The 72089-nt window shown below is 36.3% G+C and overlaps 6 protein-coding genes across 11 annotated transcripts in view; 2 read left to right on the top strand and 4 right to left on the bottom strand.

Annotated features, from left to right (window-relative positions):
• The window catches only part of LOC130986413 (uncharacterized protein At4g29660-like), a 1585-nt gene extending 879 nt beyond the window's left edge, over window positions 1–706 (top strand). For both annotated transcript variants that reach the window (XM_057909815.1, XM_057909816.1), the window contains one exon: window positions 256–706. In XM_057909815.1, the coding sequence (XP_057765798.1) occupies window positions 256–369 (114 nt within the window). In that variant the 3' untranslated portion in view covers window positions 370–706. The remainder of the gene's footprint in view (window positions 1–255) is intronic.
• Window positions 707–5493: 4787 nt separating this feature from the next.
• On the bottom strand, window positions 5494–6791 carry LOC130986407 (cytidine deaminase 1-like). Its single transcript, XM_057909806.1, has one exon. The coding sequence runs from the start codon at window positions 6626–6628 to the stop codon at window positions 5591–5593; it is 1038 nt and encodes a 345-aa protein (XP_057765789.1). The 5' UTR covers window positions 6629–6791; the 3' UTR covers window positions 5494–5590.
• Window positions 6792–25732: 18941 nt separating this feature from the next.
• On the top strand, window positions 25733–33444 carry LOC130986375 (uncharacterized). 3 transcript variants are annotated; one of them, XM_057909783.1, is made up of 9 exons: window positions 25733–26076; window positions 26707–26774; window positions 27487–27634; window positions 27743–27823; window positions 27977–28063; window positions 28339–28424; window positions 28619–28739; window positions 30054–30162; window positions 32626–33444. In XM_057909783.1, the coding sequence occupies exons 1-8, from the start codon at window positions 25831–25833 to the stop codon at window positions 30126–30128; spliced, it is 912 nt and encodes a 303-aa protein (XP_057765766.1). In that variant the 5' UTR covers window positions 25733–25830; the 3' UTR covers window positions 30129–30162; window positions 32626–33444. The 3 variants fall into 3 exon arrangements, with proteins under 3 accessions (XP_057765766.1, XP_057765773.1, XP_057765775.1); XM_057909790.1 differs by lacking the exon at window positions 32626–33444 and adding an exon at window positions 31391–31531; XM_057909792.1 differs by lacking the exon at window positions 32626–33444 and adding an exon at window positions 30326–30493.
• LOC130986398 (tetraspanin-2-like) lies at window positions 31463–33206 on the bottom strand. The gene is made up of 2 exons (XM_057909795.1): window positions 32709–33206; window positions 31463–31902 (listed from the first exon to the last, which is right to left on the bottom strand). The coding sequence occupies exons 1-2, from the start codon at window positions 33204–33206 to the stop codon at window positions 31591–31593; spliced, it is 810 nt and encodes a 269-aa protein (XP_057765778.1). The 3' UTR covers window positions 31463–31590.
• Window positions 33445–45798: 12354 nt separating the features above from the next.
• LOC130986357 (1-aminocyclopropane-1-carboxylate oxidase 1-like) lies at window positions 45799–47656 on the bottom strand. 3 transcript variants are annotated; one of them, XM_057909769.1, is made up of 4 exons: window positions 47307–47656; window positions 47016–47232; window positions 46723–46946; window positions 45799–46558 (listed from the first exon to the last, which is right to left on the bottom strand). In XM_057909769.1, the coding sequence occupies exons 2-4, from the start codon at window positions 47121–47123 to the stop codon at window positions 45973–45975; spliced, it is 918 nt and encodes a 305-aa protein (XP_057765752.1). In that variant the 5' UTR covers window positions 47124–47232; window positions 47307–47656; the 3' UTR covers window positions 45799–45972. The 3 variants fall into 3 exon arrangements, with proteins under 3 accessions (XP_057765752.1, XP_057765744.1, XP_057765736.1); XM_057909761.1 differs by having other exon boundaries at window positions 47016–47656; XM_057909753.1 differs by lacking the exon at window positions 47307–47656 and having other exon boundaries at window positions 45799–46573; window positions 47016–47251.
• A 21400-nt stretch (window positions 47657–69056) lies between these two features.
• Window positions 69057–70497, bottom strand: LOC130986346 (transcription factor MYBS3-like). Its single transcript, XM_057909742.1, has 3 exons — window positions 69959–70497; window positions 69425–69627; window positions 69057–69325 (listed from the first exon to the last, which is right to left on the bottom strand). Exons 1-3 carry the CDS (start codon window positions 70251–70253, stop codon window positions 69134–69136), a joined length of 690 nt encoding a protein of 229 aa, XP_057765725.1. The 5' UTR covers window positions 70254–70497; the 3' UTR covers window positions 69057–69133.
• Between the last annotated feature and the right edge of the window lie 1592 nt (window positions 70498–72089).

Here is a 72089-nt window from a genome sequence, read left to right as displayed (position 1 = left end):
TGCTCTAAACTTTTTATTGATCATAAGATATTTCTATAAAGATTGCTGCCTTGGTTTAGACACATAGTTGTTTAAGTACTGGAGTATCATATTTACTGAAGAAAAATATGGAATTGTAAACTCAGGTGCCTGAGAAATGAGAAATATAATCTTTCATCGATTAGCTGGTGCCCTTGCAATTTGCCTTTCATCGATTAGCTGGTGCCTGAGAAATGAGAAATAAGTTTAAACTAATCCGTGGCTGCACTTGTTCAGGAGAAATACTGGGAAGAGCACCCTGGGCACGATGTTCCATTGATGAAGCCAATGTTCTATAATGGGCCTTGGAGAGTTATGAGAGGCGATGTTCCTCCATTCGTCAAGAATTAGTCAAAGCAGCCACGGGTTAGCCGTTGCTACTCACTGCATACCATATATGCACTTGCACTTTTCCCAGGAACTGCAGCATCATATTTGTTGTTGATGGAGTGCCTCACGTATAAAACTATTAGAAAAATCCGATGCGTTGTGATTCTTAGTCATGCCAAGCCAAGTCATAGATGTATGTCATCAAATTATGGTCATTTGCTAGATATATACGAATAATCTTGGTATGATGATGATCCCCAACTTTGTTTGCGTTTATGAATGCAGAGAAAAGTGGAAGTTGGATACATCATAAATGATCAATAGATGAACTCATGTGGTTGAGCTTATGTTTTTGCCACTACTGTTGTTCATGGTTTATGCTTTGGGATGTTGATTCTCACTCATGTCTCGTCTACTGCACTTTGCCTTTCTTTTCATATTGCACAAAAATATAGGATGGAGAGCTTTAAAGTAGCCGATTTGAAATAAAGAAATGCTTTTGGCCAATTTTATAAATAATGCTTTTCTAGTCATTTCTTATATCTAGTCATAAATACCCATCATTTGATGTAGAGAGAGCCAGCCGAATCGAGATTAAACAAACCGATTGATATAACCGAAAACCATGGATCGAGGTGGATGCTTTTGCACATGAATGGAGAGCTTGTTGTTAGAATAGGTTAATTATAGTTTATGGCTTGAATTTTAGAATTATTTGTAAAAATGATTTGATTTTTTTTTGAAACAGTAAAATGATTTGAAATTTTAAAAATAGAGTATATATAAAAAAAAATTACTCCTTCCGTCTCATTTATAATATTCGAAAAAAATGGGTCACGCGAATTAAAGAGTGGGTATTTAGGCAATAAAGTGGTATTTTTAAACTCAACTAAAAAAATAAATGATGAGGTAGAAATAGAGAGTAGAAAAGTAAATGAGAATAAAGTGAAAATGGAACACTCAAATTAAGGGAATGACCTTAATTTATTTTTCTTTTGGGTTTGAAACGTTATTAATGAGGCAGAGGGAATATGAACTTTAAAGTTATTTGTAAAAAAATGAGCTCTCTCATCTGAACATCCATACATTGCGAATTACTCACAAATTCTAATTAAACATTTACAAGTGTTCAATTAAAATATGTGAGTGGTTCACACTTGTAGACAGAAGTGGGAGAATTTGTGTTCGTAAAAATGGCTAGAACTTTAAAAAATACAAAAAAATGCTTGGACTTTTGACATCAAATTATAATGTGGAAGGCTCTTAGTTTATGAAAAAAAAAAATAATAATAATAACATGAATTTGCACTTTTTGGCATCGAATTATAACGAGAAAGATTCTTAGTTTATGTGGAAATTCTAATTAAATTCACTTTGAACTAGGGATGTTTAGCGAAGTTTCGGTGGGTATGGGGTATATTCGATCCAATCTGATAAGTATTAAAGTATTCGATATCCATAAATTTGACGATGAATCTGTACCAAGAATTGAGTTGTATGTAGAGTAGGTCTTGGGTGAGGTTGACCTCATAGCATGAGACGGGTCGGGTCGGGTCGGGGGGCGGGTCGGGTCGGGTTTGGACGCGGGTTTGGGATAAAATACACATTATCATTAATAAAAGTAACAATTATTGTGAAAAAATGTAATAATTTAAAAACATTACATTTCTTCATGTCAATAATTACTTTTCATTATAATAACAATTACTTTGAATAACGGAGAAAATAAATAGAATATAGAAAAAAAATTAAATAATAATTTAAGTAATCATTATCTTGAGGAAAAATAACTATTGATATGATGAAATAATCAAATAATAATTCAAATAATCATTGTCTTGAGGAAAAGTAACTATTGATATGATGAAATGTAATGTTTCTAAATTATTACATTTGTTCACAATAATTATTACTTTTATTAATGAGAACGTGTACTTTATTTCTGGTATCCCAGACCCGCGCCCAAAACCCACCCGACCCGTCAAACCCGCGCCCGACCCGACCCGTCTCATGGTATGAGGTTGACCTCACCCAAGTTTTTGTGTTGTATTTAATATTAGGTATAAACTATACCCAATTTTTTTTTATAATTTTAGTTTTAATATGCTTGGGGACATTCAAATGAATCTAATCAATTTTTATTATTAAAATTAAATATCTTTAGTCTTCACAACAACTCTCTTCATTGGATAACGAAGGGAGACAAGGAGTCTAGGAGAGATTTAATTTTGAGAATACAAAATAGAATTTTGATTTATTTGAATTTCTATAAACTGAACTCATAAATAATTAGAAAATTCAAATTCGAGAGTATACCCATTACCTGATTTCAAGACAACTCAATACCCGGCGCCGATGCACCCCGAATTTTTACGGGTACCGGGTACCCCTAATACCCTACCGAGTATCGGGTCATGTCGATTGATATTCAAAACTCATATAAACACTTCTAGCTCCAAGTGAATTTAATTAAAATTTCTACATAATTTCCATGTTGATTACGAGCCTTTTCATGTTATAATTCGAGTCCGAAACTATAAGTTCATGCTATTTTTATAATTTTTATGAAAGTACAAGTTAATTTTGTATTTTGACTATACTAAACATTCCACCATCTCACGTAAAAGAAAAAAAAAATGAGCACTGTCCATTTGATCTTTTTTGTTTGGGGCGTGTAGGATGTCTATGTATTGCTACATTATTTTCCTTTCTTTTTAGTTTTAACATTAAAAGTATGTACAAGCTTGAATTTAAGTTGAAGCATGAAACTTTTTGTAAATTTTTAACGGATTAGGGATTCTTTCTTCACCCTTGTTTTTATTGGATAAACAAAAAATTTAAAGGTCACGCTATAATAGAATTGAACTCAAAATAATACTGGTATTATAAATTCTCCCTCGTGTGTTTTCAAAGATGGGATGGGTGGTTACTTCACTACTTTAATTCGAAAATTCTTCGCTGGCACGCGTTTTCTTATTTCAAATTGACTAGTCTTATGTATTCCATTTCCCACAAAAATAAAATTTAAGAAAGAAAAAAGGAAGTGTTGTAGGTGATGGTCTGAGTTTTATACGAGAAGTAATGACGCCTATTGTAATATTCTTCTTCCCAATCTTGGATGGATCATATCCGTCCATTAATTATTGAGGCACACTCATATACACCTAGATCCACACCACACTAATTAAATGCTAATTGTAATTAATACTAATCATAGTGGTTGGAGATTATAAACTCTAATAGGGGATTGATGAATCCTAATAAAGTGAATGTGCAGATGCATATAAGTTTTTTCTCAAATAATGACACACCACAGAATTTGATGAGACACCTTAGTTACAACACATCAAATGGAGCCACCTTAGTTGCAAGTATTATACAAAATAGGTGTGTGTGTGTGTGTGTATCACAGTCACAGATAAATATATATACATAGATAGAGGAGATCAAGCCAGGTTAAAGTTTCCACTTCCAACTTTCGTTTCTATAATTAGAAATGAATGTCTTACCATTTACTTTCCCAACCTTGAATACTGGGCAACTGGGGGGGTTTGGCATCCATTGATTCGGCAGCAACAACTGTAGCCCATCATCAAATCATATAGATGCCAATGAATATATTCTCAACAAATCTAACTGGATAGGATTGAACCCATTATGTTTCAAGTCCATACAGTGGGTGGAGTTTATGCTCCAAACTGCCTCTATTTTTGGTGAGTGGTGTTCCACTCTTATATTCCACTTCACCTTTTGGGCAATTCACCTCTAATCTATATAAGTTGGTTGCGAATAAGTTCCTAAACATTAGACAATCATGGACCTGGTAATTACCTGAGAATAGGAAGACTCTTCATTCAGATCTCTGCTACAGCTAAACACGCGCAAAAATGCGTATGCACATAATGGAAGGGCATTTTGGTTCAATTCAACAGATTCATCTTTAAGAATAGATGGCCAATAATGTATATCCCACACAAGCATGCTTTCAAATAGGATTGGAATGAATAACTCAAAATCAGATACCTTATTAGCTGGAAACACGAGCTTCATTCTCCATGCATCACATCAAGACACATTGGCATGCTGTCGTTTTTTCAGAAGTAACTGTAACTTAACTCCTCGGGGTCTTAGTCCAAATCCATACCAAATGGGGATAAAAAAGCACTGCAATCCTTTGTTCTCCAAAGTGAAAGGTAAGAGAAGACAGAAATATTTTCCAGTTTGTGTTGTGTTAAAAAGAATGACCACCAACTATTTTCCCTTTGTTGCATGTAAATGATTTATACTTCAAATTCAGAATCTTCAAAATGATAAAGCTACATAAATATAATCCAAAGGATCGTTACCTCAACTTTCTAAAGCAGAACTAATAGCGTTTTTTCCAGTGTCTAAATCAAACATTACAGTCACAGAAGACGTGGAAACCCAAGATAAGCTCTGGGCCATTTGTTCATAGACTCTTTTATGCATTAAAGATGATTAAATCTACGACCCCATTCATGCTGCGCCTGGTGTGTGATGACAATGTCAATGATGCTTATCAAGTGTACGTTTATGAGAAAGAGATGTGGTGCACAGGTGGAAGTATGCACCATGAAACATTAAATGAACTCATTCGCTATAGCAATTGAAAGAAGTGAAACTAATAAGCTATTTACATTAATGCTACTTTATTGCTGGTAAAGATGAAAAGGTGGGGAACTTTGCTATTCCATCTAAGCACATAAAAGGGACTTTGAAAAAGCACCTAAGATTGGAATTCCAACTCAGAAAGCTCCCTTTGACATGTCCCTCTCCAATTAAAGACAAACGAAATACGTTAAAGTAGAAGGCGAACCTATTAACAGAGCACATAATAGATAAATTTGTTAAAGTCGCAAAGCAACTAGCACCATGCCTTCCATCTTAAGACTCGTGAAAGTTCGGAGAGCACTATGTCTATCACTCAACACAAAGTCAAGCCTGTTTGTGCAATGAAAACACAAACATAATGCCTAGAATTACCAAGTGATCAAGGCATATCAAATATTTTGAGATACCTTTTCCTAAGCATAAACTAATCCAAAATAATACACAACTTGTAAGGCAATAATAGAATCAATGACTAGCTGCAGATAAGATATTAGTATTAAGGCAGTAGCAAGATATTAGAAATGCAGTTATTCATTCATCAATATAAATTTGCAGGACCAATCTACAGTTGCAAGATATTATATTTGAGATCCTAAAATTTGATAAATAACTAGACATCAACCTTTTTACACATTGCCACATTGCCGGCCGATTGGCAGTTGTAAACCCGAAGTTCGCACTTGGGCGAGATTGCTTTCAACAGCAGCCTCGCCGTATCATCCTGCCTGACCTTGGCCGGTTTGGTCTCAACCAGCGCGGCCGCAACAATCCTCTCATAATCGCCTCCTCCTCTGGCCACATACGCCACCAATGCCGACTGAACCGGCCCGAGACTAGGATTATACGCTGCAGATTCGGCGTAGGAGCCCTTATACACCTTCCCTTCGCAATCCATCAATGCAACCCCCGACGGGCACCCACTGTAGGGAGCGTGAGCATTGTTTGCAGCTTCCAGCGCTGCTTCCCTCAAAAGAGACTCGTTTATTTCGTGGTTTCTGCAATTTCCGTTGCTTAATTTGCCGGAAATGTCATTTCCGTTGCAGGGATTTACAGAATAGTCGTCTGTATGGGAATCGTCTTGATCCAATAGATCTAAATGATTGTGGTGCTGCTCTAGCAGAAGCGGGGCTTCGTCATCGAGCAAATCGCGCGGGCCGAAGGGATTGGGGAGAAATTTCAATAAGGGCATGAAATCGGGGGCTTTGTTTTCAAGCATTCGGATGCGGTCGTGATTCTGGACGCAATTGTCCTCGTCGGTGACGAGGATTTGGAGGGAGGCAGAGTGACGGAGTTCCTGGTAGAACTGGCGGCAGTGGCCGCAGGGGGCGGCGGAGACGGCGACGGCGAGGAGGGTGGGGCAGCGGTGGAGTTGGAGGTTGGTGAGGAGGAACTGCTCGGCGTGGACGGATTGGTGGAGGGGGACGCCGGGGAATTCGAGATTGACGCCGACGAAGACGCGGCCGTCGGAGCCGAGGCCGACGGCGCCGACGTGGAAGTTGGAGATAGGGGGGCGGGCGAGGGACTGGGCGGAGTGGACGAGATGCGGGAGGAGGTGGAGGACGGAGGGGAGGTTCAGAGATTGGGCGATGGATTCCGCCACTGAGGCTTCCATCACGAATTGCGTCACAGTCGTGCCATGCTGATTCATTGTGCGCGTGCGTCTGTGTGTGATATACAGAGGAAGAGTGAGAAATTGGAGAGGAGGTGGTGGTGGTGATGATGGTTGCGGAGGAGGAGGTGGTGGTGGTGGTGGTGTATTTATAAGGGGGATGTGGTGCTTGTGTTTCAAATAGCTCGTCAACTCACTTTCTTTTTCGTTAAAATCAAAACAAAATGGAAATTATTACGCTCTACGTTCCCACAAATTAGTTCAGATAAATTAAATAAACTAGCATTTGCCCACCGTGCGATGCACGGCCATTATATTATATTAAAAAATAATACAAAAAATTAAAATGTACAAATACATAAATGTAAAATTATGAATGGTAAAAAATAATGCAATTTTAAAAATTTATATTAAAACGTCTAAATACACATAGTGGTTTTAAGAAAGCATAATTTTATAACATTTATTATTATTTTCATTATTTAATTAAATAGGGGCTAAAGAAAAATGAATTATGTATCAAATTATACTCCTACAAAAACAAAATCATAGAAGTAGGTAGTCTTGTTCAAAAGATAAAATAGATAGGAATTTATGTAGCCCGCACTCGTCATATCTAACCATTCCTTGCAATTGTAGTAAATTAATCAATTTATCTCCCCTATTTAAATGGATGGCAGAATTAAACTGTAATAATATTAAAAAAAGTAGTCAAGTTAAAATATGAAATAATTAACTTATTTAAATCTTTTAATCATAATTCAAAGTTGAAAAACTAATATTTAAGTATTCATTTTAATTAAGTGAGAAAATATCATCTATATTTTATAACTTGATGATCGCTACTTTATTTTAATATCATGTTGAGAGCACTTCTTAAACTAAGAAATAAGAACTAAGGAAAATGTATGAATTTTATGTAGAACACGTATGAATTCGCTGTATAAAGGTATGAATTGCGAAAAATAAATTTTTGTTACCTTTGAGATTCAAACTCAAGACCATTAATTCATCCAACAGAATGATGAATCAACCGTAGATCTTGATGATCTAAAGGCTGAAAATGATTCTTATTTTATATCTTAAAAAATGTATTTTATGTTTGGCTATTTTTTTTCTTTTCACAATTGTGAAAAAAAAATCAATAATGAATTTATAATTTAGATGTTAATATTTGTGGGCTTATATAACTTATTTTCAACTTTATGAATTATTATATATATTCCTTACCTAAAAAGAAATAAATTTAAATTTTCAACATTGTTAATTTGAGAGGATTGAGTCGCATTTCTTTGTCTTTGAAAATATAGCATAACGTTGAGCAAAATAATTGTTCAGAAGAGAAAAAATAGCAAAACATAAAACAATACTATATTTTCGCTTTTTTTAAATGGAACACAAAGCTTATGATGAATATAAATTTAAAATTATATATTCACAATTTTTAAGATTTGTTGTGAGATGATAAAAAAGTAGTGGGACACAAACGGCAGTTTTTTTTTTTTATGTTCACATTATTGCTAAAATTCTTGCTCTTAAATTAACTTTTAATTACAAAATCGCCATTGAAATTGATTACAAATCAATTTGAAATCAATTTCTAATTGAAAACTGCTGTTTTAATATAGTATAGATATATTTAATACTTTTAAAAACAAAATGGAGTATATAATTAGATGTATTTGTTTTTTCACACGAGTTTATATGTATTTGTTATTGCAAAATGAAAAATACCTTTTATAAAATAGCAAAATAAATAATAACATCACTTGTGAAAATATATAAAAAATATCGACTCTTACCATTTTATTTTATAGTGTGCAGGTGTGCATTAGGCCAATTTTTTAGCTAATACACGCTTACACGGCACAAGACCTAATGTGTAAGCGTGCGTTAGTTAATATACGCTTACATGCTCGCACGACACAGCGTGTAAACTTATATTGATCGTGTTTCGTTTAAGTTAATGCACGCTTACACACTCGCATGACCAAATGTGTAAAGATAAACAAGATTTGCACTGACATCATTAATGAAGAACAAGTCGATCTAACTATCGTCCGAGAAAGCTCGAAGATGAACACCACGTTAAAATCGAGGGCAGAAGATGCGAGATTCGATTTGCTTCATGGAGATTTTGAAGGAAATTTCATAATTTTTTGGGTTAATAACCAAAAAATACATGAACTATCATCAAATTTGCAAATTGCACACGACCTTCAAAATTAGCCCCAAAATACACCACCTTTCGATTTAATTGTAATTTGCACATGCGTTGACCATCATCTTAAACGTTGTTGACATGGCAACCGGAAATTGCAGACGTGGACTAACCGCCGAGCATGTAAAACGACGTCGTTTTATCAAGTTTTTCTAAATAAAAAAATAAAAATAAAAAGGAAAATTGCAGACGCCTCATTTCTGCTATCTCTCTCTCTCCACACAGAGACGCCACTCCCTTCTTCCTCACCGGCGTTGCCGGCGTCGTCGCCTCTCCTTTCTCTCGCCTCTCACCCTCCCTCTATAACACACGCCACTCACACTTTGAGGCATGAGTCGAGCCCTAGCCCTCTCGGCTATGGTGAAATCGATGCCCTGGTTCAAGGCCGCCGTGCCGTTCTTGACCAGAGGTCTCCGCTCTGCTGAGTCCATCTTCATCTTCGTTCGCGAGTGGAAAACTCGCTGGTCGCCGCCGTTGCTCTGGTCCTCGTCGTGGTTCGCCTGAGGTGAAGGGAGACGCTCTGTTCATGGGCAATTCGGCGGGGAAGAAATCCACCCCAATCCACCGCCTGATACTCAATCACCCCAATCCACCGCCTCGACACCGCCAGATCTGCAATCCACCGCCTCGCCACCGCCAGATCTGCAATCCTCCTCCGCCTCTGAAGCCTCTTGGTTCGTGCGGACCTTGCTATTAGGGATCTGCAGCCATGGCGCTAGCTCCTAGCGGTGGAGGAGGATGAAGGCTGCGTTGAGGGAAGAGGACAGAGAGGCGACTTGGCGGAGGAAGACGGAGTAGGTGAGATGGGGGGAGGTGGCGGCGTCGATGAGGAATGGCGCCCCAGATCCGCCGGCAGTGGTGGAAAGCTTGAGGAATGGCGCCCCAGATCCCCAGATCCGCCGGCGGTGGTGGATGAGGAATGAGGGGAGGAATGGCTTGGTGGAAAGCCTCTGATTTTTTGTTTTTTTTTTTAATTTTTTTTAATAAAAATGACATGTGTATTGCCAAATCATTTAAATTTCCACGCGTATTGCCACATACAATAAAAATGCCACGCGTATAGTCCACGTCATTGCCGGTCAACTTTAATTATGGCGGGAGTTCTCGCCGTGTGCAAATTACAACAAAATCAATAGCTCATGTAGAGCTGTAAACGAGCCGAGCCGAGCCGAGCCGAATACTAGCAGGCTCGAGCTCGGCTCGTTTAAATATTCGGGTGTTCGAGCTCGTTCGAGCTTTTATCTTGATGATCGAGCTCGGCTCGTCATCCACTTACTAAGCTCGGGCTCGGTTCGAGTTCGGCTCGGGTGATGCTCGATAATATCGAATTCGAGCTTGAGCTCGAGCTCGGCTCGTTAGATGTTCGTATATATGGTGTTCAAGCTCGAATTTGTTATAAATTTAAGAAAATCTTCTTAATTAATATGTTACACGAGTTCGAGTTCGAGTTCGAGTTCGACTCGTTTAAGGCTCGTGTACTAACTCGATTGAAGGCTCGACTGAAGGTTCGTGAACAGGCTCGCGAACAATCGAATTCGAACATGTTCGCGAGCTCAACGAGCCGAGCACTGTCAGGCTCGAGCTCGGCTCGATAAAAATTTCGAGCTCGGCTCGTTTATTATCGAATCGAGCTTTTTTCGAGCCGAATCTCGAATAGCTTGCGAGTAGCTCTGTTCATTTACAACCCTAAGCTCATGTATTCTGGGGCTATTTTTGAAGGTCATGTGCAAAATGCAAATTTGGTGAAACTTCGTGTATTTTTTGGCTATTAACCCTAATTTTTTAGCAGACAAATATGGAAGGGGTGAAAATTGAATTTGAACCTGATTAATTAGAAAGAAAGCGGTTTAAGGCAAAGTGTGTCGTTGGATCATTCTCTGTGTTCATATTTAGGGGACATGTTAGTTTCATAATAAGTTTATGCCTAACCAATGAATTGTAGATGATGTATGCTTGGCAGAGAAACAAAAAGGGTTAATTGTCCCTAAATATACCACTTTTTCTTGAATTGTACAATTACACATCACCTTTAAAATTCGTCCTTAAATACACCACATTTCCTTGAATTCTAGAATTGCACATCACCTTTAAATCCGCCCCAAAATACATCACCTTTATATTTTTTCTGTTTTTGCACATGACTTAAAAATCCTCAAAAAATAAATTAAAGTGTTAATTTATAAATTTAAATATCTTTTTAGCAGCGGAAATATAATAAATAAAATTCTTTATTTATTTAGGGTTTAGGGTTTAGGGTTTAGGGTTTAGGGTTTAGGGTTAATATAAATTAACACTTTTATTTATTTCTTGAGAATTTTTTAGTCATGTGCAAAAACAGAAAAAATATAAAGGTGATGTATTTTGGGACAGATTTAAAGGTGATGTGCAATTGTAGAATTCAAGGAAATGTGGCGTATTTAGCGACGGATTTTAAAGATGATGTGCAATTGTAGAATTTAAGGAAAGGTGGTGTATTTAGGTGCAATTAACCCAAACAAAAATATGTTAGCTAGAAACTTAAACTACAATATTAGGTAGTGTGGCTGCAAGGCTCCAATGGTAGGAACTAGTTTGAGCTCTCAAATTGCTGTATCCACTTTTGATCTTACTTAGTTTTTTCTCAAACACTAGCATTTGCACCCTGTGCAATGCACGGAAAATATTTTTATATTTATAAATTTATATAAAATTGATATCAACTCAATATCATATTTGTAAATATAATAAAAAATGACTTTTATTAATTAGATATACTTTATTTGAATATTAAAAAATGAAAAAATAAAAAAGAATTCACAATAATAAAAATTGATATTATGTAAAAACAAAAAAAAGTTAAAAATAAAAAATAAAAAAAAAATTATTCAAAAAAATATGAGAGAGGAGAGAGATTTTTTTTAAAAAAATTATTCTTTAAATAAATATAACTTTTATATTTCAAATAAAATATTTACATAAAATATATCAAATTAAAGCACTTATCATGATCTTTAATTTGATATGCACATTAAATATAGAGGCACTCTCCCGTTCAACAGGTTTTTGAATAACACTACTTCAACATACAAATGACACTTGAAGATCTTCAAGTGTCATTTGTATGTTGAAGTAGTGTCATTCGGAAATGTTCAAGTATCATTTTCCGAATGAAGTAGTGTCATTTTGGAAACCAGTTGCACAGAAGTATTTGTGTTAAATATATTATAATTAAGCGAATTCCAAAATTTTAGAAAGAAATAAAACAAAGAATAAAAAGTTAAAGAAAAAGAAAATAGTATCCAATCCGGAGAGAAATTGGTATAATCGGGGATTGGCGATTAATTTCCGGTATTTGTTTATTCCTTCTTCACATCAGCCGAGGGGATTCGGTTCTCTTCGGTCGATGGTGAGCCATATGGCTTGGAGCTCATTCCACTAATCCTCCAATGTAAGTTGCCCTTGATTGACTTTGTTTGCTTTCACTTCCAAATCATAGATTTGGAATGGGTATGCTCCACTCCCATAGGTAATTGCCAAGCTATCCCACACGGCCTTGGCGGTTTGATGTTGGGCGAATTTGGTAACTAATCGCCCCTCCATATTTTGCATGAGCCATGAGAAAACTGACAAATTTGTTTCCTCCCATTGATAGTAGGCTGGATCGGTTGTTTTTGGTGGTGGTGGTTGTCCAGTGATGTGGCTGGACTTGCCTCTGCTCCCTATGGCTACCCTCATGAGGCGAGCCCATAGTGGATAATTGTTTCCGTTTAGTTTGAATCCGAGCGTAACATTGTCGGAGTTTCGCACTAGATTTGCAATCTGTATAGTTAATTCTTTTGAAGTTGTTGAAGGGTTGGTTATGTGTGTCTCTTCTGATATTCTGTATTGTTAGTGTTTTAGGGAAGAGAGAAAAAAAAAAAAAAAAAAAACAAGGTTACTGTCTTGATCGGTTCAAAGGGTTGAGAAAAGGTTATGAAACGATGATAATCTAGTTTTGAGTTCCTAGGATCATCCCTGCTCTAATACCATGTTATAACATGGTATAAACATTGTAATAGAGAATAGAGGAAATGATTGAAGGCTGTAGTTTTATTGTATTTCTTGTTATTTTTACTGTGAATTACAACCACCCTTTTATAGGGTTGGAGAAAGATTGTAAAAGGAAAGTAAATAAAGGATATAATAAATCAAGGATCTTGATTGAAAGATTGCCCCTTTAATCTTGCTGATTGATTCTTTCCTTTCAACAATTTCAATAAATACAAGTTAAACATGGCATATTATGAATAGCAATGTTTTAAACACATTATAAATAGCAATGTTTTAAAATTTTCGTCAGATTAGCTAAATATGCTAAAAGAGATACTCTTTCAGTCACTTCCACATCTTCGTAATTTATTTTTAAAAATAATTTTACTAAATATTACTCTTATAATTATCATGTATTTACACACATTACCACTACTAACCACATTACTTTTCATTTTAATTGATTTATTAATTACTATTATCACTTTTTCTATCATCGCTTTTTTAAATTTATGCATCCCTTCTCCAGTTATTAAATACATAATTAATTTTTATTAGAACTCATGTCGCCTCCATTTAAGTAGATTCGTAGATGTTTCAGGAATAGAGATGAGTAATTTTTTTGACAATGATCTTTTTATATAGGGGTTTTGGCAAATAGAATCACGAAATATTTCGAAATTATAATTTCAATGTGATTTTTAAAGTGTGGCGAATTAAATCACTATTTTTTCAATTTTTGCAATTATGTTCCCCCAATTTTTTCCTGTAGCTGAAGTGTTGAATTGAAACTTACGTGGATTAGTAAAGACGATTTCATTTTTGTGAGGCATAAAAGACGTTGTTTCATACAATTTCATTTTTTTTCAAATTATAGAGAGATTATATTTTGTATCTGCACCCTAATTTTCGATATTCAACAATTTTATTGCGAACGACGTCGTTATATAAATATTACGTGACGAACTAATCCATGTGAATTTCAATTCTACAATTCGATGATCGAAAAAAATTACAAAGGACATAATTACAAAAATTGAAAAGATAATTATTTAATTCGCATCACTTTAAAAATTACATTGAAATTATCATTTTAGAATAATTCGTAAATTTATTTATTAAAATCTCTTGTAGATATTTCGAACAGTTAAGATTGGACAATGGGTAGATGTAGATAGAGCTGCCCAAAAAAATTAAAATCGAGAATCGAACTGCTGTACTGAACCGACGTCAACGATTCCGGAACTGGGACCGTTGACAGAAAAAATGGTCCAACCATCCTTTTTCTATTACTACCTTCGTCCCAATATCAGTGAGACCCCTTTTTCTGGGCACGAAAATTAAAAAATGTGTATTTTGTGTGTAAGTGAAAATGTGTTTAAAGAGTAAAACTTTTACCCCAAAAGGAAATAGTCTCGTTTATGGTGGGACATCCAAAATGAAAACAATCTCACTTATAGTGGGACAGAGGGAGTATTATTTTTTACTATATTTTGAAGTATTGTATGAAATGTAAATAATGTTAAACCATTTATTTAGGTTATAAATGGTTGATTTTTTTTTTTTTGATAAATTTACAATATTAAATAAAGAAATTAAATGGCCGCGCCACAGGGGACTCAAACCCAAGACCTTTGGCCTTAGACATTAACCCCTTACCGCTTGGCTAACACACGCACACATAAATGGTTGAAATTTAGTATGAATTAGATGTGAGAATGAGATATGAGGATTGACCATTTTATTTAAGTTGTAAATGGTTGAAGTTTAATATAAATTCGATGTGGGAATCATGTGCATCGAAAAACCATAATTTCATGTGCATTTTTTTATATCCTTTACTTTAATCTATCTCAAAAAAAAAAATTCTCATATCGAATTTATAGTAAACATCAACTCTTTATAATCTAAATAAAATGATCAACTCTCATTCTCACATCTAATTCATACTAAATTTAAACCATTTACAACCTAAATAAATAGTTCAACATTGTATACAATTATAAATTTCAAACCAACACTTTTAAAACATTTTAAAAAAAATGGTTTCATAGTTTAGAACCATTAACCGTCGGTTCAGAACCACCGATTTGATTCCGATTTGAACCGGAACCGAAACCGTGGCCACCTCTAGATATAAAGTTGTACTCCAAGACCGACGGTTAATTGATGAATAATTGCAAATTTGATGAGAAAAAAAGGGTCCTCATAACTTATTTTATTTTTTCTTCTGTCCATTATGTCCAAGGACTTACATATTACTCTCTTTGTTTTATTAAAAATGATTAGTTTTTTTTTCTTCTTTTGGATTGTCTTACTAGAGAGATTTATTTTCATAGAAATCAATATTTAATTATGAAAAAAATGTGAACTTTATCACTTTTATCCAATTTATATTTTTCCCTTAAATTTATTTTATTAACCCTAAAATAATCATTTCTCTCTCTTCAATGCTGCTCCATCTTCTCTCTATCTTTCCTTCTCTCCATGGCGGCTGCTTCAGCTCAAGTATTTTTTTTTAGCACGTGTAATACACGCATATATCATTTCTGCCGAACAAGCCAAACTTGTTGAGATGAATCGCACCTCGAATCACCGCGGTTTATATTGGGAGGCTCATCACCGTGGCTGACTTGAGTCGGATGAGCCTCACCGATGTGAATGATTTATAATTTGACAAAATTATAGACATGTGAAGTCAACTTCCCCTACCCCTCAAATGGGGATACAAACAAAAACAAGGACATCGAGCGATGCAAATTCCTGCCTATAAATCATAAGGTTCAGGGTTCAAAATTCACAGCTCTCTCTTCCCCCAAAGTAAAAAAAAAACAAAAACAAAACATGGACATCACAAATATTTATTAAATTCCCAGTAACTACCGTTAATTTATGGAGTATAACTTTTTGTGGATGTTTCAACAGCTAGGTGGGTAGAAAACACAATAAAAGTCCATCTTCGAATTGATAGAAAACATTACTATTCTAACAATATATCTTCAGAAAGTAACTATAATTCTAAACATTGTATTTATGCTGGCAGATTCTCATTGCTGAAGACTAGCTCTAATTTTTAAATTATATATTCCTTTTCTGACAGCTATTGGATTATATATATGTTACTCGGATGGTTTATTATATATACCGCAGTCACCAAATTTGTTTAGGTGGGGATGAAATATTTGGAAAATATTTTTGATTTTTGTATTGATATTAGATTATACTTAATAAAATATGTATCTTAGTGTTGTATCTGTTGTGAAGGAGATAATTTTTCATGTTAAAATTTATCCCACTTTGCCACTTTGGTGTAATATGCACACTAAAATGATGATATTTATGCATTGGCTATGCTTTGAGGCGCCGCTCATGGATGAAATATAGCACGAGATGTATTTTAGAATTTTAGTAAATGTTGTTATAAAGTTTAAACTATAATTTGGAGATATTTTCTTTTCCTACTTTCAAAGATGAAGAAAGGAAAAAGCTAAACATGCACTTTTTTTTTCTCTTGCAATTGCAAGAGCATAAGGATATGCTAATATGCACTACGATTAAATTATTTGTTAGTTGACAAATTTAAATTTTATAATTAACCACTTAGTTTTTTTTTTTTGACTTGGATTAATTAACCACTTAGTTAGGGAAACCAAGAACTGTTCTAAAATTGAATATAATGGAAGGGTATCGTAAATAAACTGTTGAACTTGCATAAGACATTCATTCGCTATACAATTTTGTTATACTACAATTTTACAAAATCTATGCAATCACATACACCCACACCAAGCCTTACATATATAAATTTGTTGTTCAGAACTATCAAATTTGATATTTTAGGCCTTGACTTGAGTTGACCTTCGACTTATATAGTTATATGTAGAGGCGCGCGTCATGTGATGAACATTTTTTTTCTTAAATTAGTATTTTAGGGTGTTTACCTTTGAAATTAATTTACATAAAGATAATATAAGCTAATTTAGTATTTATTATTAATTAAAATGGGTTTAAATTTGAAATATGTCAAATTCTCAAGGCTCTTGATAAATTCTACTTCCTCCGTCCCACGGATCTTGACACGTATTCCTTTTTGAGCCGTTCCACGAATCTTGACATATTTCCAAATAAGATAATACTCCCTTCGTCCCATTATTCATGACACGTATTTCTTTTTGGGTTGTCCCAACCTACATGACACATTTCCTTTTTTAGAAAAAATCAGGGGTCATTTAAGTATTAAAATATTCGCTAATTACACATTTACACTTAAAACACAAACCCTTAATTAAATGGACTTTTTCGGACCTCAAAGCAATTTATTCCATTTTTGCTCTCTCTTCAATTTTGCCGCATCTGTGAACCCTAATTCAATCTCTTCTCTTCTCTCTCTCTCTCGAATGTTCCACCTGAAACCTATACTCTTCATCATCCTCCTCTCCCTCGGTGGTTTTCTTGGGTTCTGGCGGCTGACCTCTCTGCATTCGTCTCTCACCGTGCCCGAAAATACCTTCGCCATATCCCCCAAAATTCCTATGATTTAAACCTATTGATTTCATCGTGCCCTAGTTCTTTTCTGAAAATATTGTCTGAGGGATTTGGGTTTCTTTTGGCCGTGATTTGTTTGATTTCGTCGGTTAAATGTCGAGATTTTACAGAGATCTGTTCGATTTTGACTGGATGACGTCTTTGCAAACGTGGGTTGAATTGACGGTGATAGAAGATAGATGCAGAGAAGAGGCGGCTCGCCGGGCTTCAGCCTAAGAAGGTAAACGGCCGATTCCTCCATCTACTCCCTGTCCTCTGACGAATTCCGGTGAACAACAGTTGTCCTCTTCAGATTCCATTTCTGATGCTTACCCTGATTCGTTCTTCTTTTGTGAGGAAAATTGGGAGCATCGAAACATGAGCGATGTTGAGCTTTCTATGATGCAGATCCTGCTTCCTACATTCTTTTTGGTGAGATCTTCCCTATTTTTAAACAACTCTTTATGGTGATCTGTGATATGTGGGATTATGTTGCAATTGTACTGTGGGAAGTGATAATTTGTGGCTGAAATGATAGGATTATGCTAATTCTATATATGTGTTATGTCCGAAAATTTGTACATCGATGATTACAATTTGAAATTGTATGAGATGAACTGAAAATTTGATCTTGCATGTTCCCTTGTTGATTATGGTTTGATTTTCTATGGTCTATGTGTTGTGTGTAGTGCATGTTCTTGCTTGGCCCTGTTGGATGGCATTCTTAACTGTTGGTATCTGCTTGTAGCAGTATTTGTGATCTATGTGTTGGATCTGCTTGAAGCAGTGTGCATCTGTGCATTTCAAACTTGTGCATGTGAATTTCATTAAAACTTTGCAAGCATAACATACATTACAAAAACATGTGCATTTGAAACTCTACATAGAGTGTGCAGCGGTGCATCTGTGCATATGTGCATTTCAAAAACATGTGCATTCACTTTACAAAAACAACAAAAAGTTTGAAATTCTTGAAATCTTCAATATGCACTTGTGCCTCCTTGAATTTGTATCACTTTTATTACCTTCTATTTTCTACTTTATCACTTTTATACTTTATAAACTACACACTTAAAACACTAATCTACAGCTCATTAATTCTCGTGCCGAAACCAAACGTGTCTAGATTCGTGGGACGGAGAGAGTATCATTTAAGTTAATTTAATTTTATTTATATTAGATATTGAAAGATTGAGACTGAAGATATTTTAGTAATGAGAATAAACATACTCAATCATGTATCTTATCAATTATGAAAAATAAACTCTCCTTAAGTTATAATATCATGAATTATATATGTATTTTCTTGGCTAAAATCGTACGGGGTCCTGAATTTTTCGTAGGTTTGCCAATTTATCATTTCTATTCTTTTGTCACTCTAATTTATTTTATTAACTCAAATAAATTTTGTTTCTCTAAGTATATTTTTTCCATTCTTTTTTTCAGATTGAAAGTACAAAAAATACGCCCCATACTTTAAGATAAAAAGAAAAGGTCAAGATTTACATTATTAGAAGTTACGAAAGTGAACGGACGTAAGAAAATAAATTTAAGCATATATTGTGATTGAATTTACATCTAATTAATAAAGTAATTTTTTTAATCATAAAAGGTCCAATGTACTTTTTTGAACTTGTAATTTTTTCGTTACTCTTGTGGCAGAAGATATAATCTTAGCAATTTCCAAACCTTGACATAGAAACTTATAGAAATAGAAAAAAAAATATTCAAAAAGTTAAAATAGAAAAGAATGACAAGTTCAAGTGGAAAAATAGAATTTAAAAGGTTGACGTGGCAAAGGGACAAAAGCGTTACGTTATATTTGGGGGATAAAGATAATTTTGCATAATCAGCTTTTTTATATGGGTAATACTCCCTCCGTCCCATGAAGCATGACCTAATTCTTTTCGGCACGAAAATTAAGAAATTAATATTTTGTATATTAAGTGTAGTAGGTGAAAAAGTGAAAAGATAAATAAAGAGTAAATTTTATATCATTTTTAGAAACATGTCAAGTTTCGTGGGACAACCCAAAAAGAAAAATGGGTCATGCTTTGTGGGACGAAGGGAATATTAGTTAGTTTTTCCTTTATAATATTTGATTCTTGGAATACAAGTGAATTCAAAATTACACGCTCTGTCCCAAATAAATTCTTAGAAGGAGGAGACACAAATTTTAAGATGAAAAAAAATGAAAAATAAGGGTAAAATAGATATTGAAAGTGGTGAAAAAATAAAAAATAAAAGTATATTCTTTTTAATTGATAAATTTATCATGAGAAAATAAAAAACAATAAAAAATCACTATTTAAATCCCTCGTTTATTTCCCTCATTTCATACAAAAATGAATTTCTCACTTTCCCATTAATCATTTTTCACTTCAAGGAGGGATAATATATCACATCAAAAATGGAGGGATAATATTATTCCTTTTTGGAGTAAAAAGAATGAATGAGGATGAGGGAAAATAAAAGAGACATTTAAAGAGAGAATTTTTTGTTATTCCTCTTATTCTTATGATAAATTTATCAATCAAAAACAATATATTTTGAGATTAAATGAGGTATTATTAGTGGTGAAGTATAATTTAAAAATACATAGAAAAGTTTTTATAGAGATGAATGAAAAAAATTAAAAAGTTATTTAAGGGACAGAGAGTATAATTTTTAATTTCTCAAGAAGCAACTATAATTATTTATTATTGGCATATACTAATTGTGTTGTTCTGATAATAACCAAAAGAATTTGAAGAATTTTTTTTTAATTGAATTCCATTATTGAGCAAATCAATTAACGTGGCCATGTGATTGAGAAATATAATACTCAATCAAGTTATGATAATCATTGAAATGATGAAATCCACTTCTGCAGTACCTTCTCAAAAAAAAGAAAAAAAGAAAAAAAAATGAATATATCCTCCACGCGAGCAATTCAAATCCAAATCGAAGAGGGGTATTCACGGAATTCTATCTTATGATGATAGGTAGGCCTTGGGTATTCATTCATTTGGGTGGGCCAGTGCGCGGACTTTCGGATTAACCCGCGCCTGCCAAATTATTATTATTTTTTTTCCTGAATATTTTGCCGTAAAATATACCAATCATTAACAAATTCTAATTTTTTTTGTGACCTTAAAATTTTAAAAAAAATATATCATCTTTCAATTTTTTCTAATTTTTTTTACGAATATGTAACACACTAAGATAGAAGCTGCCTTCTTTTTTAATAAAAACTCTCAAAGATGAGGGGTTAGATAGACCTCCAACCAATAAATAACATCAATCAATTTCACATACATAACGCTTCCCAAAAGTGACAACGCCCTTCAGAATCAACATGAAATCAAACTAACAAAAGAAATACATGACCGTAGTCCAAAAGTGACTAAAACCAAAAGATAGCTTAAACACAATCAAAACTGAAGCAAGCCAAATCAAACTAACTATCATCATGAAATTTGCACATAAATTAGGATAGTCAAGTTGGTCCATCCTAACCAGAGCTAGAAAATAACGAGGCGCATAAAAACAATCGAAAGTAGTCAGAGCCGGAACCTGATGCCCTCTCCTCGCCATAAAATCAGCATGCCGATTCCCCCTCGCGATGGATGTGATAGAAGCTGAGTTTAGGACTTTTGACTTATATTTTTTGATACCTGACGTGAGGGACAATAAAAGTAGCATAATAAAGTTGATGTAAATGTGAATTAAAAATTCATCACGCTTGAGTATCAAAAAACCTAAGTCAGAAGCCCTAAAATTAGCTTATATTTGAGGGTATTTCAAATCTATGGGAAAAATTAGAAAGAAAAAAAAAATGGAAGATGGTGTATTTTTTTCAAATTTTAAAATTATGAGAAAAATCTCGAAAGTTGGTGTATTTTATAGAAAATATTCCCTTTTTTTTTGCAGATTTTATTGGGATTATTTGGTTCGGTCAAAACTTTAATATTATGGCATTTGCAAATTGCAAGGATTTAGAGGCGCACACTAATACATTTGAATACATAGAATCATAATTAATAAATTTAACTATGATTCTGGTGGACACCTCCCAAGCATTGGTAAGCAACAAGTTTAATTAGTAGGTGATGCACCGCTTGTCATGAATAGTGAAATTTAAGTTGAAATGAAATCGAGTAGACATGATGTATGGATGTTACGAAATTAGATAAGTAGAAAATAAAAAACACATAGATTTACATAAAAATGTAAAATAAAAAAAATATCACGAACAGATGAGAATTTCATTATATATTGAATTAGGGTATAGACGAGCAACTAGAACAACCTCCAAACTTAGACAAATTTTATCTAAGAGCCTATACTGCGGATTTAGGGGTCAATATTTGTAATATTGCATTTAAATTTAAATTTAAATTTGCATACGATGATATTTGTAATGTTACTAGTATTTGATTGTAATTTGAATCGAACATGAGTACCATCACTGTCCAATGATGAAGTTTTTTATTAATTAATAATGGCAATTGTAACTAATTTTTTTGACTATTAAGTATTACGATATCTTTCGTCTCAAAATCTCATTAATTTATTAATTATTTATATTTGTAATTTTGTTGATAATTATGAATCTTGACAAACAATGAAACACAACACACTATGAAAATCGTGCTTCACAAATTTACCAACAAATCCCCCTCAAATTTGTTGTTTAAAAGATAATTATGCGTGCGAAGTTAAAATAAAAGTGGCTTCTTCCATCTCATACACTTGAACACAATTTTCTCACATAAAAGTTTTGAGAATATTAAGCTCTTTTAATCGGTAATATTGTGGCAGTAAGCAAGGGAGCTGGTTTTGTCGATTCCTAGTTGTGGATTGAAAACGACGTATGATGCATCAATGATCAATAGAAGATGAAAAAAGCAGGTTTGTATCAATTCCATATATAGTTGGTGCAAGCTTGCAAGCATTACAATTTTAACTGTGTTGTATATTAATTGTAGGCTTAAGCTTTCATCATTTGATTAACTATCATTAATTTCTTAAATGTTTCATAACTATAAACTATCATTACTTTCTTGAATGTCTCATTGCTTCCTAAAGCTTATAAAGAGATGTCCCATTTATATATGGAGCCCTCTCCTTCTTTACTAGTCAGTGTGTGCCAAGACTAAAATTATTTTGCCTCTTTCCAAAAAGTGACATGTATTTTATTTTGGACTGTCCCACTATAAGTGACTTGTTTTCATAAATGGAAAATTTTAACTCTTAAAAAAGTGTAGGTTCTATCACTTTTAACCAATTTACGACACATTCTCCTTAATTCCCATTCTGAAAAGTTTTGAGCCATTTATAATGAGACGGATGAAGTAATAAATTTTAGTTAGCTTAGAAAGTTGGATAGTTCCGAACCCAAGGGACTTCAGGAGTTGGTTTTTAGATGCGAAAATATAGTTTGTCTAGATCTTCCCTTCTGTCCTATTTAGGTGGTGAGGGACACCTGTCGCTCCTTCGGTGGAGTGTGTTAATGTAAATTTTTTTGGGTGTGGGCATCTCTGGTGCCGGCTCCTTTTGCTTATTTATACTATTGTTCTTTTCCCGATAAAAAAAAAAAGAAAGTTGGATAGTTTATGACCGATTTAAATTAGTTTATATCGAAATTGTTTTGAGATTTACTAAATTTTAGTTAGCTTTAAGTTAGTTTATATCGAAATTGTTTTGAGATTTAGAACATATTTCCCAAATAGAGAATTGATTATTTGTTTAATTGGACGTGCTATTAGTTTTCACAGTTTATATTTTGTTATTAATGAGTAGAATTTAGACTTTTTCTTTGTCTGGTTATGTACGATACATGCATGTGGCCCATTTCATTCTATTATTTATATGTAAAATTTATTTAACCGAAAGTTATTACTCCCTCCGTCCCCCAAATAACTTCTTAGTAGGGGATGGTACGAGTTATAAGAAAAAGTTGTTAAGTATATTGTAATGAAGAAAAAATGTTATAATTAGTATTGAAAGTGGTGAAAATGTGTTATAATCAGTATTGAGAATGGTGAAAAGTTGGAAAATAAGAATAAATAAAATATTATTAGTGGTGAGATATTGTCCCAAATTGATAGAAAAATATTTGGGGTACGTCCCAAAAATGAAATATAGAGTATAATATTCTTTTGAATCTATTTTTAATTCACCGTCAAAGTTTAAAATATTTGATCACCCCTTAAATCATAAAACTACACAAAATCTTTTATGTACGGCACTTGTAAGTGTTTTATTAGAATGGATAATAAGATATTTGTAAGTGTTTTAAGTTTAAGTTTGTGTGCGCGTGCGCAGATATTCACATGTATAAGAGACCTTCACTAAAATTTATTAGTCTATCGTTTATGTATACATACGCACACATATCAAATAATAAAAAAGATAAACAAATAATAATTGATTTTCATTGTTGCTGCCTAACATTCAATTGAGTCGTAACAATAACCATCTTTCGCAGAAAATAAAATAAAATTATACGAGATAGATACTGTAGCTTTGTTTGAAGACTATATTAGTCTTTATATACTTACGTTTATTAGAGAAAAAAAAAACTGAGAAGAAATTATAGATTTTGTCTCTTTGAGGGCAGAAATTATAGATTTTATCAACTACGAATAATAGAGCAACTGTGGCCCAAACAAATTTGGATAGCAAGTCTATATACTACTAACTATTTATTTGGGGTTTGGATGGATATAGAAAAATGACATCCACTTCGATTACTTGGCTTCTTTGGCTCTCCCACCACAACATTTGTTATTTGAATTAAGTATGTAGGTAGGTAGTCGAATTCATATATTCCAAGTAATATTTGTTTATCATTTTGACTTTGTTAGTTCATACATTAAATATATTCATACATAATTCACGGAGTTTCCATAAAATGTGTGGGAATTCTAAGTAAAAAAAACACTATATTGGAATAATAAAAATTATCAATAGGTACGCACTTTGAATAATGTATATACCTACTACATACTATAATTATTCTATCATTTTTTTATAGTGAAGAAACAAAAATATCCTTCATTGAGAAAATGATGAAAGAGAAAGACCATTATTGCATGAGCATTGCCTCTACGGTTTTACCCACCACCTCGCTTGACCTGCAGAAGACTTTAACATCCAGTTGATTCAATTTTTCCAAAAATAAAAAATTATAATTTTATAAAACAAAAATCAAACTGCTCGAACTTGAAATCGAACTTGCAAGAGCATTGACTCTCCCCAGCTTGTGACTTGTGAGGACTTTAATATTGAGCCATTTTACAACTTCTTTTCCATGATTAAATTATTAGCCGGCTGTGAGGACTGAGGAGAGCATAAACTATTGTTATTACTAAAAACTAATACTAGTATATCTTTATGATAGTAGTTTGTTAGAATTTTACAAGGTTATAGTTTAGTAATCACAAATTGGAAATAAAATATGTGAAAAGGGCAATTTACATATTGCATTCAATGCACATAATTTTAGTACACGTAACACGATAACATCTAATTTAAATCCCCGTATGCCTCAAATTAGTAAGGTTTAAATGATTGTATATATTTGAGCTGATAGTCACTAACAACTTAGTTGAGGGGTTAACACGTTTCTATCTCTTCCGCAAATACAGCACTATGAGCCGTTTTCGGACCAATTACTTATGCAATTTCATGGTTGATTTTTTTTGACCCAAATAACACTGTTAGAATTTAATACGAAACGATTTATATAGAAGACTATTAAACAGAAAAGAAAAAGAGGTGGTCTTGGGTATAATCGGGTTGCACCCACAACCTGACCCAAACCTGTATCCTACTTCGAACCGTATAAATGACACTATTCGATTATACAAATGACAATGATTGTATAATTACACTATTCGATTATACAAATGACACTGCGTATAATTGACACTATTTGATTAATATCATTTGTATAATCGAATAATGTCGTTTACACGATTAGTGTCATTTGTATAATCGAATAATATCATTTATATGATTTGGGTCAGGATGCAAGTTCGAAACAGAATGCGGACTAGGGTCTGGGTGCGGGTGCAACCGATTGCACCCAAAGTTAAACTTGTGGAAGGAAAAATATTTGGTAAATAGTAGTATTAATATCAAATTCTGCCTCTCAAATATGATGTGTCAATCAAATTTTAACTCCGGCGTTGAATTGGGCTGGGCTGACTATTATTGGATTTGCGCCTTATTGGTTGAGTGCAAAAGCCCATCATATTCTTATCCTCCAATGCAAGTGTTAGATAAGGTAGCCACGTAAAGTGCAGTTGCATCAGTCACCAAATGCTCAAAGGATAAATTATTTTTGCTTTTAATTGATTGTATTTAGCAACCCAAACTTGTAATTGTGGATATTTGTTCTAATTTGACAGCGAGGGGAAGGATAAAAGAAGTCTCTAAAATTCAACTTAAAAAAGCCCAACTGATTCCAACACTAAATGAGCTAAAAAATAAAGAGAAAATGGCAAATGGATTGGGCGTGATCAAACTGCGGCATAGTCTGCCGCATTTAGCTGGAGTTGCAGTTACTTTTGCTGCTCTGCCTCCGCCTCCGCTTTCAAGGAGAGTTGCTGCATACAGAGCGCCTCGCAGGGCCGTTTTAGGCCTTGGATTCTCGTTTTTGTCACAATTCATCAACATGGCTGCTCCCACTCTTGGCGCCAAATCCTTCATCGCTTCTGCCAGGCAAACGGGTGCCGTTGAAAAGGTGAAACTTGTGTGTGTTTTCGATTAGTTGCATGTATTGTTTGTTGAGAATTGCTTTTAATTAGGGATGATCGAATTATGTCGCAATATATTGCTATGGTTTTACTTTTGTAAATGCTACTAGTTTCACGGTAGCCCCAATTGTCCTTTGCATACATTCCCCAAATTCACCGACAATTGATCAAAAGCTCTTCCGCCGGCCGGTTTTTGCTCCTCTCTATTTCTAATTTTTGAGTTTGACGCATGCTCCAAACTCGTGCATTGCTTTTGGACTAATTGCCGCCGCCTTAGCCGTCGGAGTTTCAGGAAGTGCTCTTCTGGACGACTGGCGGCAATTCTGACCTTCAACACAATTTATGATACTGAGCAATTGTTCCGCAATCTCTAAGTTTAATCATTTCATTTAAAGGAAAAAGATTTTATAAACACTCTCTATACTAATTGTTAATTTATAGGTCGAACTTGTGTGTGTGTGTGCCTTTTTTACTTGCTTATTTATTTTTTAAGGAAGGAGAACTTTGTTGATTTGACCATTTATCTTTAGCTTGAGGAACTATATTGGTTGGCTGACGAGGCGGCGTCTTCTTGATTTTGATTATCCATGATTAATGACTTTGTTTTAATTTTAAAGGTATTGGAGAATGTGGAATGGCCAGAGCAATTTCCCTTCAAGGAAGAGGACTTCCAGCGCTTTGATGAGTAAGTCTATTATGATCCCACACACATCTTCTTAACTTTTTATGCTTGAAGCAAGCACTGAGTCTGATTAAAGTTGTTTGCACTTGCCTCATAAATTGAATTGTTTGCACCTGCCTCATAAATTGAAAAATAAGCTTAGTGAGTACAGTTAGGTAAGTTAAGCATAAACTATGAGTTTGAAGGGATAAAACCCAATCGTGCCCTCATCAGTGCATAAGCAGCTGTCTTTGGCAGGGGCTTCAGATTTGCTACTTGCTGAATAGACAGGTTATTACATTCAGGACGGCAAGATTTGAAGAACAGCATCCACATTGCATGTGCTGTCCTGATAACATATTTCTCGAGACTTGAGATAGTAGAGTGCAGGCAATAGTGAATGATATGGCAGACAGGAGAGAATGCTTCCTTTTCAATTGTCAGCTTCCCAAGGATTACAACAAATTATAACTATAGGGAATTTTTTGTTAATCCCTGTGACCCTCAAGTGAGAAGTGAGATAGTGGGGGAGGAGAGAATACTAGTGGCTGTGGTATGAGGATTTTCCTCACAGGAGCCGAACAATCTAGCTGACTTATATGTCAATGTCTTGAAAAATGGAATTTTCTCAATCAATAGTTTTTTTTGTTTGAAGATTTATAATCAATCATGTGATGCATCTCTTTACAAACTTCAGCTTCAGCCACTGACAAAGGTTGTCTGGACAACACTACAGGTCACCAGACACATTGTTTTATGAATCTCCACGTTTTGTGACTCATATTGATGATCCAGCAATTGCTGCCCTAACTAAATATTACTCAGAGGTCTTGCCCCCAAGCAATACTCCTGGAGTTGCTATACTTGACATGTGTAGCAGCTGGGTGAGTTACATGTTTATATATTGCTCTTGCCTAATCAAAATTCATTACGTTGACTTGAAAGAAAAAGTCGTTACGTTGACATTAACATGATTCTTATGGTTTGTCTAGGTCAGTCATTATCCTAAGGGATATAAGCAACCAAGGATAGCTGGAATGGGTTTAAATGAAGAAGAGCTAAAGCGCAATCCAGTAAGATCATTATTTATTTATTTCTTTATGTATTTTTTTTTCTTCTTTGGGTCATTTTATAAAAGTTTCAACGTCATGTGCCTACGTCGAAGCACGATGTTGTGATATTAGTTTTGATGGCTGCTAACATTTCTCCAACTAATGAATTTGTAGGTTTTGACAGAGTATGTCGTGCAAGACTTAAATGTTGATCCTAAACTCCCATTTGAAGATAACACCTTCGACGCAATTACAAATGTGGTATGCAAATCTATTTTCAGATCTGTCCATACTCAAGTTCGAGAATTATTTTCCAGGAGTCATACATTTGATCATTTATTGATTTCCTCTTGATTTGTCTCAAAGAAGTCCAGCTGTTGTTGGTTGGACAATAATCAATGGAGAGATATATTTGTTTTCCTTTTTCTCTTGTATTGTTACATAGTTTCTTACTATTTGTTTAAGATTATATAAAAAATCTGACCTGATTACGCCTGTGATTTAAATCCTGTATGAACAGATTTATTATGTCTCAGGTTAGTGTGGACTACCTATCAAAGCCTATCGAAATTTTCAAGGAGATGGCACGGATCCTCAAGCCAGGTGGACTTGCTGTAATGAGGTGATAATCACTCAATTTCATGCAACTAAAATATGTACAAGCATGACATGCAGATTTATTATTAGCAATGCATTCTCAGATATCTTCTGTGGCCTTGATGGTTTGGTATCTGCAGTGGTTCTAGATTTCTGCTAATTGAATCGGTTTCTGGTCTTCACTGAACCTCCACTGATTTTGTGAGTTTTGCATGTAAGCTTCTCCAATCGCTGCTTCTGGACAAAGGCAATCTCAATTTGGACATCAACAGGAGATACAGATCATGTAATGATAGTTGGAGCCTATTTCCATTATGCTGGAGGGTTTGAGCCTCCTAAGGTAATTGGAATCTAGACTTTGTCTTCACAATTTCAAACATTTGCCACACTGTCCATTGCCACTTTAGCTTGTACTTGGTTAGCCAAATAGCAAACCTAGGATGCTTAGTGCAAGATCTTTACGTTTCCCAAAGGCTACAGAAAAATAAGGAAAAGGAAGTACCGAGGACTGGGGATCTGTTGTGCGAGGGAAACCATTAAGAGCATTGGGTGTTGTAGTCTGGTGATAAAAAGGACAGGAAAACAAACAGAATCTGAAGGAACTTAAGAATAATGGCCTTGGGAATAGTAGGGGAATCTGTTACAGTTGTCATTGTCACCGTAAGGCAATGCTTCTTACCTGAGTTTGAATTTAGCTATGAAATAGATGTCTCTGGTCGTATTGCTTAAATCTCTAAGGGGTCGTTTACTTTGGAGGATTAGCCTTGATAGATAAAAATAGTAAGGCTAATCCCTTGTTTACTTTGATGGATTGCAACTTTGGGATATCCCAAGGCCCTTGATTATTTCTATCATTCAAGCAAGTTTTGCTTGATTTTTATCCCATGGAAAGGGTGAGATTGGAGATGTCCTACTCTTGAGGATAAAAATAGTCAATCATGCATATAATCAATCATGCAAAGTAAACGCCCCCTAAAGGTTTGGAAGGTATAGGTAGTTCCTCTTAATACCATGTTTTTGCTTGCCTGTAGGTGGTTATCTTTAACTAGGGACTACATAAGAACCAGACCATTTACTTGTATGAGGCAAGGCTAGTGGCAAAATTTTAGATACTTCAACTACCTTGATGCAGAGTGTTAATTTTCTTGGATGCGACCCAGTAACATTCACTTTTGCATTAATTTTAAACAAATTCAAACTAAAGCTAACACAAAATAGAACACCTCACCTAAACTAGAAAACACCAGTTTCCACAAAATACACAAAAGAACGAGAGGCCATACCCTACTGTGGTATGCAGTGCTGTTATTCAAATTAAGAGACTTGGATTAAGGAATTCGTGTTAGTGTAATTGGTTAAGATGTGACCCTTCGAAATTCAAGCCTAAAACCATTTCCCCTTCCTTATAAACTCATGCAACTTTATTGGGGATCTAAATTGTATACATTAGAACTAGGTGGATCAAAATTGAGATAGCAGTATATTTCAGGGAAGCAGAACTGAATTGTTTATCTCCAATAAAGATTTTTTCTTTCAATTCAGCATTGAACTTTATACTGCTTGTTTACATATTTCTTAAACTAGATCTGGATATAGGAATCCTGACATTTCATGTTGCTCGAGCGATGATCAGGTTATCTTTGTATTCTTTTAGGCTGTAGATATATCTCCAAACCCTGGTCGCACCGATCCTATGTATGTTGTGTACTCAAGAAAATTAGCAGCCTGAGGTCCGGATCACAATTCAGTCCTCACAATTACTGGTGAGCTCTCAATTCAATTATTTGGTGCCAATATTGAGTTTCACTCTGGAAAATCCACAAATCCACGAGTGGCAACACGATAGTTTGTTCTGAAATCTGAATGCTTTATGAGAGAATATGATATACGAACCAACTTGTTTTTGTATGATAATTTTTTTGGTAGTTACGTAAATGCATATGGGCTAACTGAACTTTTAATGGTGGGAGCAAGTTTAGTGATTCAACCATGAGCTTGTTAAGATAGTTTGAGCCAGCGGTAGGCAGTAAGAGATGAAATTGTGCCTTATTTATTTTGTTAAAAGAGTAATATAATGTATACTTTTGCTACTTAGTTGCGAGTCTTGCGACTTCTCCTAGTCTGTGTTTCTATCATCTGTTTTGGTGCAATAAGAGTCAGTATTTGCTTCCTGAGCCTTCCTTCTTTGTATTAGTTGCTCAACTGTTATGCTTCGTTATTCCATTGTGTTCCTTTACTTGGTCAATCAGCCAAAATGCTAGTTATTTGAAGTGAGAGATGAGATAAGAAAGATGGTTGTGAGACTGTCTTTTTAAAATGTGTTTTTGAGTTTTCTTTAATTGAGAAGGAACTGAAGTTGGAAGTTAGCAAGCAACAGGTGGTGGAGCCTTAATAATTGTAGAAATAAATAAATGAAGCCTACATTGAAAACACATAAAGAGGCCTATTGGGAAGCAGAAATGAAAGAATTAGTCGGTGATGTCGGTGCCTTCTGTCTGGGAATATTGCTAAGTTATATGCGTCGATGCACCTTGGGAGAAACATAACACTAACACCAATATATTTGTTTCATGTTGTGACTGCATAAACATACTCGATGGTAGGATTAATGTTTGCGTCCTCCACTTCTCTTGCTAAAAATGTAGAGAAAGAAAACCAGAGTATTTCAGCGTATGTATAAATATAATTATGCTAAATTTGGTCTCTATTTATCTTAATATCCAAATTAAAATTTGATGACCAATCAAATGGGTCTTAGGCCGAACAAACAGATTCTAAGACTACATTTGGACAGTTTAATTAACATTTGTTGTGTGTGTGTCTTATTTTAATTGAACGCGTGTAAGGCCATGTTTGAACAATTATTTGGTTAAACAATATCTGCTTTAATATTGTTGGAGTCTGTACACATAATTACATGCACATAAACAATACATACTTTAATGCGTCAATCCAACAAAAGTCATAAACTAGTTCTACTTTGTCAATCAGACTACATAAAGCAGCACATGGTGATCAAGTTTGCAGTAAGAGAATCCTGCTCAAGGAAATCCAAAACGCACAGAAACAAAAAAGTTGGAAATTTTACTCTCATCAAAACACCAACCTTTCCAGCTAGCCCAAGAATATATACAAACAAACACTAAACTAAATTGGCATTTGAAAAGTAGAAAGAAAGTGATAAAAAGAAATCAAGCCCATCCCTGCTTGTATCTGGCGAAGAGCTCTTCCGTTTGAGCATTCTTGTAAGCGCTGCAAGCAATGAGATACACCCAGATCAGCACCACCACTGTGACGATGAGTATGACGTTGGCCTTCCTCCACTCGTGCCGCAGGTTCCCCAGCAGCCCGGCCTTGCACGACTCGCAGTTGTAGCAGAGCTGGCTTGGGTCATTGCTCCACATGGCACAGTCCACGTCTGCTGCCATGTTGGCTGCACCATTCCACGTCGTGGGGCCCGCGTACTGGTACCCGCATATCATCGGAGGCTTGCAGCATCCAGACTGCACCATTTTGGAAACAAGAAAAGGAATGAATGTTGTTGATGTGAGTGGAAAAGATCAATACCATTCTCATAGCATATTTGTGTCATCACAACCACAAAGATATGATCCCATAAATCAGATATTTGATGCTGATGATTTTCAAGTACGACTTTTGTGGATAAATAAATAAATGATGATTAGTGGAAACATGGGAATCACAGCATAAGGCTGGCTGGGAAAATGCTCAAGGGACCTACCATTAGGTAAGAGTATTCTAGTCTAGAGAGAGACTGATGAGGTGTGTGGATTGATGACATTTATTAAGCCATAATGAAGCCTATATGACAAATTTCAATTTAGCTTAATTAGCACACGACACTATATCAAGGTCGACAAACTAATTATGTTTGTGGGTCCATAAAAATGTCATTCTTGCCTCTTTTTGATTGATCAGAGTGTCTCTGCAATAATGATATGCAATTCAGAATTGCCCAGAAAATCAAACATAAGAAAATCAATCATCAAGTATAAAATGTTCCTTCCTTCAACCCAAAACTTAACTTGTGAAAAAATTACTAGACATCCATTCTTACTCTTAGTCTTAGTGGGAAGTTTTTACTTGAGTTCAAAGTGATGATACAATTATTGTAGTGTGAATAATAAGATTGGCATGGGGATCATTTTCATTATGCAATTAAGAAAAGTGAAATAATTATTCTACTAAACTGAGATGAGAAACAGGTAAGACCGCGTTTGGAGTCGGAAAAGCAAAAGGCAACATAAAGAGAAAAAGAAGGGCCTTTTTGTATTGTATAATTAATTACCTGGATAGGAGAGAGATGGGCGGCGAAGAAATCAGCGGCGGAGATATAGTTGCGGGAGAGCTTGGGGCAGATTTGGGACTCAGCCAAACAGGCCCTAATGCCGCCCCAATTATCGTCGGAGGTGATGTGGTCGCGGAGCCAGGAGGAGAAGCCGGCGAGGCGGTACTCGCGGAAGGCCATGCCGGGGACGGGGTAGGCGCCGCCGTGGTGCGTGACGACGAAGGCGAGGACGAGGAGGACGAGGAGGAGCACGATGAGCATGAACATGCAGACGAGGTAGAGGCCGAGGAGGCCCTCCTTCTTCCAGTAGGCGCCCACGAAGCCGGTGAGGGCCACCAACAGGAAAGCTATGCCGAGGAAGACCAGGGGCCACCGGAGCCACCGGATGCACTCGTTGTCGGGCTTCGAGGCCAGCCATATGCCGGCCGAGATGATGGGGATCGAGCACATCAGCGCGATGAAGTTCAGCAGCGCCGTTATGTTATTGCTCATCGCCATTGATTATGATTTACTATGAGAGAGAGAGAGAGAGAAATGGAGGAAAAGTGTTGGTTAGTTAGTCAAAGCTTAAGTAGAAAACTGAGGAGAATTTTCGAGTATATATTTAGATCTAATGATGACGTGGCAGCTATCACACGTGTCAGTCATTCATGGATCAAGTTTTCAAGTTATAAATCTATACTCCTGACTCGACAGAGTACTGTTTTAGAAATTTAAACAGTAGAAATTTATACTATTACTTTTTTTTTGATCGGTAAAATTAAAATTTTATTAAGATAAAAAGCAAGGCACCAGGGATGCCAATCAAAACAAGAAGGAAAGATTGAAACCCTTTGAGCACCACATGGTGAAAGGGATTCTCAACTCCAAAACTTTATAGACCTCATTCCAACTCCAAAGTCTACCCTTGATCTGTAAAACAAGTCTCTCAATATCCCAAATCTTTCCTTGAAAACGACTCTCGTTTCTTTTTTCCCATAGTGTCCAAACCGTTCCCACCCATAACGCATTTAGCAATCTTCTTACTTTCTTCTTTTTGGCAGCAGAGATGAAGGAAGTGTAATGATGGAGAGTACCTCTAGGATTTGCCGTTTTGATGTGTAACCATTGGAAGATTTGGTCCCACACCGCCGCAGCTTTCGGGCAATGAAAAAACAGATGTTCCGTCGTCTCCTCTCCAGCGACACAGGCGTTGCATCCTCTCTCTTCCCAGCTAATTTGAATTTGTCGTCTTCTTAAGTTGTCACAGGTAGCCAAACGATTTCTAAGACATCTCCACGCTGTCACCTTGGCTTTGTGCGATGTTGGAGCCTCCCAAACCATTGCCATCTCAGCCGGTTGAGTTTGTTGCGCCTCTCTGGAAGCCGCCACCAAATCATAAGCCGACTTTGTTGAGAATTTACCGTCCGTAGTTGCCCTCCAACTCCATCCATCAGTTAAACCTGTAGAAGGGACAAAAGCAGCAACAAGTCTCAAAAGTTCCTCCACCTGTCCATTCTCTCTTTCCCTCAAATCCCTCCTCCAATTCACCGACCACACCCACTCTTCTCCTTCCCAAAACCCACTCTCTCCGACAAGGGCTTTCTTATTCGAGCACAAGTTATACAATCTCGGGAAAGAGAACTTGAGAGGTTCGTAACCAGCCCACACGTCCTCCCAGAACATTGTATTCATCCCATCCCCGAGACTGTGTTGAAGGTGATCAATGAACCATCTATCGTCTCTTCCTCCCCCTTTCTCCACAATTTTCGCCCACCACCCCAACTGCCCACTTCTTCCCACCATCGAGCAATCCCCATCTTCGCCCCAGACAAGTTCCCCATAAATCGATTTGATCACTCTCGCCCACAAAGCTCCCCCATCCACCAAAAATCTCCAAAGCCATTTAATTAACAGAACATGATTAAACAATTCCACATCCCGAAACCCAAGACCTCCTGTTTTCTTATTGGAACACAAGGAGCTCCATTTAAACCAGATGATTCTTCTCGACTGAGAGTCTCCACCCCACAGAAATCTGGAGAACAAGGAATTGAGGTTCTTGAGCACAGTCTTGGGAATGAAAGCGTAGGCCAGTTGATATACCGGAATAGATTGAAGCACCGCTTTGACAAGAGTGATCCTCCCTGCCAACGAGAGAGGTCTTTTTCTCCAGCTTGCAATTTTGTTTGAGACTTTATCCACCAAGAACTTCCATTCGCTAACACCATTGCTTCGGCCTCCAATTTTGGTTCCCAAGTAAAGACACGGGAAGTAACCAATCTTGCAATGGAGAAACGAAGCCCATGTCCTCTCGACTGACACATTCACTCCCACCGTCATCAGGCTGCTCTTCGCGAAGTTGACAGCAAGACCCGAGACAAAATGAAAGAGAAGCAACAGACTTTTCAGTGATTCCACATTACGCTCATCAGCCTCTAAAATAAAGATGGTGTCATCCGCGTACTGGAGATGTGTAATCGGCACTTCATCCTTACCAATCTTAACAGGAAACAATAACTGTCGTTCCACTGCTCTCTCAACAAGCGCATTCAACCCTTCCGCAACAATGAGGAATAAGAAGGGAGACATCGGATCACCCTGTCTCAAGCCTCTCTCCATTTTGAAATCTCCCGTTGATGACCCGTTAACAAGGACACTTGCTGTGGCTGACTGTAACACCCTTGAATCCATTTCCTCCAAATCCCATCGAAGTTCATTCTATCCAGCAAAGTATCCAAAAAATCCCATTGAACTGAGTCGAAAGCTTTGGCAAAGTCAATCTTAAAGAATATCCGGCTTCGTCGCTTCTTTTTTGACTCAACAACAACTTCATTCAAAATGACCGCACCATCGAGAATGAACCGCCCTTTAACGAAAGCGCTTTGATTATAAGAGATGATCGACCCCATCACCTTCGTCAGTCTCCCCGCCAAGATCTTTGCAATGATTTTATACAAGCTGGTAATGAGCGAGATTGGACGAAATTCGTTCAACGAATCAACCCCTTCTTTCTTCGGTATTAAAACGATGAAAGAAGCATTACCTCCTTTAGGAATTTTACCGTTCGCGTGGAAGTCCTTCAAGACCTGGAGGATATCCTCCTTAACCACATGCCAAGCCGATCTCCAGAATGAAAAGTTAAAGCCATCAGGTCCTGGACTCTTATCGCCAGAGCAGCTCCAGACCGCTTCTTTAACTTCTTCGGGTTCGAAACCTCTAATCAGCCAATTTCTCTCCTCATCAGAGATTTTCCTTCTCACAAAGTCAATGGGAATAACAGGCATCTGTCTATCTTTCCGCTTGAAAAAGGTTTCAAAATGATTTCTCACCCTAGCTTTTACCTCTTCCGGTTTGGAGATCCATGAGTTATCAAAGATCAGTCCGCCTATGTCATTCTTCAACCGCCTCCCTTTAATCGCCTTATGGAAGAAGCCAGAATTCACATCTCCCTCCTTAAGCCATTTCAGTTTAGCCTTCTGTTGTAAGGTCATCTGCTTATGCTTCATCTGAAGGGAAATGAGAGCTTGGAGCTCATTTCTCCTTATAACATCCACTTCGCCTAAACAACTCTGCTCGTCAAGCTCATCTTTCTGTTGTAACTCCTTCTTTAATTCGTGAATTTTAGAATCAATCTCACCAAAGGAAGTACGATTCCAAACTTTTAAAGCCTCGCGAAGTTTCTTCAATTTCTCCTTAACCACGAAAAAGCTCCATCCCTGACAGTCAGTCCCCGTCCACACTTTCTTTACAACATCTTCAAACTCCGGGTGATTCGTCCAAGCATTTAGGAACCTAAAAGGTCTTGGTCCCCAATCCTCCGTTCTAGTAGTGAGAACAATTGGGCAGTGATCCGAGATCGAACGCTGAAGACCGCGTGCAGAACTTCCTTCCCAAGAAAGCATCCAAGTTTCGTTAACAAGGAAACGATCGATCTTGCTCTTGCATTTGCCATTGGGCTTGTACCAAGTGTACTTTCGACCTTGTGTATGAATTTCCTTCAGATCGTTCCCCCTAATAAAATCCTCGAAAAACCTCGCATCCGACGCTCGAAACGTCTCCCCGCTGCCCACCCTCTCTTCTCTTCTCCTGACTGCGTTAAAATCTCCCAAAATACACACACTTCGATCCGCATTCTGTTCAACAATAGAACCAATTGCATCCCAGAGAATCCTCTTTTCCTTTGATTCAGTTGGCGCATAAACATTGATAATGCAACACAAGAGACCGTCCTCCTTGTACCTACCGTTAACAACCACGGCCCCCGGTAAATCCCAAGAACTAGATGCTTCGAACACCTCCCTATTCCATAAACACGCAATTCCCCCAGCTCTCCCCTCAGAGTTCCTGATTGCCTTATCTGTGTTATTAAACCCCCACCAAGAATTACAAAAAACATCACTAAAAGTCTCCATTTTTGTCTCTTGTAAACAACAAATATCAATCTTATGCCCTCTTACAAGTTCCATAACATCTCGCTGTTTCGCAATACTCCCCAAGCCCCTAATGTTGTATGACAGTAAATTCATGGACAATTCATCTGACTCCCAGCATTATTGAAGGAAAGGAAGTTACCTTGCATCTCGATTTGGCGGACAATCACCTCTTCTTCAGTCTGACTTGAAAGACCTAACTTCTTCCCAAAGTCCCAGATTTTCTGACCTGAAATTCCCCCCTCCTCTGTCAAAAGCAACCCTTTTTGTCTCTCCCCAATGTCTTCCTCCTCTGCGGCATCCTCCTCTCTCCCATTTAGTGGTTCTATTTCAGAGATGAAACGCCCCCAATTCTCCTTCTCCCTCGCTCTATTCTTCTTTTTCCCTTTACCTTTTTTTCCTTTTGTGCATCGGTGATCAGACCTTTTGTTGTTGGAAGGCAGCCTAACTTCCCCTGCTTGGGAGCCCGAAGAATCATCCTTTTCGGTCCTAGACACTCCCTCAGAATGGTTGTTTTCTTCTACAAAAACATTCACGTCGAGACTCTCACTGTTATCTTCCAGATCATCAATACCCCCTTGTAGAAGAATGGGTTCCTTTTCTCTCTTTTCTCTCACAGCAGGAACCGTGGGCAAGGAAATAGGTACCTCGCAAAGAGTGGCCTGCTCGGCCCTGCAAGAAGACTGGCTTAAAACTGCGGCAGCAATCGCATTCAAAAGCAGTCTCGAGCCTCCCAACGTTGTCTCCTCATGATTGGTAACCTCGACTGACGTATCTGCAACGGTTTGTTGCGAAGGAATCGGAGAGTTCAATTCTTGGAGAACTGAGACGTCTTGCGAAGGAATCGAAGAGTTCAATTCTTGGAGAACCGAAACGTCTCCATCTTCCACACCGATGCCATCCATCATTCCAATGGTAGCGATAGCCTGATCCATGGATTCCACTCCATCCGACCATCCTGGATCCGATTCCGATTCCGACTCGTCTAAATCCGGTACTCCGAATAAGGACGAGAGTGGGTTACCCTGAATTTCTTCAATGCGAAGTGTGAAACTAGCTCCATCAATGCAACACTCCACTACTTGCTCAATGGATTTGAGACCTGTAGAGATTTGGATCAAAGCTTCGTCCAATTTCTCTCTTTCTTTCGTGAGTTCGTGAATTTTCAAAACCCGCCCAAATTTTGCCGTCACCGAATCAAAGAAACGAGAGTTCCATGCATGAAGCGGGATCCTAATCCATTTCGTCCAAATAGATCGCTGCTGGTGAACATCCACGAAGTTCCATTTCCTCTTCCAAAGAAACCAGAAGTCACTCCATTCATCTAACTCCGTGAGAACTTCTTGTGTTGGCAGTTCGCAAATACTTCGGATGAGCACCAAACTTCCCCCCATCGTCGAAACTTTCAGTTTCCCGGCACATTTGCTGTTGATTTCTTCTTTGATTTCATCCCAGAAGAAATCATCTTTGATGAAACCTGTGAATGTTCCTTCAAGCCACTTTGAATCCTCCTCCGAAGTTTTGAATTGTAGCTTTTCTCTTGTGCTGGGTTCTCCTTCAGAGACTCCAGTGAGAACTTCTTTAAAGGAAACTCCCGGCTTCTTCTTTGCAGAATCCAAAAAATGGAAGTAGTCCGGTTTCTTTCCAATATCTCTTTTGGCGTCGAACCCCTTTTTTTCTGCATCCCTCACCACCCTCTCAAACCTTGGTTTAAAAACTCTAATTTTGTAGCTTCCAATCCAAAGTTGATTCAACTGTTCAAGCAAACCTTCCGTATCCTCGACACCTTCGAATCGGACAAAGCCGAAAGGCTTCCCTTTTTTATTTCTCTTATTGGGACAGAAAATGTCAGTCGGAACGCGGACGGCACCAAACTTCCTTCTTAAGAAATCAAAGCTGCAATGTTCGGGGATGTTGTTGAAGAAGAAGGTGACTCTCTGTGATCTCGGAAAGTTCTCACGGAGTTAGATGAATGGAGTGACTTCTGGTTTCTTTGGAAGAGGAAAAGGAACTTCGTGGATGTTCACCAGCAGCGATCTATTTGGACGAAATGGATTGGGATCCCGCTTCATGCATGGAACTCTCGTTTCTTTGATTCGGTGACGTCAAAATTTGGGCGGGTTTTGAAAATTCACGAACTCACGAAAGAAAAAGAGAAATTGGACGAAGCTTTGATCCAAATCTCTACAGGTCTCAAATCCATTGAGCAAGTAGTGGAGTGCTGCATTGATGGAGCTAGTTTCACACTTCGCATTGAAGAAATTCAGGATAACCCACTCTCGTCCTTATTCGGAGTACCGGATTTAGACGAGTCGGAATCAGAATCGGATCCAGGATGGTCGGATGGAGTGGAATCCATGGATCAGGCTATCGCTACCATTGGAATGATGGATGGCATCGGTGTGGAAGATGGAGACGTTTCGGTTCTCCAAGAAATTGAACTCTTCGATTCCTTCGCAAGACGTCTCAGTTCTCCAAGAATTGAACTCTCCGATTCCTTCGCAACAAACCGTTGCAGATACGTCAGTCGAGGTTACCAATCATGAGGAGACAACGTTGGGAGGCTCGAGACTGCTTTTGAATGCGATTGCTGCCGCAGTTTTAAGCCAGTCTTCTTGCAGGGCCGAGCAGGCCACTCTTTGCGAGGTACCTATTTCCTTGCCCACGGTTCCTGCTGTGAGAGAAAAGAGAGAAAAGGAACCCATTCTTCTACAAGGGGGTATTGATGATCTGGAAGATAACAGTGAGAGTCTCGACGTGAATGTTTTTGTAGAAGAAAACAACCATTCTGAGGGAGTGTCTAGGACCGAAAAGGATGATTCTTCGGGCTCCCAAGCAGGGGAAGTTAGGCTGCCTTCCAACAACAAAAGGTCTGATCACTGATGCACAAAAGGAAAAAAAGGTAAAGGGAAAAAGAAGAATAGAGCGAGGGAGAAGGAGAATTGGGGGCGTTTCATCTCTGAAATAGAACCACTAAATGGGAGAGAGGAGGAGGCCGCAGAGGAGGAAGACATTGGGGAGAGACAAAAAGGGTTGCTTTTGACAGAGGAGGGGGAATTTCAGGTCAGAAAATCTGGGACTTTGGGAAGAAGTTAGGTCTTTCAAGTCAGACTGAAGAAGAGGTGATTGTCCGCCAAATCGAGATGCAAGGTAACTTCCTTTCCTTCAATAATGCTGGGAGTCAGATGAATTGTCCATGAATTTACTGTCATACAACATTAGGGGCTTGGGGAGTATTGCGAAACAGCGAGATGTTATGGAACTTGTAAGAGGGCATAAGATTGATATTTGTTGTTTACAAGAGACAAAAATGGAGACTTTTAGTGATGTTTTTTGTAATTCTTGGTGGGGGTTTAATAACACAGATAAGGCAATCAGGAACTCTGAGGGGAGAGCTGGGGGAATTGCGTGTTTATGGAATAGGGAGGTGTTCGAAGCATCTAGTTCTTGGGATTTACCGGGGGCCGTGGTTGTTAACGGTAGGTACAAGGAGGACGGTCTCTTGTGTTGCATTATCAATGTTTATGCGCCAACTGAATCAAAGGAAAAGAGGATTCTCTGGGATGCAATTGGTTCTATTGTTGAACAGAATGCGGATCGAAGTGTGTGTATTTTGGGAGATTTTAACGCAGTCAGGAGAAGAGAAGAGAGGGTGGGCAGCGGGGAGACGTTTCGAGCGTCGGATGCGAGGTTTTTCGAGGATTTTATTAGGGGGAACGATCTGAAGGAAATTCATACACAAGGTCGAAAGTACACTTGGTACAAGCCCAATGGCAAATGCAAGAGCAAGATCGATCGTTTCCTTGTTAACGAAACTTGGATGCTTTCTTGGGAAGGAAGTTCTGCACGCGGTCTTCAGCGTTCGATCTCGGATCACTGCCCAATTGTTCTCACTACTAGAACGGAGGATTGGGGACCAAGACCTTTTAGGTTCCTAAATGCTTGGACGAATCACCCGGAGTTTGAAGATGTTGTAAAGAAAGTGTGGACGGGGACTGACTGTCAGGGATGGAGCTTTTTCGTGGTTAAGGAGAAATTGAAGAAACTTCGCGAGGCTTTAAAAGTTTGGAATCGTACTTCCTTTGGTGAGATTGATTCTAAAATTCACGAATTAAAGAAGGAGTTACAACAGAAAGATGAGCTTGACGAGCAGAGTTGTTTAGGCGAAGTGGATGTTATAAGGAGAAATGAGCTCCAAGCTCTCATTTCCCTTCAGATGAAGCATAAGCAGATGACCTTACAACAGAAGGCTAAACTGAAATGGCTTAAGGAGGGAGATGTGAATTCTGGCTTCTTCCATAAGGCGATTAAAGGGAGGCGGTTGAAGAATGACATAGGCGGACTGATCTTTGATAACTCATGGATCTCCAAACCGGAAGAGGTAAAAGCTAGGGTGAGAAATCATTTTGAAACCTTTTTCAAGCGGAAAGATAGACAGATGCCTGTTATTCCCATTGACTTTGTGAGAAGGAAAATCTCTGATGAGGAGAGAAATTGGCTGATTAGAGGTTTCGAACCCGAAGAAGTTAAAGAAGCGGTCTGGAGCTGCTCTGGCGATAAGAGTCCAGGACCTGATGGCTTTAACTTTTCATTCTGGAGATCGGCTTGGCATGTGGTTAAGGAGGATATCCTCCAGGTCTTGAAGGACTTCCACGCGAACGGTAAAATTCCTAAAGGAGGTAATGCTTCTTTCATCGTTTTAATACCGAAGAAAGAAGGGGCTGATTCGTTGAACGAATTTCGTCCAATCTCGCTCATTACCAGCTTGTATAAAATCATTGCAAAGATCTTGGCGGGGAGACTGACGAAGGTGATGGGGTCGATCATCTCTTATAATCAAAGCGCTTTCGTTAAAGGGCGGTTCATTCTCGATGGTGCGGTCATTTTGAATGAAGTTGTTGTTGAGTCAAAAAAGAAGCGACGAAGCCGGATATTCTTTAAGATTGACTTTGCCAAAGCTTTCGACTCAGTTCAATGGGATTTTTTGGATACTTTGCTGGATAGAATGAACTTCGATGGGATTTGGAGGAAATGGATTCAAGGGTGTTACAGTCAGCCACAGCAAGTGTCCTTGTTAACGGGTCATCAACGGGAGATTTCAAAATGGAGAGAGGCTTGAGACAGGGTGATCCGATGTCTCCCTTCTTATTCCTCATTGTTGCGGAAGGGTTGAATGCGCTTGTTGAGAGAGCAGTGGAACGACAGTTATTGTTTCCTGTTAAGATTGGTAAGGATGAAGTGCCGATTACACATCTCCAGTACGCGGATGACACCATCTTTATTTTAGAGGCTGATGAGCGTAATGTGGAATCACTGAAAAGTCTGTTGCTTCTCTTTCATTTTGTCTCGGGTCTTGCTGTCAACTTCGCGAAGAGCAGCCTGATGACGGTGGGAGTGAATGTGTCAGTCGAGAGGACATGGGCTTCGTTTCTCCATTGCAAGATTGGTTACTTCCCGTGTCTTTACTTGGGAACCAAAATTGGAGGCCGAAGCAATGGTGTTAGCGAATGGAAGTTCTTGGTGGATAAAGTCTCAAACAAAATTGCAAGCTGGAGAAAAAGACCTCTCTCGTTGGCAGGGAGGATCACTCTTGTCAAAGCGGTGCTTCAATCTATTCCGGTATATCAACTGGCCTACGCTTTCATTCCCAAGACTGTGCTCAAGAACCTCAATTCCTTGTTCTCCAGATTTCTGTGGGGTGGAGACTCTCAGTCGAGAAGAATCATCTGGTTTAAATGGAGCTCCTTGTGTTCCAATAAGAAAACAGGAGGTCTTGGGTTTCGGGATGTGGAATTGTTTAATCATGTTCTGTTAATTAAATGGCTTTGGAGATTTTTGGTGGATGGGGGAGCTTTGTGGGCGAGAGTGATCAAATCGATTTATGGGGAACTTGTCTGGGGCGAAGATGGGGATTGCTCGATGGTGGGAAGAAGTGGGCAGTTGGGGTGGTGGGCGAAAATTGTGGAGAAAGGGGGAGGAAGAGACGATAGATGGTTCATTGATCACCTTCAACACAGTCTCGGGGATGGGATGAATACAATGTTCTGGGAGGACGTGTGGGCTGGTTACGAACCTCTCAAGTTCTCTTTCCCGAGATTGTATAACTTGTGCTCGAATAAGAAAGCCCTTGTCGGAGAGAGTGGGTTTTGGGAAGGAGAAGAGTGGGTGTGGTCGGTGAATTGGAGGAGGGATTTGAGGGAAAGAGAGAATGGACAGGTGGAGGAACTTTTGAGACTTGTTGCTGCTTTTGTCCCTTCTACAGGTTTAACTGATGGATGGAGTTGGAGGGCAACTACGGACGGTAAATTCTCAACAAAGTCGGCTTATGATTTGGTGGCGGCTTCCAGAGAGGCGCAACAAACTCAACCGGCTGAGATGGCAATGGTTTGGGAGGCTCCAACATCGCACAAAGCCAAGGTGACAGCGTGGAGATGTCTTAGAAATCGTTTGGCTACCTGTGACAACTTAAGAAGACGACAAATTCAAATTAGCTGGGAAGAGAGAGGATGCAACGCCTGTGTCGCTGGAGAGGAGACGACGGAACATCTGTTTCTTCATTGCCCGAAAGCTGCGGCGGTGTGGGACCAAATCTTCCAATGGTTACACATCAAAACGGCAAATCCTAGAGGTACTCTCCATCATTACACTTCCTTCATCTCTGCTGCCAAAAAGAAGAAAGGAAGAAGATTGCTAAATGCGTTATGGGTGGGAACGGTTTGGACACTATGGGAAAAAAGAAACGAGAGTCGTTTTCAAGGAAAGATTTGGGATATTGAGAGACTTGTTTTACAGATCAAGGGTAGACTTTGGAGTTGGAATGAGGTCTATAAAGTTTTGGAGTTGAGAATCCCTTTCACCATGTGGTGCTCAAAGGGTTTCAATCTTTCCTTCTTGTTTTGATTGGCATCCCTGGTGTCTTGCTTTTTATCTTAATAAAATTTTAATTTTACCGATCAAAAAAAAAGAGCTACATTAATTAATAACCAAGTATGTTTCCTAAACTTCAGCCGTACGCACTAAACTTTAGCTAAAGAATACTCTTTGGGCATGTTTGTTTGCCAGGAAAGTAATGTGAATTGGGATTGTTATTCCCGGGAAAATGATTCCGTGGAAAATGAATCCTAATAGATTCATTTTCCAATGTTTGGAAATACCAAAAATATTTATTAGTATTTTGGATTTTTATCATCAAATAAATATAATTAATCAATATATATAAGAATTAAATTGTAATTTAATCTTTATAATAAATTTCTCTCTAATTTTTTTAGTAACAACAAAGTACATCATTAAGGTTAATTATATGATTTATAATTCTAAAATTAAATTCAAATTTTCTTACATAATAATAATAATAATAATAATAATAATATTAATGTATTAGAATTTAATTCTTAGAACTATGATCATACATTATTATTATTATTATTATTATTATTATTATTATTATTATTATTATTATTATTATTATTATTATTATTATTATTATTATTATTATTATTATTATTATTAATTTGATTCATAGTTCTGAGAATTAAATTATTATTTGCTTAAAATAAATTATGAACTAATTAATCAATTAAATGATGATGATGATAATAATAATAATAATAATAATAATAATAATAATAATAATAATAATAATAATAATAATAATATAAAGTTGATACATAGATACGAGAATTACATTATAATTTGCTTAAAATAAATTATGAACTAATTAAATAATTAAATAATAATAATAATAATAATAATAATAATAATAATAATAATAATAATAATAATAATAATAATAATAATAATAATAATAATAATAATAATAATAATAATAATAATAATAGAAACATTAAATTCCAACTAAATAAAAATTATAATTTACATTTTATTATAAAATAATACAAATAAATAAGAATCTTGAGAATGAGGAAAAAGAATACCTAAGAAAAGCTAGGGAATAAGAATCCTGGAAAGTTGCACTACTTTCCTTGTTTTCAGGATTCTTATTACTTTCCTTGACTCATAAAAATTTAACCAAACACAGGAATTTAATATTTTGGAATCAGATTACTTTCCCAGGCCAGAATCCGTGCCAAACAAACATGCCCTTTGTGCTACCTTTTATTTTAGTTTGTTCCCTCCCTTTTGACTTTAGTAAGTAAAATATGTATATCACTCTATCCCTCCTTCAAAATATTTATTCGTTTTGCCATTTTAAAAAGATTATTTATTTTACCATTTTAATTCGTCCCCAAAAATTTATTGCACACACGCTTTTAATTTTAACCTTTAAGATTATTATCCTTTATTCACAAAATTTACTAATTATTGGATCCACCTTTTACTTGAACACTATAATAAAAATTAAACTTTTATTTCCCGTATATTCAAGTATTTTATTAAAATTTGTATGATTTTCACACAACAAGCTAGATTGAGAAAATAATACTTTCTCCATCCACTAATTCATGATCTAGGGGAGGAAACACGTGTTTTAAGAAAAAAAATGTATTGTTTATTAGTTGAGTGAAGAAAGAGACTAATAAAGTGTATTGTTTATTAATTGAGTGAAGAAAAAATGTATTATTTATAGGGATTCACCAATTAAAAAATATATAAATAATTACTAAAAATGGATAGGACATGAATTGATGCACGAATGGAGTATTTAGAAGGAAAAATTGAGCAAAGCATTCTTGAATAGAAAATTAACCTTGATGTTAAGATTGTGACACTCATTCCACTACATTAACAAGTGAAGAATAGAAATTTTGTTGATATATGATCTCAAGACTCCACACTTTATGCATACTCAAACATGCATGCCACTTCTAAGGAAGCATTTGTGAGCAGCTTCAATTCTCAGTCGCCGCCATAGACGTTTTAAGGGACTGAAAGCGGATGGCTTTGTCCCCGAATTTCGTCTTGGTGTAGAGCTTGAGATAATCCTTGAACTGAATATCCCTCGGAAGCAGGAGCTCGGCAGCCGGAGAAATGACGGCGTCTCCACCGGGGTTGTAGAATGTGGCGACGGAGATGCGGTTGCCCTCCTTCATGGCCATCACTCTGTGCACCGCGCTCTTGTACACCCCGTTGCTCACTATCTCCACCTGGTCCCCGATGTTGACGAATATCCGGTTGTTCTTGGAAGGCGGGATTTTCACCCATTCCCCGCCTTTCAAGAACTCCAGCCCCGGGACCTGGTCGTCCTGGAGCAGAAGTATGATCCCGCCCGCGTCCGTGTGCTCTCTGAGGCCTCTCATGAGCTCCGGGTGCGGGCACTCGGGATACATCGCCACCTTGGTCCCCACAGAGGGGCCCCGGCTCCCGGCGAACGCCTCCATCATGTGGGCCCTGCTGATCCCGAGATTCTCACACATCAGCTCTGACAACTTCTCGGCCAGCGCGATCACCTGGTCGATGTACTTGTCCATCGACTGCCTGCGTAGTAATATTCTGGCTCAGGTCTCATATTAGGTACGTCGTCTGTGTGTTAATGTCTAATGTCAAAGGTCTTGAGTTCTAAGTCGCGGTCTTTAAAATTTCTTTATTTAATATTATTAATTTATCAAAAAATAAAAAATAGGTACGACGGTCTCTCTTACCTGAGGTGTTGGGAGAGGGCGGCGATGTCGTTGATGGTGTTGTCAGGGCGGTGGCAGATGAAGAAGGTGCTCTCCCAGTCCATGTCCGGAACGTACTCGTTGGCGGAGAGGCTCTTGGCGGCGTCTGAGTCGAGGAAGCCGGGCTTCATGTAGTGGTCGTAGTGAGCCTTGGTCAGCGCCTTCACCTTCTCCATCAGCTCCGTATCGACGTCGTGATTCTCGATCTGCACAGCGCCGGCGATCAGAATATATAGTTAAGATGGTGTGTGTGTGTGTGTAGGCAGTTTGATTACCATAAAAAATCCCCATTTCTGACAAGCCTCGTGCAGGAGCGCCATGGTTTGGCCTCTCTTCTCGCTCTTGAGCTTGCTGAAATCGATCACGGGTATCTCCATCTCCATCTCAGAAATGTTCACTTCGTTTTTGCTACTATATATGTATCTTTTTTGTGTGGGGGTGATGCTAACTTTGGTTGCATATATATAGAGAAAGAGTTGAATTGGTATTTACCTAATAAAATAATGAAAAACAGTTAAATACGGTTAGAGTTGGAAGGCATTGAGAAAATGAACAAGTACTCAGACCATGGATGGTTGCTTTCATAGACATCTTTACATCGCATGTGATCTCTGCAGTTTTTTAACTCGCAACGGCCTTTCACTCTTATTGGTTGCCCTTTTCTTCAATTCTAAGTTGTTTTCCAAAACTAGGTGCACTTTTACCATCTTTCATGACTAATGCTGATGGAGTTTAATTTGAACAATCATAAAATACAAATATTTGGTTCAATAATATGTTTTCTGATGAATTTTGATTCGTAAGATGGTGGGAGATTAGTTCTGTAGTACTATGGGACATGTCTTTGATTCTTTTAACTCTCGGATCTTTTCTAAACTCAAGTCGAGTATATTTGTGAAGAAATTTAAAATGTTTTTCTTGGAAAGAAGTCTACATTTCAGTCTCATAATAAAGTTTACATCAAAATGTTAAAACCAGAGTTGGGAAAAAAAGGAACAAGTAGCTCTTACAATGGGCGGTTTGGCCGTCTGTGGGCGTGATTATTAAAATTGGGTTGAACAAGATTCATAGTCGAGTCTAGAAACAGCCCTCTACTCTAATATATATATAGGGAGAGGTTCAAGAAAAAAATACTTTTTTTTTTTTAAATTTGTTACAATCAAAGAAAGGAAAAAACTCATTCATGTTAGTCAAAAGTGGCAGCTTTCTTTTATGGCTGCCACCAACCACCTCTCACCAACCACATCTCACCTACCACCTCCAATTCCTTCACTATAAATAATCCCCTCCGCAGCACTTGCTAAACACAACACCAAAACAGCAATCTAACTTTCAGCTAGAGAGAGATAGAGAAAGAGAGAGAGAGAGAAAATTCTTGTGAGAGAAAACTTCAGTGTGGAAGTTATACACGAGTGATAAAAGTGAGTTGAGAGATAGCCTCTGCGTAGGCATATACAAAATACAGTGTGGTATTTTTGTTGTACTACTCCTTTTGAGATTCTCTAATATATTGGTGTGGGTCCGTGGACGTAGGCAGTTTGGCCGAACCACGTTAAAAATATCGGTGTCATTTTTTCTTCTCGTTTCATATCGGTCGATATCCACAATATTGAGTCACACTTGATCCCGGGCGGAATTAGTTGCGTCTAATTTCTCAACAACTGGTATCAGAGCCACGTTGGTGGCGAAAATATTTTTTTTCTTGCGCTGGTACTATTCACGTGAATAGTGAATTCGTGAATAGTAAATTTTGCGAACAGTGTTTCGTGCGCAACGGTAATTATTCTTTTAAAATTCTTAGTATGCTCTGTGGTTGCAGTGTAAACTGAACCTCCACATCAGAAATGAATTTTTTGAGAAAATTATCGTGTTTTTGATCGAGTGGGAGCAATGTCGACAGACGATAAAATTTTCAAAATGGAGAAATTCAATGGTGTGAATTTTGGATTTTGGAAAATGCAAATGGAGGATTACTTGTACCAGAAGGACCTGTATAAGCCCTTGAAGGAAAAGCCAGTGGATATGAAGGACGACGAGTGAGAGGTGCTTGATCGAAAGGCACTCGGCGCAATCAGACTGACCTTGTCAAAGTCAGTCGCCTTCAACATAAAGCATGAGAAGACAACAACGTCTCTCATGAAAGCTTTATCCAGCATGTACGAGCAGCCGTCTGCAGCAAATAAAGTTCATTTGATCAAGAAATTGTTCAATATGAAAATGACGGAAAGCGGAAGATTTGGAGAACATTTGAACGAGTTCAACGAAGTGACGGACCAACTTACCACGGTGGACATCAATTTTGATGATGAGGTCCGAGCTTTGTTAATACTTGGGCAGTTACCTGAGAGCTGGAATGGCACAGTTACGGCCATTAGCAGCTCTGCCGGTAAGTCCAAAATGAAGTTCGATGATGTCGTGAGCATGATCTTAACCGAGGAGATCAGGAGACAGTCAGATGTAACCTCCACTTCAGGTGCCGCCTTAAATGCAGAAAGCAGAGGCAGAAACTCAAACAGAAGTCAAGGGCGTGGACGGAGCAAGTCAAGGAATGGCAGGCAGAGCTCCAGGATCCACAAGAATTCCAACAAATCAAAGTCTATTGAATGTTGGAACTGTGGTCAGGTCGGACACTACAGAACGCAGTGTAAATTACCTTCAAAGGAAAACGAGAAAAAGACCGAAGCCAATGTTATGGCTGAAGAAGAAGGCGATGCCTTGATATGTTCCATGGAGAAAATGGCCGAGTATTGGGTCATAGACTCTGGAGCATCTTTCCATGCCACCTCGAATCGAAATTCCTTCATAAATTACATGTCGGGAAATTTCGGAGAAGTATATCTCGGAGATGATCATCCATGCAGCGTGGTGGGCATAGGAGAAGTACAGATCAAACTCAATGGATCTGTATGGAAATTGAAGGACGTGAGACACATTCCAGAGTTGAGGAAGAACTTGATCTCCGTCAAGCAATTGTCAAGAGAAGGATGTGATACACACTTCTCTGGTGATTATTGGAAAATCACTAAGGGCGCAATGATTCTTGCACGTGGCAAGGATACTGGAAGCCTATACACAACGATGAATGCGTGTGTGACAATTGCAGTTGCTGATAGCAAGAAGAATGCAAATCTGTGGCACCAAAGACTTGGGCACATGAGCCAGAAATGGCTCAAGTATATGCATTCGAAAGGGAAACTACCAGAGCTTCAGTCTGTTGATATAGACTTTTGCGAAAGTTGTATCTTCGGGAAGCAGAAGAGGGTGAGTTTCAATACCAGTGGTAGAACTCCGAAGCAAGTAAAGCTTGAGTTAGTCCACACAGATGTTTGGGGCCCAGCAGCAGTTTCATCCATTGGCGGAAAGTCTTACTTTGTGACTTTCATCGATGACCACTCGAGAAAGGTGTGGGTTTACTTCTTGAGACACAAGTCAGAGGTGTTTGAGGCGTTCAAGAAGTGGAAGGCCATGGTGGAGAATGAAACTGGCTTACGGATAAAGAAGTTGAGATCCGATAATGGTGGAGAATACGAAGATATGGCGTTCAAGAAATTTTGTTACCAGGACGGCATCAAGTTAGAAAGGACGTTGCCAGGGACACCACAACAAAATGGAGTTGCAGAACGCATGAACCGGGCGTTGACAGAAAGAGCTAGGAGCATGAGGATACATGCAGGACTGCCAACACAATTTTGGGCAGAAGCTGTCAACACAGCGGCATATCTCGTTAACCATGGGCCATCTGTACCATTGGAGTACAGAATACCTGAGGAAGTTTGGAGCGGCAAAGAAATTAAACTTTCTCACTTGAAAGTATTTGGTTGTGTCGCGTATGTACACATTAGTGATAATGCCAGGAGTAAGCTCGACTCCAAATCACTAAAATGTACTTTCATTGGATATGGTGGAGATGAGTTCGGGTACCGTTTTTGGGATGACAAAAACAGGAATGTCATATTCAATGAAAATGTGATGTACAAGGACAGGAATGCAGTGCAGTCCACCGACACAACAAGTGACGATCCAACATACGTTGATCCAGATGATACTGAAGAGTGCAGTACATCGAAGCAAACAGATGAAAGTTTGCAGATAGAAGAGCCCAACTCTGAGGCTGATCTACCACAGTCTCCAGTTCCAGCTCCAACTCCTATACCCAGGAGGTCATCTCGACCTCATGTTCCAAACAGGAAGTACATGAATCAGATGTTTCTGACCGATTCTGGTGAACCTGAATTCTATGAAGAAGCATGTCAAGTCGGAGATTCTGTCAAGTGGGAGCTTGCAATGAAAGAAGAGATAAAATCTCTTATCTCTAATATGACGTGGGAACTAGTTGAGTTGCCCAAAGGAAAGAAAGCTCTACACAACAAATGGGTGTACAGAATCAAAGAAGAGCATGATGGTTCAAAGCGATATAAGGCAAGATTGGTAGTCAAAGGTTTCCAACAGGAAGAAGGAATTGACTACACAGATATCTTTGCTCCGGTTGTAAAGTTGACAACAATCCGGTCGGTCCTGAGTATTGTCGCAACGGAGGACTTGCATCTAGAGCAGTTAGATGTGAAAACTGCTTTCCTCAATGGTGACTTAGAGGAGGAAATATACATGCAACAACCAGATGGATTCTCTGTCAAAGGAAAGGAGAAGTTGGTGTGCAAGTTGAAAAAGAGCCTGTATGGCTTGAAGCAAGCTCCGAAGCAATGGTACAAGAAGTTTGATGGATTCATGCAGAAAAATGGCTACATGAAGTGCAATGCTGACCATTGTTGTTACTTCAAGAGGTTCGAGTCCAGCTATATCATCTTGCTACTTTATGTTGATGACATGTTAGTAGCCGGCTCAGACTTGAACGAAATCAAGAAGTTGAAAAGGCAGCTTTCAGCGGAGTTCGAGATGAAGGACTTAGGAGAAGCAAAGCAAATTCTCGGGATGAGAATTTACAGAGACAAGCAAAAAGGTGTTTTGCAGTTGTCTCAGGCCAACTACGTCAATCGAATCTTGCAAAGATTCAACATGAGCAGTGCTAAACCGGTTAGCTCAGCATTAGCTAACCATTTCCGCCTATCCAAAGAGCACTCTCCAAAGACTAAGGAGGAAAGAGACTTCATGGCTAAAATTCCTTACGCCTCAGCCATTGGAAGTCTGATGTATGCCATGGTCTGTACTAGACCAGATATCGCTCATGCAGTGGGAGTTGTGAGCAGATTTATGGCAAATCCAGGAAAGCAGCATTGGGAAGCAGTAAAGTGGATATTGAGATATCTACGTGGATCTACTGATAGATGCTTGTGTTTTCGACGAGGTGATGTAGCACTACAAGGTTTTGTAGATGCAGATTTTGCCGGTGAGGTAGATCGCAGGAGAAGCACTACCGGTTATGTCTTTACTGTTGGCACGACTGCTGTTAGTTGGATCTCGCAGATACAAAAGATTGTTGCTTTATCCACTACAGAAGCAGAATACGTGGCAATCACCGAGGCTAGCAAAGAAATGATCTGGTTACAAGGGTTGTTGGCAGAATTGGGTTTTGATCAGACGAAGAATGTCTTGTACAGTGATAGTCAGAGTGCGATACATCTGGCAAAGAATTCAGCATTTCATTCTAGAACGAAACATATTGGACTTCGTTATCATTTCATCAGATCTCTGTTGGAGGATGAGGTGTTAATACTTGAAAAGATCCAAGGAGCTCAAAATCCAGCCGACATGCTTACAAAGGCAGTAACCATTGATAAATTGAAGTTGTGCTCAGCTTCAATTGGTTTGCTAGAATGACAAAGACAGAAAGGCTGCTGCGTTGATCGAGGTGTGAAGACAGATTGAAATCAGTCTTCAAGTGGGAGATTGTTAGTCAAAAGTGGCAGCTTTCTTTTATGGCTGCCACCAACCACCTCTCACCAACCACATCTCACCTACCACCTCCAATTCCTTCACTATAAATAATCCCCTCCGCAGCACTTGCTAAACACAACACCAAAACAACAATCTAACTTTCAGCTAGAGAGAGATAGAGAAAGAGAGAGAGAGAGAAAATTCTTGTGAGAGAAAACTTCAGTGTGGAAGTTATACACGAGTGATAAAAGTGAGTTGAGAGATAGCCTCTGCGTAGGCATATACAAAATACAGTGTGGTATTTTTGTTGTACTACTCCTTTTGAGATTCTCTAATATATTGGTGTGGGTCCGTGGACGTAGGCAGTTTGGCCGAACCACGTTAAAAATATCGGTGTCATTTTTTCTTCTCGTTTCATATCGGTCGATATCCACAATATTGAGTCACACTTGATCCCGGGCGGAATTAGTTGCGTCTAATTTCTCAACAACTCACACTCTAGCTTCTAGGGTGACTCGAACCCCCGACCTATTGGTTGGAGGGGAAGCGTCTTACCAACAGACTGCGCTTCATCGTCGTTCAAGAAAGAAACACTAAATAAAAGAAGAATGGAGAACCATTTTCAGTCATTCGATCATCAAGATCTACGGTGGATGCATCATCTTGTTGGATGAATATAGATCCTGGGTTCGAATCCTGAAGGGAACAATTATTTTTATTTTTTTGAGTGCATTAATTTTAACAGCGAATGCATTAATTTTTACAGTGGATGCATTAGATTTAATGGTTCTCACATTCTCACAAATAATGTAGTTCTCTCTAGAACCACACACTATATATATATATATATATATAGGGGCGCGCTCCAGTGAGACCCCCTATTTTTCGTGTAACATGAGTACAATGAATAAGACATATAATACTAATGAACAACACGTATATCTAATGAACAAGATGTATATACTGATGAAAAATAAAATTTAAAAAATTCGTAATGAATAAGACATATATACTGATGAACAGAGCCGTATATACTGATGAACAATGCAGTATATACTGATGAATAACAAAATTTAAAATATTCTGCTTCCTCCAGGATTCGAACCCTGCGAAAAAAAATCACCCTCCAGATACAATATCAGCCATATGATTGATAAAATAAACACACCAAATCGTGCCCTAGATCTCACTAAAATTAGGGGGTCTCATTGGAGCGGCCCCCTATATATATAGGGGAGGGCTACAGTGAAAACACTTCTTAAAATATAAATATAAACATTTTTCAATGTACGAATTTTATCCAACATGGTTACGAATTCATCCAACATGATTACGAATTGTGAAAAATAAATTTTTGCTACATTTGGGATTCGAACCCAGGACCACGAATTCATCCAAAAGGGTTACGAATCAACCGTAGATCTTGATGATCTAAGGGCTGAAAATTGTTTATATTTTATATTTTAAGAAGTGTTTTTATTTTAGCCATCCCCTATATATATATATATATATATATATATATATATAAAGGAGAGGGCTACGGTATAAATATTATTAATATATAAAATAAGAAGTAGTTAAAATATATGAATTATATGTAGAACATGTATGAATTTGTTGTGTAATTGCATGAATTGCGAAAAACAAATTTTTTGCTACCTTTGAGATTTGAACTCGGGACCATGAATTCATCCAACAATGTGATGAATCAACCGTAAATATTGATGATCTAAGGGCTGAAAATGATTTCTATTTTATATATTAAGAAGTGTTTTCACAGTAGCCATTTCCTATATATATATATATATATATATAGGGGCGCGCTCCAGTGAGACCCCCTATTTTTCGTGTAACATGAGTACAATGAATAAGACATATAATACTAATGAACAAAACGTATATCTAATGAACAAGATGCATATACTGATGAAAAATAAAAATTAAAAAATTCGTAATGAATAAGGCATATATACTGATGAACAAGGCCGTATATACTGATGAACAATGCAGTATATACTGATGAATAACAAAATTTCGAACCCTGTGAAAAAAAATCACCCTCCAGACACAATATCAGTCATAGGATTGATAAAATAAATGCACCAGATCGTGCCCTAGATCTCACTAAAATTAGGGGGTCTCGTTGGAGCGGCCCCCTATATATATATATAGGGGGCCGCTCCAACGAGACCCCCTAATTTTAGTGAGATCTAGGGCACGATCTGGTGCATTTATTTTATCAATCCTATGACTGATATTGTGTCTGGAGGGTATTTTTTTTCACAGGGTTCGAAATTTTGTTACCCGTACCCGAATTTTGTTAGAGATTTTGTTACCCGTACCCGAATATATATAATATATATTTGGTATTAATTTTTGTCTAGAAACAGCCTTGCTCATCAGTATTTGAACCATCAGGCAGTTAAGACTTTATTATTATTATTATTATTATTATTATTATTATTATTATTAACAAAATTATTGCTTACAAAATCTCGTGGCAGGATACATATTTTCTTAAATTTCCTTGAAAATGTATACCATATGCATGGAGCAGCGGAGGCACAAGTTTCCTAGGATACTCGATATATAGATTGATACTTGCATTGCATGAAACTTGTACCAAGTGAGCCTATTGTCAATCTTGAGCCCATTAGGATGTTTCTAGTGGGCTTGATAGTAAAAAATGTCCAGATCTAGTGGGACTATTTACAACACATATATATTCTTCTCAAAAGTAAATTTATGGGCTAAAATTATAGGCCAACATTCTAGTGTTCTTTCTTTTTAACCGTCTCAGATTTGAATTTGAGATATTTTTAGCTACAAACAAACACCCATAATGGCAAAGATATTCCTTCTTGTGAAAACATATATCGGGCCAAATTATTCTGCTGAATCCGTTCCTCATTTTCAAATTTTCATAGGCCAATACGATTTACAACGATAATCTATAGATTTTTGGGTTAAGTACCAAATACCCCTCCATCGATGGCGTCCCTATCGCGTTCAGGACCCTATAATCAGGATAAGCGCTGTTTGCTACCTCAACGTGACAAAATCGAACCAATTTTCTCCCGCCACTTAACGGAGCTTAACATCGTTAGAATATATATATATATATATATTTAATTAAAGTGGGCCCCAGCTTGCCTCATTCTCAATTCCGCCGAGCAGCAACGAAGGCTGCCGCTGCCTCTTGCCCTAGTCTCCCTCTCCCTTCGTTTGGCCGGACAGTAGCTCCGAGCTACCGTCGACCGCCGCGTCCTAGCTGCCTTCCTATCTCTCACCGCCTTCTCTCTCCTCTGCGTCCTTGACCCTGCAGTAGCGGGTGAAGCCGCCATGCCGCACCCTCCCTTGATCTTCGATGGACAACAGCAGCTAGGCGCCGTCGTGCACTAACCACAGCTTCGATTAGAGAGAGAGATAGGGCTTTGGGCTGTGGCTGGCTCCGCTGGCCACTGCAGTCGCCGGAATGAGAGAGGGAGGCGGCGGCATCTTGTCGTCGCCAAAGAAGGAGACGGCGCAGGGTTCACACCTATGGGTGAGGATCTTGTGTCTGGGGTCGAATCGGGGAGAAGAGGGTGACCGGTGGCAGCGATTCTCTCCGAGGTGATGGAGCAACGGCGGTGACTGAGCTGTGTCGAGCTAAGTCGGGGAAAAGAGAATGACCGATAGCAAATGCCCCCCTGTCAGAATTGAGAGAGAGAAGGCAAGTTGGGGCCCACCTTAATTAAAAACAAAAAAGAAAAAAAATTCTAATGGTGTTAAGCTCCGTTAAGTGGTGGGGAGGAAATTGATTCGATTTTGTCACGTTGAGGTAGCAAACAACGTTTATCCTGACTATAGTGTCCTGAGCGCGATAGAGACGTCATCGATAGAGGGATATTTGGTACTTAACCCTAGATTTTTTACACTAATTTTGAGCGCCCATAAATTAATATTTTTACTTTTAAATCTTTACTCATAAATCGAGCCTTTTGGGAGAAGAGTAATAAAGAGGACCGCCTAAAAATGTTCTCATCGGTGAAAATTATATATAATGGAATTCTCCACTCACTATCCCTCCCTCCCTCTCTCTCTCTCTCTCTATATATATATATATATATATATAAGTTAGAGATAGGTTATAATTTATTTTTCAAAATATAAACTAGGAACTGTAAACACATGATAAATTTTTGTGTAACATAATGAATTTATTGTTAAAAATGATTAATTCAAAATTATAGAATATTTGCCGTTACGAAATTCAAATTTAAGACCACAAATTCACCGTAAAATGATGAATCCATTGTATATATATATATATATCTAAGGTATTAAGTTCTAAAATGGCTCTTATTTTTTTTTATCTAATTCCCATATATGTATATATTTGTGGGAAAATTGGCCAAAAAAAAACCAACAAAAGTTTTGTCTTGGAAGTTTTGAGAAATGCTTGCTTAAGAGAGAGAAGCCTTGACAGTGCCAAATCATATGAGATATGAGAGAGAAAGAGAGAGAGAGAGAGAGTGGTTTTGATGATGAAGTTGGGTTTGAGGTAGGATATAAAGTTTCAAGGATAAAAAGCTAAAGAAGACGACAATTGGTATAGAATAGTCGAGAGAAGAAGGCTTGTTTGTTGTTCCAAGTTAATGTGCTCTAGGACTTTTTTTTGTCTCTCTCTTTGCTTTTTTCTATCCATAAACCACAACACTTGTGTCAACTCACACATCACACACACCACCCACCTACCATCGACAAATTTCTCCAATCATTTCTTTACGAGATTTATTCATTTTATCCTATCTATATTTACATGCCATTTTAGCCTTTAACTTTAACTAGGCCAGAAAGAAAGCAAAAAAAATTCGAATAGAGGAATTAGGAAGTCGTTTGGAAGTATAAGAAACTAGATTCTTGGAAGTCTAAGAAACTAAATTTTTGATAACTCTTGTTGCATTATGGCGTAGTTCAAGTAAACCATATTATTTCAAGAATTTTTTTTAAGTGTGTTGAAAATTCTTGTGGATGTATGGAACTTATTCTTTAAAGAATTGTAGCAAGAGAGAGTAAAGTGTGTGGTGAGCCCTAAATTCTTGTAGTTGTGTAGTGACTAGTGAGCCCTCACTTGGGAGTTGGGACCATAACTCAGTTATATATATATATAGCTGCCAGCACTAGTTATAATTGTCCATATATGCATGCTCAATTATTTTCTTTATTGGGTTCATTGCTAAATAATTCACCAATTTTCATTCGATTTTTGGTATTTCACATATTTTAGATTTTTTTTCAAAAATGACACCATATTTTTATTTATAGTAAAGTAGATACGTTGAAATTTTTCAATAACTTATGCATGACTTTTTTCAGCCACTATGGAAAAAGAATATTGTTATGTCATTTTTTAGGTGTCAAAATACTTCTAATTGCGCCTATCTACGTGAATTTTCACTTAATTATGATTTTCAATCCGAACTAAAAGAATTGCCTATAAATACATGAACATTCAATTTTTTTTATTTATTTTTATTTATAAATTAACAGTATTAAATAAAGAAATTTAAAGGCAGCGTCACAGGGAACTCGAACCCAAAACCTTTGGCCTTAGACATTAATCCCTTACCGTTTGGCTAACACACGCACACAACATTCAATCATTTTAATTGTTCACATAGTTGTCAATTGCTCCTCAAATTTGTTGTGACAGATTAGGATTAATTATAGAGTAATAAACGAACAGAAAACGTAAAGAAGACACAAATTTACGTGGTTCACCAAATTGGCTATGTCCATAGACAGAGAGGAGAACGGATTTTATTTATGTGGTTAAGTTACAAATAACATATCTCAAGACCATATATGTAGTACTGAGATAATACACTAAAATTGGGCTTAAAGCCCAAATCTACAAAGCAGGAGATTCAAGACATATCAACAAAATTAATGCCTAGTCACATGACCGTATAGTTGGATGTCTATGCAACTTTAGCTAGTCACGATGACATTAATTTGTCATTTCAACACTACAAGAAAAAGTAGTTTTAGTGACGGTAAAAACCGTGGTTAAAAGTGCAAATACTCTCACTAAACTATTAGTGATGGGAATTTGCCCGTCATGGCCTCTCGTTACTGCCTCTCTAGTTAGAGGTCAATAATGACGGGATATCATCCCGTCACTAATAAGTATTTATGGAGAGTAATTTCACCATCACTAATAATTTTTCAATATGATTGTCAATTTCGAACAAACAGTTTAATGCCATTATAACAAGTGCAACTTGTTATAATGGCATTAAACTGTTTGTTCGAAATTGACAATCACATTGAAAAATTAGAACAATTAAAAATTCGTATATTTGAAAATAAAATATCTAGTTCACGTGTAAAACCAAAATTAAATGAAAATTTATATTTTTAAGCACAATTACCCTTTAAAATTATCATATGTTCGCCAGATTAAAGTGTTTCCAATAGATGTTTAAATCAATTAAGTAGTAGAAACTGTTTTTTTTTTTTTTTTTTTTTTTTTTTTTTCTGGCTAAAAGAAAGTTCTAGCTTATATTGGTACTTTTAAAATTAATTTATTCTAAGTAGACTTTTCGTCTATATATAGAAATTAATTTCAGGGAATTACTCCTCAAATACGATCGAGCTTCCATAGACAACGTTCGTCATCTCTAACTAATTAATCACTTGCACATTTACGCTAGTTTTCGAATAATTTATTTATTTGTTTTTTTTAAGAAACTTTATATAAATTTTTTTTGTGGGTTACTAGCGTATAAATACATCAATTTTAGGGGTAATTTGATTTTGCACATAAACATTGAAAAAAAATCAAAAAATACATGAACTTTAATATTATACTGGCAATTTTACCACAAATTTAATTTTAGCTCAAATTAAAGCTGACGTGACAAGTCGGAATGTTGACGTATACTCATCTGACATCTTTAAAAACAATGTCATATATATATATATATAGGGGGGGCTAAAATAAGAGCATTTCTTAAGATATAAAATAAGAATCATTTTCAGCCCTTAGATCATCAAGATCTACGGTTGATTCGTAATCCTGTTTGATGGATTTATGGTCCCCAGTTCGAATCCCAAAGGTAGCAAAAATTTATTTTTCACAATTCATACATTTATACAGCGAATTCATACGTGTTCTACATAAAATTCATACATTAAAAATTGCTCTTATTTCTTATTTTAAGATGTGCTCTCACGGTAGCCCACCCCTATATATATATATATATATATATATATATATATATATTTAAACAACATTGTTTTGAGAAGGTTTGCAAAACACTAAACATCAAAATCGTAGGATTTCTATAGAGTTTGAACGTCTAGAAATTGAATTTGTGATAAAATTACTACTAATATTAAAATTTATGTATTCTTTTTATTCCTTTCAAAGTTTATGTGTGAAACCAAACTACCCTCAAAATTGGTGTATTTAAACTCCAATAAAGCATTCTCTTTTTAGATTTAGTAAAACCATAGTTTAATTTCTAACATGGGTTTGTGAATGTTATGGTACCATTCAAACGACTTTAAAAGACAAAAACCCAAAATAAATTACAGAAAATTGAGACCGAGAGTCGAGGTTACGTATAAAGTGTCGCTATATACCAAAAGTTGTCCTTTAAAATATGGACCGTTTCGTTATAAATAGATTGTCCTATTTTCTGAAAACTTTACATAACAATCAAGATTTTTCGAAACTCAGACAATGGACCATTACCTTCACAATAATTTTATGTGGTTTATTTTGTGACACGTCAAAACAGGGTGAAAAACTGCTGTCTTATTTAACTTAATCTCGTACAGTATATGTAGTCTGGATAAGAATATTGGTTGTAGGAATATTTCATTCATATATTTTTGTTTAGTTGGGACTTGCAATATTGTTAATGTACACTACTACTAGATATTGTTGACCATTGTGGTTTTTCGTTCATAATTATTGATGTCAATAATTTAATTTCAATTCAGTTTTTCGTACAGTCACATGCAATTCTATTCAAACTAATCAAATATAATTATCTTCGTCTCACTAATTTAAACCAATTTTCTGATTTCGAACTAAATTCACATCACATTTATAATTCCCTTTATAACTTGGGCGGTAATTCTTGGTATTCAAATAAGAATATACGTGTCACTGTAAATTATATAGAATTGTCTCCAAATAAAACAAATTAAGTCTCCTTCTAGCCTTCTCTGTGGTCCTATCCTATTACTATTTGGCTATTTAATTAGTTCAATTCATATTTCATGGCTGTCACAGATCAGCTCCGATGCCCTTAAAATACAACCTAGTTTCTACTAGATATTTTCCAACTTTCCTATTTATTATTATTATTATTATTATTATTATTATTATTATTATTATTATTATTATTATTATTATTATGGTAGTGTATTTTTCAACTTTCCAACTTTCCAGCTCCGATGCCCTTAAAATATGCCCTTTGATTCGAGACGCCAGGAAAACGCGACCTCGCCCGTGTCTTCAGTGCCCGACTACACGCGTCGATCCAGGGTTAAAAGGCCGCGCTGCAGATGCTCTAAATAGGAAATCTAAACTCTAAATGAAAAATCTAAACCCTACGGGTAAGTGTTCAAAATGGCCAAATAACTGCATCCATCTATATATAAGGCAGTGTATCAGCACAAGTTTAGGACTCTATTGACACTAATATGGTTAGTAGTACCATTCGTGCAATACAAATAGGCGTGATCAACGGGTAAAATGATAATTTGGGCAGAATGCACAAAATATAACTAAATTTTATATTTTTTAAATTAGTGACCAAAACTTTTATTTGCTTGTTCAAAATGGTCAGATGATCGGCACATATTTTCTTAGTATTCCCATCACCTAACTGTTTAGGTGGTATGTCGTTGTTTTTGACTCACGTGAAACATATTAGATTATGTATTTATAACCTCAGTCCACAGGACATACCTATGAAAATGTTATAATGTTGTGTATTAGTTTATAATTTATTAAATACTGAGACATTATTGAAGACAGAAAAGATTAAAGATGTAGTAATAGACTATTTTTTTTTTTTCAGAAAAGGAAACAAGAAAGTTAGAAAAAGAGAGCGAGTGACGTGATCCTTCACTTCTAATTAGGGGTGTAATCGAACCGAGTCGAACTGAATAGTGGTGTGCTCAAGTTTGGTTTGTTTAGTATCGAATTGAATCTCGAACTTTACTTACCGAATACTTTGAGGCTCACGAGCCTATACGAACTTTCTAAATTTATATTTATATTCAAAATATTGATTATGTTATTTTAAAAATAAATAATTTTATTTAAAATAATAAATATATTAATTATTTTCTTATGACAAATAAAATTAACTAGAGAATTAATACAATTATTATTAATTTTAATGGATAAATATAAGTTGTATTCAAGCTGAATCACTTGACGAACATGTTCACGAGCTAACGAGCCGAATACTTCTAAGCTCAAGTTTGGTTTGTTTATTTATCGAGCTTCTCTAAATGAACTTGAACGAGCTTTTTTCGAGCCGAGCTCCGAAGAGTTCGCGAGCGACTTGGTTTGTTTACACCCCTACTTCTAATGTTATGATTACAGAGATTGTGCGGCTTACTACAAGCTTGGAGCATCGGATTGGATCTATTGAGATTTTTACAGACTCTCTTTATCTTTTGATCATATCAATTTGCAGCATATGAGTTCCTCTATACCACTTTTAATGTTTTACTGTGTTCTACTTTTAATTTGCTATAGTATAATTTTATGATAATTAATTAGGGTTGACTCATTCCATTAAGATTTATAATTATTTTCTATATTTTATTTGAATTAAAATTAATTATTTAAATTTCAATTTTTAGTCATAAATATTAATTAGAGCTCATGAATATTTTTTACTGTATTTTTTTATTAAATAATTACAAAATATTGAGATTAAGAATTAAACATGATGGGAATAATAAATTGTGAGACATAAGATCTCGTCCGAATTTGCAGTATAATGTATCCAACCTATATTATTATATTGTATTAGAAAATCTGTATTTAATATAATATCTTCCTTAAAAAAAAAACTAAATGAAACACTTATTAATATACGGAAGGAATATATAGCAAAATATCGGCAGAATCAATTATAGTTTTGTGCAGATATATAACGCAACTGTTTGCAAGTAGTTGAGCTATGGGTTGGCATGCTAGAAAATAATTTTCTATATATTCTGTCACGCACAAAACAAATGGGAATTAAATTATATGAATGGATATCATAAGAAGATGCTAAAATACAAAATATCACATCCCTTTCAACCCGCGCTTGATAGTGTTACCAAACTCTTGTTCTTTTCCAGACACTGTTTTCAGAAAGCCAATCAGCAGCTGCATAATGCAGTTCTAACTAATTACTACATATTTAAACCTATATATATAACATTAGTGGCAATCTTGCGCCAATAATATACATGTATATATTGATTTGATCATTAAAATGCTGAGAAATTAACTTTAATGACTTGCTAATTGAGACTAAATTATTAAGTGGATTTATTGGAATAGTTAATTAATTAGTCGATAGCAATTGTTATTCAAGGGGAATAACAGTTTTAAGGAGGAGGTGGTCTTGGATACAACTGGGTTGCACCCACATTTAGACCATGACATATTTACCCGAACTCGTATTCTGATTCGAACCGTATAAATAACACTATTATGAATGTGAATCAATTCGATTGTACAATATATCTGATTATACCCAATTTTTTGTGTTCAAGGAGAGTTAAAAGCCACTAATATTAATGCACGTAATAAGTAGGTCCTTTTCTTGACACTAGTAGAGAGAATGTAGGTTGTACGGGTGAAATAATGGAGTTAGATAAGTATAAATATAGATTTAGAGAGAACAAAAGGAGAAAGTTAAGTATTGGAAAACAGTATCTCAAATGGAGTTAGATATGTATTAGAATTTGAGGTGGCAAATAAGTCTGGATCGTACTGGGTCGGATTGTGATATGAATATTAATTATAAATCTCAAATATATATATATATATATATATATATATATATATATATATATATATATATATATATAGGGTTGCATTCTATAAGAACACATCCCTATATAGAGTAATGAGTCATAGTATGGTTCGTTAGATCAAAATCAATCAATGGACGAGATTGCAACTTCTGTTAATTATTATAATCATTTTAATATTGATTTTAATGAATCTGAAGTTCGTAGGGTCAAAAAAGTAAACATACAGTGAACATTATTTGGAAAGAATTATAGTATCCCACAAATTTCGCAGCTACCGAATCTGTAGGAGGTTTTCAATCGTTTTGATGGATTTGAACTATAGCTATGTGTTTCTTATTGATATTATCACGGAGGATGTTAGGTTAGTGAGTTATTGTGTGACTTCCGCCGTCGTCGAAATCTCATTCAACAATTTCTGCATTCGCCGGCCAGCCACTTACATTCAATCATCACTTTTCCCTTTCTCGTTCACAGAAATCGCCGACAACCACATATAACTCACATCTGATAGCTGCCATCTACTCCAGGTTAGTGATGTTGATCGTCGACGAAAATAGTTCCAGATTATGAAAAAAGTTCAGGCATTTAAAAATTTCCAGATTCATTCATTATAATTTAGTATATACTGTAGTGTGTTACATGTTATAGATCATGAATATTTAAATATTGTCTAGTATTAATATTTTTGTGCATTCATTCTGTGTTCGACCTAAAGTTATATACATGTTCAATATATACATAACTATCAGTCTAAATTTTTGGATGTATGATAAAAGTTACGAACGTCCGAACGTATGCATAATAAATCAATCAATTTCGTTTATTGAAAATATCGACGAACATTAGTATGTTCATTAGTATGTTCATTTATTTTTTTACGAAAATATCGATGAACATTAGAATGTTCATTTATTTTTTACAAACATATCAACGAAAATTAGTATGTTCATTTATTTTTTTACGAACATATCAACGAACATTAGTATGTTCATTAGTATTTTCTACGAATACTGCGTTCTGTGGATGCATTATTCACATAACAGACTCTTCATCAAATTAATATTCCATAAATAAAAGATTTGATTGCCTATCTATGACAATTAACGAAAATATCAAATCTTCACCAGATGAATCATCACCCTTGGATATACCAAGATCGACGCATAGGATTTGGTCTTCGTTCTTCGAATTTTTGATGGTCTCCATAGAACTCTATCCCAAAGAACATACTCAGAACAGCTGAAACTAAATCCCAGGTTAATGGATTTGTTGTTCATGTTGCAGCTGATAAAGGAACAGTGTGCACTTCAAAAGGTGTGGGTGCCCTACGTCGTACCATAAGACCAGATGGTCCTTATGAAATACGACTTGGGAGGAAGCCCATATTTCCATCGTTGAACACGAGGACAACACCTGCCGCATTCGACGATACTTTGTTAAAATTGAGTTCTGCTAAGAGGATGCAGTTCGGGATATTGGATTTGGTAATTTGCTAGAGTTGAAGGTGGAGGACCTGCCATGGTGTTTGGCATATTGGACACTGAATAACTTCATCCCAATGACATGAAGACTGGAAATTAATAACGGTTGTTGTGTGAAGGTTACTGGTGATGATGTATATCGTGTCTTCGGAATCCCAAAAGGTGTTCAAAAGATTCGTGCGTTCGAACGACAATCAAACAATGAACTATTTGAACAGTGGTTTTCGTTTTTCGATGTCGACAACAGAGACAAGATAAAGATTGGAATTGTTTTATAGCTCAAATGATAAATTGTAAAAGTGGTGGCATCTGGTTTAAGAGACATTTTATTATTGCTATGAGTTTTTCATTATTCGAGAGTTGCTAAAATGGTATGGTCCACCCATATCTTTTGAATACTTTATCTGATGTTAACAATTTAGATAAAATGGGATTGGACCGAATATATGATAAGAAGTTTGGTAGACAATCGACGGGACGTGGGTTGGAGATGAGTCGAAGGTGTACACAGGTCCATCGTGCAGGTCGGATAATAATCATCTAACAGGAGTTAATAATTAATCTCAATCGTGTAGGTTGGAAACATAAATTGAAGTCCGAGCATAAAATATTGAAAATGCACAGACAAAGTTATGATAGTAAATTAAATATGTCGACTTGTACATTCGTATTGAGGTGTATGAAAATTTAAAATATTATATATTGTGAGGATGGCTAAAGGTTAAAAATTTTCAGCTTTCTAAAGTAACAAAAATAATTGATTATACATTATTAATTTTAATATAGGTTATATGAACAACGAACTTTGCATAATAAAGGATTTTAAAATGTTTTACAAAAACACACCATGATAAACATTCATGTTGCTGCGTATGAAAATTTAAAATATTATATTTTGTGTACTAATATATTTTGAAGCAGTGAACATGAATTATTTTATATTTTTTCATAATGTTATGTCAGAACCACATTCCGGAGTGTCACTTACAAATGATTGGGTCGAAAACGTGCAGATGGTCGTAAGTTCAATATATTAACTTAATAAGTTCGATGTTGAAAACCAGCAAATTCATTAAAATAAGTCATTATGTTCGAAACATTAAAACCTCGACAAAAAATTAAAATCATTTAACAATAATTAATAATTAAACTCAGATAGAATTTAAGTCAGTTGAATTTTACAATAATTGAATATAGACAAAAAAATTCAGGAGTGTGTATCTTTGTTATATTATTTTCAGGCACAAGTTCAATATATTAACATAATAAGTTCGATACAAAAGACATTCAGGTTCATTATAATAAGCGATTACGTTCGGAATATTAAAACCTCGGGAAAAAGATAGGAGTTAATAAAACTTTGATAAGCCAGTAATACAAAATTGAACAATGTCAAACATGAATAAAACTATTAACTTATTAAAAATCCACGTAACGACCAAAATTGAAAACGTTTATTTTGAAGTTCACCATAATAGAATCAAACTAGGAACACCAAAAACTAGGAAGTTCATCCGCCTTTTCCCACACTCCTTTCCTTTTGCGAAGAAATAATCTATAAGTAATAGTTCCATCGTCTGATCTCTGTATAGTGTTGAATCGAGTCTCGAAACCACAAGAAACAGCATAATCCTTGTAAAATTTTTCAACTTGTGGTAAAGTATCAAACGTCTGCCCATGGTATGGTTTGATTGATTCCGGACATTGAGGAAAATTTGTATTGACTACAATATATAGACGTTCACAACGCTATTTGGAAGTTCAACATATTACATGATATGTTCGTCACCTAGTTCATAACAGTTTTAAACGAGTATAAATAAAATATGTCATTTTATGTGTCCGTAAATTCAATGAATCGTGAAGCATTAAAGGACAAGAATATTGCAATGAACAATTTTTTTGTGGGAATTACGTATATAATGATAACTAGAATTATATATTTGCCCAACTTCGCACGAACGTGTTCGGTGATATGGACTAACCTTGAGCATCCATATTAGAGCTTTAGAATTTGCAGTTCTTCTTCAATGGAAGATGCAAGATCTACAAGGGGAAAACAAAAGAATTAACAGGCTATGTAATATTCGTTTAATGCTAAAAACATCTAACGTATCTACCGAACAAATCTACCATAAAAGAAAAGATTTGATTACATATAATGAGGGTAAGTTACAGTTACATAATTTATGAAAATACCAACTTATCCTTTTGAGTATATGGTGCCGCATGAAATCAGGATTATTTATTACCGTCCGATTTCACACAATCAACGAACAAGATTACGACTCTAGACTCTGCAAATATTTGTGTTCCTATTGAACTTTACCCTATATATATATATATATATATATATATATATATATAATTATTTTATGATGTATGCACTACAGAAGAAAGTTTAAAATAATGGTGAAAATTAACGACGGAATTTCTCTTAGAGAAAAATGTGCCTTTAACAACGGCAATTCAAGCCGATCGTAAATCCGTCTACAAGCCGTCGTTAAATTTCCAATGAGAATACGTTTACTTTGGTTGTAAAATTTTCATTGGAAAATGATGGATAAGAGATATATATATATATTTTTCTCCTTTTTTATCATATGTTTATTAGAGATGAAAAAATGAAAAAATATTTTCACACATCTATCCTAAAATAATATTATCCAACATTGGAGAGAAAATTAGTGAAAAAATGATGCTTGAGAAAATATTTCATCATATTCGGAGAAAATTTTACATTATAATAAAATATGAAAATGATGAAAAATATATAGGTGAAATTAAATATACTTTTTCTCTCTTTTTCCATCAAAATAAAGCGCACCTTGAAAAATTTATAATAAAAATAAAAGCACCTAAGAATATAATACTATAATAAGGAGTACAATTCGAGGAGAAATGGAAAACGAGAAACTAACCATTATTAGTTTTCTTTTCAAAATAAAGAAAAAGATGATACAATACAAACAATGGTCCACATTTTTAAGTGTGAATCCCCATTGCAAAGAGCCATTATGAGATCGACACGTAGAGATTTTTTACCTAAGAAACGGCCAAAAAAGTTAGATTTAGGAGGAGATTTTGTCGGTGGTCCATTATAATATTTGAGTTATGTCGTAGTAATTATTTTCCATGTCGTACCTTCAAAAAAAATAATTTATTTTCCATGTCTTTATCTACTACTTTCACACATTATAAGCGGAGTAATTCAATTTAATTTCCATTCAATTCATTGCATATGCATGCTTTTCCACCAACAAATTAAACCTAAGTCTTTTTGGCTCTCTACCCCAATGACAAAACTCATGTACTCGATCTATACGAAATTCCTCTCTCTAAATTCACCTAACATTAATAAGGCCTATATATGTACTCGAAAGTTTCAGCCAAAACTCGTACAACCCTTCAATTATGTCTTCTGCAAACTCAGCTCTCTGATTTATATATATATTTATACACATACTAATTGCATGTATAGTTTCTGAGTTTTCCATATCTAGATCGACTCATGGAATTATTGTAGAGGTGGGAATTTGGTTAATTAAGTTCATTATAGATGCATAATTCAGTTTTTGAGTCTTGTATTCTTTGTTTTCTTATCCGACTTCGTTTAGAATTTGCAAGTCATTAAGACAAGGTATATATAATGTATCATTGCCTACAAACAAGACCAAATTAACTGAATTGGAGGCCTAAAAGTCTAAAAAACCAAATATTTTTATAAGCTTAGATAATACAAAAAAAATTAAGTGGCAATTATACACAATGTGCTTTTTTCTTCCCTCTTCTATTATATGTAGCTAAATTTAGTCACACTCGTCATTGAATAATGGTTCAAAATAATGCGAAAAACATGCTAGTACGCCTATAACTTTTGCTAGTCTGCAGCAGCAGCAGGAAACAGACAGTTAAGGGAGCAGCAATTAGCAGAGTCTCCCTCCCTCCATATAAATTAAAATCAAGATTAATTAATTAGCTAGATTCATATATATGTCGCAATATTACAATTAAATGGAAAGGATGAATTAAGTGACACTAATAGCTCCAATTAGGAGGGAAGAAGATGAAGAAGAAGAATTAGGAGCGGAAAGCGTGAGTTCCAACTCGGGCGAGTCAGAGGCCCAACTCGGGGGGAAATCACGGCCCTCGTCATGACCCAGTGAGTTGAGGTCCACGTCGAACTCGAAGTGGTGTTTAGAGTCTTTTGAATCACCAACCTTTTAAAGAGAAAGTCGTTATTTTTTGTCTTTGTTTTGAATGTTTAAAGAAATAAAGTAGTATTGAATAAAAGTGACAAGTGTGTATAATATAGATACCATGTCGATGTCGAAGAGGCTGGAGCGTCGTTTCTTCTTGTTGAGGGAAGCGAGTCGCAGAAAATATTTCTGAGCGTGACTCGCAACTTGAGTTGGAGTTCGAGTGGTGACGAAGTTTCTAGAAATTCCCCTCCAGTCGCCCTTGCCTAGTTTCTCCAGCCCTATTAGGAATGTGCGATGTTCCTCTTCACTCCATGCCACTCCTAATTCATTCAAATATTATACTCGATTCTATATTTGGAATTCTAATTTCTAGAATATATATGGAATGACGGGTATCACAACAACAATAAATATATATATGTGGGCAGAAAAGCACTGTGTGTGTGTCTTTTATTTTTTTAAAGAAACAGAAACTTCTGTGAAAGGGTACAGTATTAATGGAGAAATATATATAGTATGTGTTTTGTGGAGAGAGACAAGGCATGGAAAATCATGCATATGTTTCCACAAAAAACCAGACATGAAAACATTTATTCCAACAGCTTGAATTCAGATGGAGGTTTGAAAACCTAATTAATTGGTAAGTAGTACCTTTCTTTCTGTCGGGAGGTCGGCCGCCTAGAGGTTCGTCGGAGAGGTAGCCGAGGGAGGGCTTGGGGGCGGCGGGTCGCGAGGAGGAGGAAGACGACGACGACAAGCAGTCCAAGCTGAAGCTTTTCTTGATTGGGATAGAGCAAGAAGAAGAAGATGAAACCGAGTTCGAAGAGATGTCGAGTTGGACCCCAAATAGCCTCACCACACCGGCAATATTATTAGGGCCTTTTGATGCGTTGCAAGTTCTTGAATTGTGACCTATGTTCCCACAATGCGAGCACTTCCTCCCCATTTCAACGATTCCTGCATGAGAGAGAGATAGAGAGAGAGAGGGATATTATAAGGCTATTGTTAATTGACTTAGCACACTTGCTTCTTTCATTATATTATTTGATATGATGTGTGAGGATAAGTTGGGGTTTGTCAAAATGGTTTGCACACCAATTGTAGATGATTGGATCTACATTTTTTTTATGCTTGATATTTTCCCGGCCCCCAACTTGACTCTTTTGCTCAACATAGAAATATACGTACATATATAGCGATATAAATATGCACATGCATTTATATTTACTTTTTTGTTTGCATGTGATAGGGTCGCTGCTCATTTTTTATGGCACACATCAGAAGCTAGCCTATCTTTACCCTATAGTACATCAGGGGCTGCTCGGTTTTAATTTCAAGGATCGGATAGAACTAGATTAAATTAATTTTACGATATACTCCATCTGTTTTTAAAAATTGTGAACCAAAAGAAATGACACATGTTTTAAGAAAAAGTGTTGTAATTATGTTTAAGTGAAGATTGAGTCTCATATCCTTTTATAAATAGTGAGAGGAAAAATTTGTGGGGTCATTTCCAAATAAGGAAAGACCACATGAATTTTCAGGGACTAGGGGTGTAAACAAACCAAGCCGCTCGCGAACTATTCGGAGCTCGGCTCGAAAAAAACTCGTTCAAGTTCGTTTAGAGAAGCTCGATAAATAAACAAACCAAACTTGAGCTTAGTAGTATTCGGCTCGTTAGCTCGTGAACATGTTCGTCAAGTGATTCAGCTTGAAAAATATAAATTATTAGTATATACAACTTATATTTATCTACTAAAATTAATAATAATTATATTAAATCTCTAATTAATTTTATTTGTCATAAGAAAATCATTAATATATTTATTATTTTAAATAAAATAATTTATTTTTAAAATAAAATAATCAATATTTTGAATATAAATATAAATTAAGAAAGTTCGTATAGGCTCGATTAGGCTCGTGAACCGCTCGCGAGCCTCAAAGTATTCGGTAAGTAAAGTTCGGGATTCGATTCGATACTAAACAAACCAAACTTGAGCACACCACTATTCGGTTCGGCTCAGTTCGATTACACCCCTATCAGGGACGTCCCAATATACTAATAAAGCCACAATTTTTAGGGATGAAGGGAGTATATATTTTGTTCGATTCGATGGATACGAGACTCGGTAGTCAATCTTGGGACAATGTCATGTACGAATAATCTATACTATATTAAAAATGAAGTTTTCAATTTTAAATCGATTTCAAATCAATTTTAAAATTGAGTGGCAATTTTGTAGTTGGAATAAAATTGGAGGTTTATTTATAAGCCATACATCTTTTTTTTTCTTTTCCTTTAACCTCTTATTTTTCTATTTTATTTCTTTTTTAAAATTGTGAAATTCGACTAATTATAAGATATTTGATATGCATATCAAATTAAAGATCATGACAAGAGCTTTAATTTGGTATATGTTATGTAAATATAGGATTTAAAATATAAAAATTATATTTATTTAAAGATTAAAACTTAAGAAAATTCTCTCTCCTCTTTTTTTTGAATAAGTCTATTTTTTTTTTCAATTATCTATTAACTTATATTGTTTTCTTTTTTTACAATATCAATTTTTATTAATATGAATTATTATTTAATATTTTATATTAAACTAAAATATATTTATCTTAAATTATAGTATTTTTAATTATATTTAGAATTTTATATAATAATCAAATTAATATCAATTTTGTATATAATAAAATATAAAAATATTTTTCGTGCGTTGCACGAGCGCAAATGCTAATCTTGAATTATATATGAGTCTTAGTCTATCCCTAT

The sequence above is a fragment of the Salvia miltiorrhiza genome, chromosome 1 (genome assembly GCF_028751815.1).
Source record: "Salvia miltiorrhiza cultivar Shanhuang (shh) chromosome 1, IMPLAD_Smil_shh, whole genome shotgun sequence".
Classification (NCBI taxonomy): Eukaryota; Viridiplantae; Streptophyta; class Magnoliopsida; order Lamiales; family Lamiaceae; genus Salvia; species Salvia miltiorrhiza.
This window is presented reverse-complemented; position numbering and strand designations above follow the sequence as displayed.

Excerpts from the sequence above, each read along its gene's own strand:
- LOC130986357 (XM_057909753.1), bottom strand. The coding sequence starts at position 47,123 with ATGGAGATGGAGATACCCGTGATCGATTTCAGCAAGCTCAAGAGCGAG. Across the intron at positions 46,947-47,015 it reads AGAAATGGGGATTTTTTATG|ATCGAGAATCACGACGTCGA; the intron begins GTAATCAAACTG and ends GGCGCTGTGCAG. Across the intron at positions 46,574-46,722 it reads GCCCTCTCCCAACACCTCAG|AATATTACTACGCAGGCAGT; the intron begins GTAAGAGAGACC and ends GACCTGAGCCAG.
- LOC130986407 (XM_057909806.1), bottom strand. The coding sequence starts at position 6,628 with ATGAATCAGCATGGCACGACTGTGACGCAATTCGTGATGGAAGCCTCA.
- LOC130986375 (XM_057909783.1), top strand. The coding sequence starts at position 25,831 with ATGGCAAATGGATTGGGCGTGATCAAACTGCGGCATAGTCTGCCGCAT. Across the intron at positions 26,775-27,486 it reads GACTTCCAGCGCTTTGATGA|GTCACCAGACACATTGTTTT; the intron begins GTAAGTCTATTA and ends ACAACACTACAG. Across the intron at positions 28,425-28,618 it reads GGTGGACTTGCTGTAATGAG|CTTCTCCAATCGCTGCTTCT; the intron begins GTGATAATCACT and ends TTTGCATGTAAG.
- LOC130986346 (XM_057909742.1), bottom strand. The coding sequence starts at position 70,253 with ATGGGGAGGAAGTGCTCGCATTGTGGGAACATAGGTCACAATTCAAGA. Across the intron at positions 69,628-69,958 it reads ACCTCCCGACAGAAAGAAAG|GAGTGGCATGGAGTGAAGAG; the intron begins GTACTACTTACC and ends TGAATGAATTAG. Across the intron at positions 69,326-69,424 it reads GCCTCTTCGACATCGACATG|GTTGGTGATTCAAAAGACTC; the intron begins GTATCTATATTA and ends TCTCTTTAAAAG.
- LOC130986398 (XM_057909795.1), bottom strand. The coding sequence starts at position 33,206 with ATGGCGATGAGCAATAACATAACGGCGCTGCTGAACTTCATCGCGCTG. Across the intron at positions 31,903-32,708 it reads CCCATCTCTCTCCTATCCAG|TCTGGATGCTGCAAGCCTCC; the intron begins GTAATTAATTAT and ends AAAATGGTGCAG.